The sequence below is a fragment of the Ascaphus truei genome, chromosome 7 (genome assembly GCF_040206685.1).
Source record: "Ascaphus truei isolate aAscTru1 chromosome 7, aAscTru1.hap1, whole genome shotgun sequence".
Classification (NCBI taxonomy): domain Eukaryota; kingdom Metazoa; phylum Chordata; class Amphibia; order Anura; family Ascaphidae; genus Ascaphus; species Ascaphus truei.
Genome location: NC_134489.1, coordinates 41,691,921 through 41,763,607, shown reverse-complemented (window position 1 = coordinate 41,763,607; position 71,687 = coordinate 41,691,921). Strand labels below are relative to the sequence as shown.

Genomic DNA, 71,687 nt, shown 5'->3' with positions numbered 1-71,687 from the left:
CCAAGTAAGAGCCAAAGAGGGAGAACGGGCTGTGCACCCGTACAATACCATGATATGCCAGGGCCCTGTGCCCTTACACAATAATATCTCACTGCTTTATTGACATGTACCTCCTATGCCACAAGAGGGTGTCCCAGATTCCAAACTGAGGAGACTTATGTGACGCTTCCACTTTGTTCTCTCCCCTCCCTCTCATTTCCCCTCCAGCCTTCTTAGTTTCTCTTTCTTAGCTCAAATTTGACTTCACCCAACCGGATCTTAATCTATTCACCTCACTTTCTCTCTTTATTATTCTTTGTTCTCACTTTACCTTTGTGTGCTACTCTCTCACTCTCTAAACACTCTCTCTTATCCTTTCTCTGCCTCTCTGTCCAAAGTTTAGCAAACCTCAGACCTGTCTCACAACTCTCTCTCTTCTCTCACCTTTTACTCTTCCATTTGACGAGCCGACCTTTCTTCTTCCTATTATTGTCACTCTCTGCTTTTCTTTTGACCTCTCTCTACTTTCTGTCCCTCCCTGCCCTGTCTTTACTCCTCCTCCTCTTTCTTCCCTCCCGCAGGCCGCCCCTGGTTACAGGACAAGCAGAAGGTGGAGACCCTCCATAGGAAGCTCGAGCTGTCCTTTAGACACCTGTTGCGGAGGACACACCGTGAAGCCATCCTGTCCAAGGTCAGACCTGCGGTCTGCTCTATCCACTTTAACATTATCATAACATGGAGGCGGCACCCTCACATCACACTACTAAGAGGCATGTACGTGCATTAAGGCTTAACTGGATTATCACCAGATACCACCCCCAGTACAGATCTGTATGTTACAGCACAGTAAATAATACAACATCTCTGTATTGGGGTGAGCCTTCAAATAAGTATGTCTGTACTGTATATACAGACACACAATGTACATACATCCAATGGGATGCATGTATACTATTTGTTTGCTATTTGTTCTAAGAAAAGTCCAAATCCCATACTGACAGCTGTGATAAGCCGATGATTTAATTCTGGGGTAAATACATATGAAATAGTAGGAACATCTGGGGAAGAATGTAACATCCAGTGATCTCCCCCATTCCATGTGTTTCCAGCTCCCGCAGAAGGGGCGGCTGCTTGCCATATGCCAGCTGCACATGGAGAAGCTGAGCATCTTCCATCAGATGTACCCGGGCATCGCGTGGGAGAGATTCCCCCCTCTCTACAAGGAGCTCTTTCTCTCAGAGCCAGAGAACTCATGAAGAGTAGAACAGAGGCTGGAATATGCATCTCCTCAGCCTTCCCCCCCGGCTTCTTCCCTCACTCACTGCCACCGCGGGGTCCTCCTAATCTGCTCGTCAGGGGAGGACATGTGAGAGAACAATACTCCTTCAGGGTCACACCAAGGACCCAAGCAGCGTCACATGCAGCGTGTGAGCTAGAGAAGAGCGGTGGTTGCAAAGTAGTCAGCGCATTAACCTTCCTCAGAGGACCAGAAGTGTCTTCAAAGTGGAATCGTGCCTTTTTATAATAAACTAGCTGATATACCCGGCGTTGCCCGGGATGTAAAGAAAAATTATGTTGTTGTTGAAAAAAGTTTGTATAATATTTTAACTTGATAAAGCACTGGCAGTAAACGTGGAGCTGGAAACATTTTATATATATATATATATATATATATATATATATATATATATATATATATGCAGAGTGAGTCCCTGACCCAAAGAGCTTGCAATCTTTTTTAGTATCTTACGGGGATAATTACCCGACATAGAATTCCTACTTCATAGGCCAGTTTATTGGGCTCATTGGGGTGTATATTTGAATAAGCTGCAGGTGTTGTGTATATTGTTTCTATATTATTTTACTACCTTACAATAAGCTACATACAACATACATGTTCTGTGTTTTGTTTTCTTTTCTATTGACAATAAACTCCCTTTTAAATACAACTCATATGCATGTGGTTCTTTCACATACTGTAGGAGTCTTTTGGTTCCTTGAAAAGGTGAATTACTTTATGAAAACACAGAAGATAAAGACCCTCCCCCAGTCCTGAAGATAAAGACCCTCTACCAGTCCTGAAGATAAAGACCCTCCCCAAATCCTGAAGATAAAGACCCTCCCCCAGGCCCCAAGATAAGGACCCTCCTCCAGTCCTGAAGAAAAGAACGCTCCCCCAGTCCTGAAGATAAAAACCCTCCCCTAATTCCAAAGATAAGGACCCTCCCCAGTCCCGAAGATAAGGACCCTCCCCTAATCCTGATGATAAGGTCCTTCCCCTAGTCCTGGAGAGAAGGCCCCTCCCCTAGTCCTGGGGATAAGGTCCTTCCCCTAGTCCTGGAGAGAAGGCCCCTCCCTTAGTCCTGGAGAGAAGGCCCCTCCCCTAGTCCTGGGGATAAGGTCCTTCCCCTAGTCCTGGAGAGAAGGCCCCTCCCCTAGTCCTGGAGAGAAGGCCCCTCCCCTAGTCCTGGGGATACGGTCCTTCCCCTAGTCCTGGAGAGAATGCCCCTCCCCTAGTCCTGGGGATAAGGTCCTTCCCCTAGTCCTGGAGATAAGGTCCTTCCCCTAGTCTTGGAGAGAATGCCCCTCCCCTAGTCCTGGGGATAAGGTCCTTCCCTTAGTCCGGGAGATAAGGTCCTTCCCCTAGTCCTGGGGATAAGGTCCTTCCCCTAATCCTGGGGATAAGGTCCTTCACCTAGTCCTGGAGATAAGATCCCTCCCCTAGCCCTGGGGAGAAGGTACCTCCCCTAGTCCTGGGGATAAGGTCCTTCCCCTAGTCCTGGGGATAAGGTCCTTCCCCTAGTCCTGGAGAGATTGCCCCTCCCCTAGTTCTGGGGATAAGGTCCTTCCCCTAGTCCTGGAGAGAAGGTCCTTCCCCTAACAGGACCAGTTGCCCATTTATTAAAACCCAACATTTTGGAACATGTGGAAGGGTATTGCATGTACCATCATGCATGTGACATCTTAAAGGAACCCTCCAAGCGACAATATGTTTTTGTTGTTTTGTTTAAGTTATATGTTTGAAGCAGGGGGTCTCCGTAGCTGAACTGCATTGATTTCAGCTCCAGGGACCCCCAGCACCACGAGATACTCACCTCCGAATGAGGTGCTGGTATCTATATGCAGTTGAAAGCTCCCATGGGCCAATAGGAAGACACAAAGGTTGCCCTCACGGCTTCCTATTGGCTCGCAGGACGTGGGACTTTTAACAGCCATATTGTGAACCCCAGCCGCGGCTCCTACCGGCAGCACCTACGGAGGTAATTATCTCAGGAAGCAAGGGGTCCCCGGAGCTGAAATCTACGTGGATCAGCTCCGGAGACCCCCTGCTGCAACCCTATTTAAAAAAATACTTACTTCCGCTTGGGGAGCTCGTCTAATAGAATTCAAACATTTAAATAAAGTAGCACCCCCACACCCCAATTCTCTCATGCATTTGAAACGGTCAGTGGCTGTCCTACATGCATTAATGTAAACGCATTTACCGCTCATTGTACAACTTTTATATCTTGGAGAACAACACTCTTTTAATACTACATTCTGTTACTAGAATGTTTCCGTTCTCCTTCTATATCACCCGGTATTTATCAGAGCTGCCCACAGTGAAATGCACAGCGGGTTAAACAAGGAAATACAATATCAATATACAGGGTTTTGTGCTAGAAAGAGATGGAGACAACGCAAGAGGAAGACCCTGACACAGGGAGCTAACAATTTGAGTAATGCAATAGGAGACTGACGCAAAAGCATGTCATGTACGTGCGCATTGTGCATTTTAATCAAAGAGAGGCAGCTGATGTAGGATAAATCCATAAGCCAGGGGGGCTCAACTCCAGTCCTCAAGACCCCCCAACAGGTCAGGTTTTCAGGATATCCCAGCTGCAGCACAGGTGGCTCAATCAGTCCCTGCTTTAGCAGAGGTGGCTCAGTCTTCAACCCCTCAGTCTTTGACTGAGCCTCTGATTGAGCCACTTGTGCTGAAGAAGAGATTGATTCAGCCCCCTGTGCTGACCCAGGGTTATCCTGAGTACCTGACCTGTTGGGGGGTCTCGAGGACTGGAGTTGAGCCCCCTGCCATTAGGGACATTGAAAGAAGGAGAATGTGGTAGATTTGTAGCACAGAGACAGGAAAGGATGGATAACAGAGGTGGGAGTTCTATTAGAAAGCTCCCGTGGGGTGGGGGGGGCGGGTTGGAGGGGGGTGTCTTTCATTGAGACGGGGAGAGAGGGAGGGTGCCTGGTTAATAGAGGTGAGTTGGGAGTTCTAGAGATACACCAGACTTAGCAAGTAGATTAGAAGCACACCATGAAGATTACTTATATTTGGGGGCAACACCACAGAAGAGTGGTCTTAGCAAAGTAACGTCCTGACTCACCCCCAACATCCAGCGCTTTATACAGAGGTGTCACTGGGTGCGCGGTCTTACAGGTCCTGATTATACAAACAAATAGGAAAGTATTTCACGTGATACACTGAATATCTCTGAATTTAGGGCTCTGTAAATATTTCTCTGTAAGGCACGTTAGGAAAATTTACAGAGGAGAAGAGCTCAGAGGTTGCACTTCACTGAATCTCAGCGTTATTCCTATGCATTCCTTCCCCTTCTCAGTAAGGACAGAGTACATGAAATATTAATAGCTTATAGGTATAACGTGTCTGTCTCAGTAGGAAGCCTGCTCTCCAGATGTCTCTCACACAGACTCTCTGCCTCCAACTGCCCTTCTGTAACTACATACAGGAGAGCCCAGAGGAACAGCAGGAAAGCTGGCGGAAACTCATGGTGCAGGTAGGAGAACGAAGGCAAATACTGTGTGTGTGTGTGTGTGTGTGTGTGTGTGTGTGTGTGTGTATGTATATATATATATATATATACCCCTGAAGAAGGTCCCCCTGGGGACCGAAACGTCTGCCATATGTGTGCATTTTGGACCCAATAAACCACTTGTACGTGATTATCTCTTGTATTGTGCCGGTATATTGGATTTCTATGGATCATCACAGAAATATATATATCATCTTTATACAGATCTGAACTCTCACGAACTATACACAAATACCTAAAGATTTATGTAGCTCAGCAATCATCCTTATGTCCTCATACCTCTCTGTGCTACTGTTATCAACACAGTCAATTTATAAACGTGTATATTATGTTTATACATAAAGCCCCCACTGTACGTCCGTATCCAAGTAGTTATAGCTCATAGGTAACGTACAGGGAAATGCACCGCCCTTAAAAAAAAATACACTTTTTCTTCTTTTTTTTAAACAACGGCTCAATTTCTGTTGGTATAGAAAAGAAACAGATGCAACATCTTTCTAAATTATGTCTCAAGTGCTTTGCCACCTGGAAAAGGATACTTCTCTCTGCACAGTACCACTACTTATTAATGGGCCACTGCATGCACACCTTTATCTCCGCTCTCTATAGACAGACCCCTTTGCTCAATCAGTGGCTTAGTCAAAGACTGCACCACCTGTGCTGAAGCAGGGATATCCTTAAAACCTGACCTGTTGGGAGATCTTGAGGACTGGAGTTGAGCCCCTCTGACCTGTAGCTATATCTGTCTCAAGAAAGCTTCCTCAAACACAACCAACGGATACAACTGTACACTAATAACTTGTCCTTTTGCTCTGCATTCTATATGATGCGTTTATCACTTTGTTATTCTGTAAAATGCCCATTATACCAGTTGGACACCCTTCCTGCCCTAACTTCGCAGAGTAAAACTGGAGTCACAGGTTGTAAGGCAGTTACATGGCTGTCCGTGGTACTGAATCCCAGTGGGAAGAGTGAATGGGGTGTATGAAGCAGAGAGGTGGGCGCATGGCTTGTGGGAGTATATAAGTACATTTCCCAAATGATGCGGTTACCAAGGCTGCAACGACAATGGAATTTGAGACTGAGGTGTCAGGCAAGTGATGGTTGCAATGTTGAGCAGGAGCAGACAAAGTGACTCAATTAACCCTTTTACAGCCAGAGTGGCAAGATGTGCCTTTATCATGAAGCATGTTGACATGAGTAGAGAATAAAATACAAATAATAACCGCAAACAAAATAAGAATAATAAGGTTAAAAATGAAAAGGATATGTTATAAAATGTAATAATTTAACTGAATGCAGGAACTGCAGGTTTACAAGATGGGATCCATTGTCGTAGACAAAACACCAAAACTCCTACTGTAATACCTAAATCCCCTACTGTAACACCTAAATCCCCTACTGTAACACCTAAATCCCCTACTGTAACACCTAAATCCCCTACTGTAACACCTAGATCCCCTACTGAAACACCTAAATCCCCTACTGTAACACCTAAATCCCCTACTGTAACACCTAAATCCCCTACTGAAACACATAAATCCCCTTCTGTAACACCTAAATCCCGTACTGTAACACCTAAATCCCCTACTGTAACACCTAAATCCCCTACTGTAACATCTAAATCCCCTACTGTAACATCTAAATCCCGTACTGTAACATCTAAATCCCCTACTGAAACACCTGAATTCCCTTCTGAAACACCTAAATCCTCTACTGAAATATCTTAATTCCCTTCTGAAACACCTAAATCCCCTACTGTAACAACTAAATCCCCTACTGTAACACCTAAATCCCCTACTGTAACACCTAAATCCCCTACTGTAACAACAAAATCCCCTACTGTAACACCTAAATCCCCTACTGTAACATCTAAATTCCCTACTGAAACACCTAAATCCCCTACTGTAACAACTAAATCCCCTACTGAAACACCTAAATCCCCTACTGAAACACCTAAATCCCCTACTGAAACACCTAAATCCCCTACTGTAACACCTAAATCCCCTACTGTAACACCTAAATCCCCTACTGTAACACCTAAAGCCCTACTATAACACCTAAAGCCCTACTATAACACCGAAATCCCTTACTGTAATACATAAATCCCCTACTGTAACACCTAAATCCCTTACTGTAATACCTAAAGCCCCTACTGTAACACTGAAATCCCCTACTGAACCACTGAAATCCCCTACTGTAACACTGAAATCCCCTACTGTAACACCTAAAGCCCCTACTGAAACACCTAAATCCCCTACTGAAACACCTAAATCCCCTACTAAAACACCTAAATCCCCTACTGTAACCTAAATCTCTTACTGAAACACCTAAAGCCCTACTGAAACACCTAAAGCCCTACTATAACACCTAAAGCCCTACTATAACACCTAAATCCCTTACTGTAATACCTAAAGCCCTTAATATAACAGCTAAATCCCCTACTGAAACACCTAAATCCCCTACTGTAACACTGAAATCCCCTACTGAAACACTGAAATCCCCTACTGAAACACCTAAATCCCCTACTGAAACACCTAAATCACCTAAATCCCCTACTGTAATACCTAAATCCCTTACTGAAACACCTACACCCCCTACTGTAACACTGAAATCCCCTACTGTAACACTGAAATCCCCTACTGTAACATTGAAATCCCCTACTGAAACACTGAAATCCCCTACTGAAACACATAAATCCCCTACTGTAACACCTAAATCCCCTACTGCAACACCTAAAGCCCTTACTGTAACATCTAAATCCCCTACTGAAACACCTAAATCCCCTACTGTAACAACTAAATCCCTCACTGAAACACCTAAATCCCCTACTGTAACACCTAAATCCCCTACTATAACACCTAAATCCCATACTGTAACACCTAAATCCCCTACTGTAACACCTAAATACCCTACTGTAACCTAAATCCCCTACTATAACACCTAAATCTCCTACTGTAACCTAAATCCCCCACTATAACACCTAAATCCCCTAATGTAACTCCTAAAGCCCATACTGTAACACCCTGTAAGAGGACATATGCATAGGTACACAATGGAGACTGGTTTAAGGTGAAATTAAAATAAGGCTTTATTGCGCCTGCTGCTTTAAACACAGCAAACATGTGAAAATCCACAAACAAAATCTGCTCCACGTTGGAGTATATTTACACTTGTAGTCCAGCGATTCACCAGCCCAAATCATAGAGACATTTGTATATATATAGATAGACATAGATAATCAGTCTTATAAGAAAAGTCTTATCTGTCTCGTAGTTGTAGGGGGAAGGCTTCTCTCTTTCCTGGGTTGCTGCCTTTTCTTCAGGCTATATCAGCATTCAGGTGTAGAAGTCTTGTGAGCTCCAGACATCTGTGATCCCTCTGTCAGTCTCATGAACCTCTGCTCTGTCTGTTTCCTTGGTCAGCCCAGTTGTGGACTAAGGAATCTCTCCTTCCTGTCTCAGGAGGAGCTTTTTCTCTCACAAACCTCCAATCAGCCAGGTGCTGGTCAATTAACCAGCACAATGCTGGATTAGACGCAAGTTTTCTGAACAGGGATAAGTTCCCTGTTACATACCTCCCCTGTTTGTGGGAAGCTCGGGCTTGCCATGGCCAAAGCCCATCCTTCCACTCTCATTTGAGATATCTCCGTGACTTGAATGAGAGTGGATGGAGGAGAACCCTAAATCCCGCTGGGATTGGAGCCCTTCCTCCAGTTTAGTAGTGTCTCCTCCAGAAGGTGCTTGAGATCAGCAGTCCTCAGTCGCTCAAGGAGAACTTTTTCCAAGTACAGTCTTTCTACTGACCACGTGGTCACGAGCTTTCCCCTATGTCGGGCGCTTCTCTTTTTGTAGGCATACTGTATGGCGACAGTTGCAGAGCGTTTATGCAAATCGCTTTCTCTCGCTATCTTTCCCATGTACTCCACTTTAGCACCAAATGTCCACTTTATGGTATCACAAGAGCACCCAAGAACAGCCACCTGAGCCCTCAGTTCTTGAAGCTGTCTTCCTGCACTTTTCCCATTCAATGTAGTTGCCAGTTCCGCTTCTTTGGGAATGAGTTGTGATTCCAGCTCCATTTGCAGAGAACATCCTATCTTTTCAGCTTCCTCAGCTAAGGATTCTTCTGGCTTTGATTCTGCACACCTACCTCTGTTTGTTGCCTGTTGGGCGGCTGCAGGTTTGGCTAGTGCTTTCTTAGGTGGCTCAAACTTCGTAATCTTGTTTTGAAGATGAGTGGTGTCCCCAGCTCTCACTGTACCCTTGTCCTCATGGGCCTTAGTTACTGGGGGATACCGATGCTTGGGCAGAGCCAATACCTTTTCCCGTATTGGAGGCATCTGTAAGTTACTGGTCTGCAGAGTCTCACTCTGTTTCTTGAGTGTTTCCTGCCATTCTCCTTTCAGGGTCTTTATTTCTTCCCTGTGCTTTCTCTGAGCTTGCTTCCACCTATCATCAGGGCCGCCAACAGTGGGGGACAAAGGGGACGGGTGTCCCGGGCCCCGTGAGTCAGGGGGGCCCGGCTGCCTGGCCCCTGCGCGCCCCCTGGCCATTATATTTAAAAAATAAAAAAAGTTTTTTTTTTAAATGGCGTTGATTGCGCATGCGCAGAGCCGAGGTCCCGCAGGGTGTCCCATCTGCTGCCTGTGGGCCCTGCCTGTTGCTTGCTGCCTGTGGCCTTGGCCTGGCCTGGCCCGCTCTGCTCCCCCCCCCCCCCTCGCCTCCTCGATCCCCACGAGGGACGGAGGGTGGGGAAGCACCAACCCTGCACCCCCCGCGTGAGCCTCCTGCCCCATGCAGCAGCCGCGGGGGATGCTGCAGCCGCCTACTAGCCTCGCGCCCCGCCCCCAGAGCTTCCCACGTGCCAACCCAGCAGCAGCAGCCACGGAGGATGCTGCAGCCGCCCGGCATCTCGCCCCCCCTCCCAGCTGCCCACTTCCCATGCGCTCCCCGAGCCCACCTCCTGTGCGCTCCCCGAGCTCACCTCCCGTGCGCCCCCCAAGCCCACCTCCCACAATTCCCCCCTCCCCCGTGCCCACCTCCCGCCCCGGGCAGCTGCCAAGGGGACATCGGGGGCAGGGTGGGAAGCGGCATGGAAGCAGGATGCAGCACCCACCCGGTCAGAATAAGTCACCCACTCAACTGTCACTGTCACCCATCACCCAGTCACTGTCACCCACCACCCAGTCACTGTCACCCACCACCCAGTCACTGTCACCCACCACCCACTGTCACCCACCCACCCAGTCACTGTCACCCACCACCCAGTCACTGTCACCCACCACCCAGTCACTGTCAACCACCACCCAGTCAATGTCAACCACCACCCAGACACTGTCACCCACCCCCTGTCACTGTCACCCACCCCCAGTCACTGTCACCCACCACCCAGTCACTGTCACCCACCACCCAGTCACTGTCACCCACCACCCAGTCACTGTCACCCACCACCCAGTCACTGTCACCCACCACCCAGTCACTGTCACCCACCAGTCACTGTCACCCACCACCCAGTCACTGTCAACCACCACGCAGTCACTGTCACCCACCACCCAGTCACTGTCACCCACCACCCAGTCACTGTCACCCACCACCCAGTCACTGTCACCCACCACCCAGTCACTGTCACCCACCACCCAGTCACTGTCAACCACCACGCAGTCACTGTCACCCACCACCCAGTCACTGTCACCCACCACCCAGTCACTGTCACCCACCACCCAGTCACTGTCACCCACCACCCAGTCACTGTCAACCACCACCCAGTCACTGTCACCCACCACCCAGTCACTGTCACCCACCACCCACTGTCACCCACCACCCACCCAGTTACTGTCACCCACCACCCAGTCACTGTCAACCACCACCCAGACACTGTCACCCACCCCCTGTCACTGTCACCCACCCCCTGTCACTGTCACCCACCCCCAGTCACTGTCACCCACCCCCAGTCACTGTCACCCACCAACCAGTCACTGTCACCCACCAACCAGTCACTGTCACCCACCAACCAGTCACTGTCACCCACCAACCAGTCACTGTCTCACCCAGTCACTAACCCACTCACTCACTCTCCTACCCACTCACTCACTCTCCCACCCCCGCACTCACTCTCCCACCCCCGCACGCACTCTCCCACCCCCGAACGCACTCTCCCACCCACGCTCTCCTTCTCAGTCACCCACCCACCCAGTCACCCACCCAGTCGCTCACTCTCTCACCCACCAAGTCGCTCTCTCTCTCACCCACCAAGTCACTCACTCTCTCACCCACCCAGTCGCTCTCTCTCTCACCCACCCAGTCGCTCACTCTCTCACCCACCCAGTCGCTCACTCTCTCACCCACCCAGTCGCTCACTATCTCACCCACCCAGTCGCTCACTCTCTCACCAACTCACTCGCTCACTCTCACTCACTCACCCAGTCACTCTCTCACCCACCCAGTCACTCACCAAGTCACTCACTCACCCAGTCACTCACCCACCCAGACAGGCAGTCATCTGTCTTTTGTTGAAAATATTAAAATAAACAGGTTGCATTGTAATGTTTTTTTCTGTATCACAATAAGAAAACAGTTAAGTAAAAGTTGCGCTAAAAAATATTTTTTCGTGGTAGGTGCGCTATGGGTTCGGGGGGGGGGTCGCTATGGGTTCGGGGGGGTGCGCTATGGGTTGGGGGGGTGGGGCCCTGCTCCTTTCATTTGTCCCGGGCCTCATGATTTCTGTTGGCGGCCCTGACTATCATTCATTATTTTGTGGAGCACTGTGAACTTCTTCGCTTGGGCCGCAGATACTCGTCTCAGTTTCTGGACCGTTATGCGCTCCCTCTTGTACCGAGTCACCTGGGCTCTAAACTTAGCCTCTAGCGATGCTTTGGTGATGGTCAGGGAAGCCTTCAGTTTCTCATGCTGCTTTGCGAGGACGCACTGGGTAATCAGACGTTCCTGCAGCACTTGTATTTCCTTAGCAGCCTGCAGATTGTCTTCCTGCAGAGTTCGCTGCTTCTCCTCGGCATTCTGGAGGTGCGTACGCAGACCTTGCAGTTGGTTCTGCAGTCGGTGCTCTGCTTCAAACCTTTCATCTTCCAACCGTTTCTTTACTTTTTCAAGCTTGTGCAGCTTTTCATTCTTTCCATTGACGTGGTCTGTCAACTCAGAATTGTCTTTTTTTAATCTTAAATTTTCTCCTTTTTCAGTCTCTGTACTATTCAGGGCCTCCTTGCAGTTCACCTTCCATTTTCGCACATCTGCTTTGAGGCGGGCTGTCTCCTGGCGTCAGATTTCCATCTCCAGTTTGAGGGTCTGAAGCTTCTTCTGAGAGACTTTGAGATCTAAGTTAAGATGGAGGATAGTTTTCTTTGCAATGTCCAGCTCCTCAGCGAGACTGTGAAGTTCCTTTCTGGAGACTTCCAGTTCTGTGCGGCCACTGTTGATATCATGCTGTGAGGCATCCAGTGCTCTGCGGAGTGTATGAACCTCCTTCTGAGATACGTCCACCTCTGTCCGGACACTGTCGACCTCCTGTTGTGAGTCATTCAGCTCTACGCGAAGAGTGTGAACCTCTTGCTGAAAGACTGTAATCTCCTTCAGTGCCTCCTCATACTTCCGCTTCAGTTTAGCCATCATTTTATCGGATTGGCCCTGCTTTTCCACCATGGTGGCATTATTAGTGTTTGTAGCATTTAGCTCGGACTTGAGATCGTCCAATTCTGTTCCAGATTCAGAGTATATTGCGAGAACAGTCTTCTGTAGCTCAGCATTATCTTCCCTCTCAAGTTTCAATTGTTCCCGAAGCAGATCACAGTCACGCCTGGCAATTTTCAGGGCATCTTCAGGGCTGGTCAAGGGATCGTCATTTATTGGTTCCGGCTCCGCTTCCCTGGTATGACTGGTTGAGGGTTTTTCACTATTAGCACCGGACAGACACTTCTTTAGGGTACACGACTTCTGCCTTGGGCCCTCTGGATATTCGGTCATCCGAGGGACGAATTCTCCATTTTCTCTAGGCTGCAGGGCATTTCGGACCCCCTATTCCTCCGCAGGATCTGCAGATGTGTCTGTTCCTTCCACGGTAAGTGAAGACCCTTTTTTCTTCTTCTTTTTCCGCCTTTTTGTTTTTGACGACTCCGTCCCATCGGGTATACTGGGGTCTCCGTCTTTATTTGAAACATCAGCAGCTTCACTGTATCTGCCATGTTTTCCTTGCAGTTGTGTTAGGTGGCGTAAATATTCAGCGATCTGCTGTTCCCGCTCTTCCTCCTGCCGATCACATTCGTCATCATAGAGAGCGGTAGTTCAGTTCGTACCAAGTTCAGGCACCCCCACCATTCTTGGGGTGTTTTGTGGGTGTGATTCGGTTTGGGTTTCCGTAAGAGATGTCTTTCTCCTTATCGGACTGGAAGGGCCACTCCTCTGTGGGGTAGGGTTCATTACAGGAACGCCGCATCTTGTTCTCCATTTTGGGGCCATCAGGTGTATTTTTCTTCCTGACCTCTCGAGGCGCTATTGCAGCTGTTGCCACTGTATTTGCTAGAACCCCAAATTTTGGTAGTCCTACAGGTGGGTAGACTTTGCTTGTAGAGTTCATAGCTCTCGCAGGCGTCTCTGTAGACTTTTTCTTCTTCTTTACTTTGGTATGTTGTACAACATCAGCAGTACTGGGCACGCATTCTTTCTCATTAGTGATACTGGATGTGCACTTGCTAAGTAAAACTTCTGTACCTTCCTTGGGTCCACAGCATATTGCTTGCTGCTGCTGTTCCTTGGCTCGTTGGAAAACATAGTCCTCTGGCTGCTGCTCTTTTTCTGGGGCCACGTAGGGGCCATCCTCATCATCTGAATAAGGCCTGAAGGGACACTGCTCCGTGTGGCTGGGCTCTTTACACCAGGAACATATTTTCTTCCCCATTCTTGCAGAGTCTGTATTTGACTTCAGCTGGGCGGCCATTTTAAATTCCCAGGGTTTTTTTTTTTTCCCCTTTGGTGTACTCTTCACCTTGACCGATTTGGCACTATTTATTTCACACAATGCTTGCTAGTGTAGCTGTCCATTTCCTTGCTTCAGCAAAGGCATTTGCTTTTCACCATTTACTTGCTATGTGCAATCCCTCCACTTCAGCAAAAGAATCTGTTTTTTTGCTTGAGTTCAGTAATTTTCAGTCTCATCTTTGGGTATTATGGCATTCACTCTTCACACTTTGGGTGCATGTTGTACTCCCAAGATACATAGACAGACTTTACTTGCAGAAAAAAAATATTCTCTTTTTTTTCCACTTTCTTTCACTCCCGGCAGGGCGACTTAACACTCAGCAATTGGCTTTGGATTACTATTTACACAGTTCAGCAATCCCTTTTTACCTGGCGGGGCAATTTTACACTCAGCACTTGCTTGCTGAAAATTCCCCTGCTTCAGCAAAAAAATGTTTTGTTTTTTTTGAAGAAAATAATAAACAAAGCCTAGCTCCTTTCATTGGAGCACTAACTCACTTCTTGAACCCTGACTACGGCTGGAAAGCAAAGCCCCTATTTCAACAACCATATTACACTTTATTGTGATAGGCAAGTAAGGTTTACCTGCTTCAGCACAGTCTCTCTCTCTCTCCTCTTGGAATCAGGGAAAAGAGTCCAGCTGTGGTTTTGTGGCTTTCTTCAGTGCAGTGTAGATTTCCTGCCTGGATGTGTATCCCTTTAATTCTGATCTCTGCTGCAGGTGAATCTTTGTTTTTGTTGCTCAGGCTGTTTGTAAGACTGTATGCAGGCAAAAAGCACAAAAAAAAAAATTCACAGGCAATCTCCGGGGCCCCTTTTAACTTCAAGGGCCACCTCTCATCCGACTACTGACACCATATGTAAGAGGACATGTGCATAGGTACGCAATGGAGACTGTTTTAAGGTGAAATTAAAATAAGGCTTTATTGCACCTGCTGCTTTAAACACAGCAAACATGTGAAAATCCACAAACAAAATCTGCTCCATGTTGGAGTATATTTACACTTGTAGTCCAGCGATTCACCAGCCCAAATCATAGACATTTGTATATATATAGATAGACATAGATAATCAGTCTTATAAGAAAAGTCTTATCTGTCTCGTAGTTGTAGGGGGAAGGCTTCTCTCTTTCCTGGGTTGCTGCCTTTTCTTCAGGCTATATCAGCATTCAGGTGTAGAAGTCTTGTGAGCTCCAGACATCTGTGATCCCTCTGTCAGTCTCATCTGTGGGACTCAGGAACCTCTGCTCTGTCTGTTTCCTTGGTCAGCCCAGTTGTGGACTAAGGAATCTCTCCTTCCTGTCTCAGGAGGAGCTTTTTCTCTCACAAACCTCAAATCAGCCAGGTGCTGGTCAATTAACCAGCACAATGCTGGATTAGAGGCAAGTTTTCTGAACAGGGAGAAGTCCCCTGTTACACACCTAAATCCCCTACTGTAACCTAAATCCCCTACTGTAACCTAAATACCCTATTGTAACACCTAAATCCCATACTGTAACACCTAAATCCCCTACTGTAACCTAAATCCCCTACTGCAACCTAAATCCCCTACTGTACCACCTAAATCCCCTACTGTAACACCTAAATCCCCTACTGTAACACATAAATCCCCTACTGTAACACCTAAATCCCCTACTATAACACACAATCCCCATACTGTAACCTAAATCCCCTAATGTAACTCCTAAAGCCCATACTGTAACACCTAAAGCCCTACTGTAACACCTAAGTCCCCTACTGAAACACCTAAATCCCCTAATGTAACCTAAATCCCCTACTGTAACATCTAAATCCCATACTGTAATTTAAATCCCCTACTGTAACCTAAATCCCCTACTGTAACCTAAATCCCCCACTGTAACAGCTAAATCCCCTACTGTAACACATAAACCCCCTACTGTAACCTAAATCCCCTACTGTAACCTCTAAATCCCATACTGTAATTTAAATCCCTTCTGTAGCCTAAAGCCCCTACTGTAACCTAAATCCCCCACTGTATCACCTAAATCCCCTACTGTAACACCTAAATCCCCTACTGTAACACCTAAATCCCCTACTATAACACCTAAATCCCCTACTATAACACCTAAATCCCCTAATGTAACTCCTAAAGCCCATACTGTAACACCTAAAGCCCTACTATAACACCTATATCCCCTACTGAAACACCTATATCCCCTACTGAAACACCTAAAGCCAATACTGTAACACTTTCTAGCAGGATCTTACTTGCCTCCAGGCAAGTGTTTCCCCCAAATAATCTGCTTGCATTTTATTACACCGGTATATGGCTGTTGATTTTATTTCTCATGGGAAGTGTTGATGTATCTCTTGAATAAATTGTAATCTGATTGATTCTAAGACAGTGCCGGATCCCTGCAAGAGCACCTTGAGCTCTCAACAAACAAGAAAGCACCTGGGGGACTTGCACTACTGACCACTTTCATGCTGATGTGTCGGAGAGCCCGCTGAGCTGGTCCCTCTGGCAGTGAAGAGGTTAAGTTTATAAAGTGTGGCAAAACCAATTCCCCGCAGTGTTTGCACTTTTCGGGGGTCAATACGAGCCCCATCTCTGATCTCTCCCCCAGCTCCCCCTCCCACTTGTGGAGTTTCTCCTCTCTCAGTAAACCAAGATCCTACAATTCCTTCCTACACAACAAGCTGTTATGTCGCCAGCAACACTCAGGTCTCAAGTGTCTCCTTCCTTCCCTGCATATTCCTGAAATGTTACACCAGACCTCTGCCTGACTCCCTCAGAGCCGCCTTTCCAGGGAGCTGTGCTTTCTAGGCTGGTTAACCTTTTACTTGCTGGAACGATCAGCGCTGCTCCGGAGAGGGGACGTGCCAAACGGTTGCTAAACGAATGTTGCAAATATCCCAACACGTTTGCTAAACGCTAAAAGCCAACGGGCATTGCATGTCCGACTCATTTCGCTTCTGAAATACGACCTAACTTTAAAAAAAACAAAAAAAAACATTTTTTTTTATATCGAGTTGGCTGATTTTTTTTGGCCACTTTAAAAAAAGCGAAATAGCAAACGATAAACAATTTGACAAATTCAACTACATTTGTGCGAGTTTTTCCCCAAAAATCCTTTTGCAAAATGTGAATGAAAAAGCGGCGAAGTGAATGTCGTCAGGTACACAAATTACTACTCCGGACCGTGCAAGCGGGGTGTGTAATGGAGGCACTGTGTGTGTATTATTTCAGAAGAGTGCATGCGTGTCTTACACTGTGCAGTCATTTTTAAGGCTGTGTGTGTATTCTACTGTGCAGTTGTGTGTTTTTGTTGTAAAGTGTCCTTTTTTGGCAAGGCCGCCTGTGCAATTGTTTGGCGATGCTGTGTGTGTGCGTTGTTTATTTATACAAATGTTTTAATAAGAAAGTAATACAGTGAGAGTTACCTCTCGATTTCACGTATGTCCTGGGCACATAGGTATGATGACAGATACATGGTTACAAATACACAGTTACATTAAGTGAACAGGGTAATACAGTATATATATATACAAGACATTGCATGCACTGTTTACTATATTTCATCTTTTAGGCGTATGAAACAGTTACAGACCAGCTTACAATGCGAGACCGTGTGTGTGTTGTTGCTATCACACTGCAGGTGTCGGAGTTCCGCATGCTTGTGTTGTTATACGCTGTTGTGTGTGTGTCATTTATACACAGTGCAGTGCGTTTGGATGTATGTGAGTTTGTGTTGTGGTACAATGCACTTGTTTTGGATGCACCAGTATGCATGTGTGTTAGTGTAAGAATTGCGTTATGTGAGTGTCACTGTTATGCAGTGAAGTTGTTTCAGGGTGTTGTGCGTGTATGTTGGTTATATGGTTATTTATGAAGACCCTTGAAAGAAGGCCCGCTCTCTAAACTGACCCCCACTATCTCCTCTCAGGACACACACGCAGTTGTGGAAATGCACATGGAGAGCTCTCACAATCAGTCCGACACACATGGCCGCGCGTAGGCAAATCGGCTGAACCTTGATTACAACTCACAGAAGCGAACAGGTAACCTCATCGCCTCATTTCATATTTTCCTGGGTAACCAGCCCCTCTCAGCAAGAGGTCGTCTGCAGCCAAGAACAGACAAAATTAGCAGATGAAATATTCAGCAGAAGGAGCACTAAGATTTCACTCAGCCATCAACCGAACTCGGATAGCACGGGATCAAGGGGACTTTCTCTGCTGCTTCTATGCCAGGGAGAAGCGGTATCAGGTGTGTGAGTGCCGTGTGCTTATAGGATCTGAAGACTGAATGTACAGTGTGTGGTTAAACAGTATAGTATGTGGTTAGCTTCGCTGTGTGCAAAGTGTGAAAAGGGTGTGGTTAGAAGGGTCGCAATTCTTCAACATTGTTTCACCTTCTTTTGTATCAAGGCAAAAGTGGTACAATTCTGGGGCAAAAGAAACCATATGTATCAAAGAAGACAATGATATTCATTTCAATGGGATTTGTTCCGTGATACATATGGTGCAGCTGCTGCAGGCAGTATACATATGGTGCAGCTGCTGCAGGCAGTATACATATGGTGCAGCTTCAGGCAGTATACATATGGTGCAGGCAGTATACATACGGTGTGGGTAGTATACATACGGTATGGGCAGTATATATAAGGTGTGGACAGTATACATTTGTGCAGGCAGTATACATTTGGTGCAGCTGCAGGCAGTATACATACGGTGCAGCTGCAGGCAGTATACATATGGTGCAGGCAGTATACATACTCTATGGGGCGGGCAATCTACATATGGTGCGGGCAGTCTACATATAGTGCGGGCAGTCTACATATGATGCGGGCAGTATACATATGGTGCAGCTGTGGGCAGTATACACATGGTGCAGCTGCGGGCAGTATACATATGGTGCAGCTGCGGGCAATATACATATGGTGTAGCTGCGGGCAGTATACCTATGGTGCAGCTGCGGGCAGTATACATATGGTGTAGCTGCGGGCAGTATACATATGGTGCAGCTGTGGGCAGTATACATATGGTGCGGCAGTATACATATGGTGCGGGCAGTATACATATGGTGCAGCTGTGGGCAGTATACATATGGTGCAGCTGCGGGCATTATACATATGGTGCAGCTGCGGGCAGTATACATATGGTGTAGCTGCGGGCAGTATACATATGGTGCAGCTGTGGGCAGTATACATATGGTGCGGCAGTATACATATGGTGCGGGCAGTATACATATGGTGCAGCTATGGGCAGTATACATATGGTGCAGCTGCGGGCATTATACATTTGGTGCAGCTGCGGGCAGTATACATATGGTGTAGCTGCGGGCAGTATACATATGGTGTAGCTGCGGGCAGTATACATATGGTGCAGCTGTGGGCAGTATACATATAGTGCGGGCAGTACCCATATGGGACCTGGAGAGGGAGTACTGTACATTCTGTGCAGGTTGTAGTCAACATTTGGAGACTCGTTTAGTCCCATCGTCGGATAAACTGTTTGTGATGTTAATACCGCCAGAAATGGCTTCAAACCCAGAAGAACTCAGAAAATCCTCCCGGCTGGAAACTAATCACTAATGTGTCAGCGTATTCTAGATGTAAATTCGGTTTTTCTTAGTTGGCATTTTTAACTTTGACCAGACTTTTAAATGAGATTAGATTAAATGGAAAACGCTGTAAATGACGGTAGATCAAATGTTGCCCAATGTTCAGAGTATGTAGGGGAATGAATAAAGTTATTCGTTGATCTGCTCGAAGTTTCTGGGTTTCAAAGTCATACAACCTGGTTTAAAGGCAGAACTGTTAGACTAGACCAGGGTGTCCCAGAAGAACTTTGAAATGTTTTAGTGAGTCCTGTTTTTGGAGTTTAATGATGACTCTTTGTGCCTGGGGTAACCATTCAAGGAAGAAGAGACTTTTTTTTTTACCAAAATATTTCGAGAGCCACAACACATGCATCAATATGAATATACCCCCCCACACACATACAAGATACATACTTACACTGTACACACACGCACACACTAATAAGTATACAGTATACTGTATGTATTAGCATTAACACATGACTTAAACTGACTTACCTCGATCAGAATTAGGGAAATAAATAAAATACTCTCCCCCTCCTCTCTCAGTCTCCCCCCTCCTATCTCACTCTCCCCCCCATCCCCTATATTCTCCCCTCCTATCTCACTCTTTTCCCCTCGTCCCCTATATTCTCCCCTTCCTCTCTCACTCTCTCCCCTTATGCCGCTATATTCTCCTGTCACCCTCCTCTTTCACTCTCTCCCCCTAATCCCCTATATTCTCTCCTCCCTCTATTCTCCCCTCACCCTCCTCTCTCCCCCCCTCTCGCCTCACCTCCCCCCCTCACTTGCCTCCCCTCCCCCCCTCTCTTGGCTCCCCTCCCTCCCCCCCCTCTCTTGCCACCCCTCCCTCCCCCCCCTCTCTTGCCACCCCTCCCTCCCCCCTCTATTGCCTCCCCTCCCTACTCCCTCTCTCTTGCCTCCCCTCCCCCCCCTCTCTTGCCTCCCCTCCCTCCCCCCTCTCTTGCCTCCCCTCCCCCCCTTTCTTGCCTCCCCTCCCTCCCCCCCTCTCTTGCCTCTCCTCCCTCCCCCTCTCTTACCTCTCCTCCCTCCCCCCCTCTCTTGCCTCTCCTCCCTCCCTCCCCTCTCTTGCCTCCCCTCACCTGCCTCTCTCACTTATTCCCCCCACCTCACCCTCACACACTCAATTCAGTAATGTTACCTTGGGGTGTGGTGAGAGGGCCGCCCTGGTCCCGCGTAGCTGGAGGGTCCATGAAGGCGAATGCAGAAGATAGGGGCGGGGGAGGTGGATTGGCAGCAGAGTGAGGGCCCAGACAGAGCCACGTGTATTTACTCACAGAGCCCCATTCCGCTCGCGAGACGCGGATTGCAGACTCCAGCGCTAGCGAAACGCGCTGCACATGGATGTTATTAACCCCTTTGCTGCCAGAGTTGCCTGCATTGGTGAGCGATTACGAGCGATTTAACGAGCGGTCACAGGACCAAAAATGCTCATTATACAGAGACGTGTTGAAGTTTGCGTCTGGTATTATTTTTGTGCCAGTTTAACGCGCCAGGTCGGTATCGCGCAAGGGTTTAGCACAGGGGGTGGGCAACCCCAGTCCTCAAGGGCCACCAACAGGCAGGTTTTCAGGATATCCCTGCTTCAGCACAGGTGGCTCAATCAGTGGCTCACTCGTTGACTGGGTAACCCCAGTCTTCAAGGACCACCAACAGGTCAGATGTTCAGGATATCCCTGCGTCAGCCCAGGTGGCTCAATCAGTGGCTAAGTCTTTGACTGAGCCACTTGGGCTGACGCAGGGATATCCTGAACACGTGACATGGTGGTGGCCCTTGAGGACTGGATTAGCCCACCCCTGCGTTATCACCTGGTGTAAGAAACAACACAATGAAAACATGACATTGGCAAGAGAAAATTCTTGAACAACTTTAAGCAGCAAGTTGAATGTTGCTGATGCAAGTCTCCCTTTGTGTTTTGCAGGAAGATGGCACAGAGGAGGCGTATTCTATGGCTGCACTTCTACTGGGAGCCTCCTGTCCTAGTCATGTGTATTGGAGTCTTCCTCAGAGCTCTGGGCTCCTGCTGCCCTTCCCCCTGCGAGTGCCCCCTGCATGACAATGCCACCCTGTGCCGCCACCGCCTCCTGAGCTTGGTGCCAGGGGGTATCCCCCTCTCCTCCCACCTCCTGGATCTGAGTTATAACCATATCCGATCCGTGCAGCCTGACGCCTTCGCCCATCTCCAGGAGCTCCAAGAGCTGGATCTGAGCCACAATCAGCTGTCCCGAGTGGAGCCGGAGGTCTTCGGGGGCCTGCCCAGCTTACGCATTCTCCTGCTCCACCACAACCAGCTCAAGCTGCTGCCCCCGGGGATGTTCGCTGGGATGTCGGACCTTTCTTGGCTGGATATCCGCGGGAACCAGCTTGTCATCCTACTGGACCAGACCTTCCAGGGGCTGAGGGAGCTGCGGCACCTTGAGGCCGGAGACAACCCCCTGCTGTTTGTGTCTCCAGGGGCTTTCCTGGGGATGCCCCAGCTGCAGAGACTGGGGCTGGAGGAGACCAGACTAAGCAGCGTACCCTCCAGGGCTCTGTCTGCCCTCTCCCGGCTTTCCGAGCTGCGTCTGGGAGGGGTGAGCAGTCCTATTCTGCAGGATCTCTCCTTCCCAGGGCTGCCGTGGCTACGAGCGATAGACATGGATCGCTGGCACTCGCTTGGCTTTCTCGGGCCACTCAGTCTGTCTGGGTTAAACCTGAGCTCCGTGTCGCTGACCCACTGCAACATGACCTCGGTCCCAGGGGAGGCACTAAGGTCCCAGGTTGACCTTCGGAGGCTGGACCTCTCCCACAACCCCCTCTCTGAGCTCCTGGCCAAAGACCTGAGCACCCTCAGGAGGTTGGAGGAGCTACGATTGTCCGGGGGGAGGCTCCGTGTGGTCCCCTCTGACGCATTCCATGGACTGGAGCGCCTGCGGCTGCTGGATCTGTCACAGAACCCGCTGAGCTGGCTGGCAGAGGATGCCCTGCCCCCCCGTCCAGGGATCCTGGAGACCCTGCTCCTGTCTGGGACCTTGCTGTCCTGTGACTGTCGCCTCTGCTGGCTCCTCCGTCGCAGGCTCCGTTTTGGGGGAAAGCCTCCAGTTTGTGCGGCTCCTTCCTCGCTACGTGGGACAGTGATCCCAGACTACCCGGACCTGCTCTGCCCTGAACTCTTCACCTGCCAGCCACCGAGGATAGTGGGACAGGGGCCACAGATGCTGAGGGTCCAGGACGGTGAGGAGCTGACCATCCACTGCCAGAGTCAGGGGGGTGCCTGCACCCTCCAACAACACTGGGTGCTGCCACAGAGCCCCAGGCCAGTCAGCCCAGGTCCTACAGAGCTGGGAACAGGTGGGACGATCAGGACCACTGGGTCCCCCTCATTACATATCAAGCTCCTCAGGACAGATAACTGTGACAACGTTGCCAGGCTCCCCCCAGGATTGGGTGATCCCGGACTCCAACTTGGTGACGGCGGCTGCAGTGCCAGATTTAGGAAGGGTGACAGTTCTCCCGGAGGGCTCCCTCCAGTTCCGCCAGTCCTGGCCCGGGACGCCGGAGCTTACCTCTGCCTGGCAAGCAACGTGGCAGGGAACGACTCCGCTTGGGTGCACCTGGAGGTCACCCCCTTTAATGACAGAGCGGTCCCCCCCTTCCCTCTCTGTGCCGCACGGGTATCTGCTGGCGGTGATCACAGCCGGTGGCCTCCTGCCCTTTGTCAGCTCAGTGATCCTCTGCTTCCTCTTCATCTTCCTGTGGAGCCGCGGGTGCGGGAACATCAAACACACGGCAAATATCAACTACGTCCCGCGGGCAACGCATTGGGGAGTGGAGACAGAGGATAACAAATTCACTATGAAACTCATCTGAGGAACAAGAGTGGCGGACAGGGGAGGATAACAGGTTTGTCTACAGGCCCCAAACAAAAACACAATAGACAAACTACTCTACTGGACTTTTAAAATTGGCCTGGGGACTATATTTACCAAGCAGTTTTCTACCATAAAAGCACATTTCGGTGCTGAAAAAAAAAACCCATCTTAAAGACCATTCAAGTCAATGGTCTCTAGTCTACGGTGTTTTCCACTGCTGGGAAGAGCCCTAGGGCAGAGCACTACTTAGTAAATATGGCCCATAGTCTGGGAGCTGCACGGCTGATGGAAATATATCAGATTGTAGTACGGAGCAGTCTTCAGAGCCAGACACGGGAAGACGGTACTCAGCACATTCAGCGCTGGACGGACCTGGGAGGACGGAACCCATCACGCTGGAGATCTATTACAGCGGCCGTGCTACTGCACAAGGTGCAAGCAGATATCTCCTGCCTGATAAAGGAAAGCCAGGGAACTCCGCGGAAAGCAGGAGGAGGTGCGGGGAATATATGTGGTGACGGGGCAGGAGGGGGTTGGGGGTTTAGGTGAAGCTGCACACTTTGCCTTATTGCTGTATCCTTGGGTGTCTGGAACAAATGTAATAAAAAGAAAATTCCAAGTTGGATTAATGTGAGGCAAGTTTTTTAAGCAGACAAGGATAGCGCAAGCTCAGACGCCTCCAAATGACCACTCCTTATAACTCTAACATAACTCCTCCTATTACGCCTAATATCCACTCCCTATAACTCCATCCCAAAGATTCCTATTACTCAGAAACAACACTCCTTATAACTCCTCGAACTCCATCCGAACTCCTCCTATTACTCCAAATAACCACTCTAATATTATACCTCCATATAACATTCTACTGGTCCCTATAACTCCTATTTCTGCCAATATTTGCTCCCTAACTCCTCCTATTGTGCCATATAACAGTTCCCATTAACGCCTTACCCCCTCGTAACAATGCAACAATGTGGCTGGCAACAACAAATGAGATTATCACATAAGATTTACTGGCCTCTGACCCTATTAGCTTTCACCACGGAGTTGGAAAGCACTTGGCAAAATGTAACATTTATTAACATGTACTATATATTTCTGAAAATGTTCTATGTGTCCGGGTCTGTATGTGTCTCCCTGTGCCCCTCCCCGTGTCCCTAGCGGCAATCTCATTGGACCTTGGGCCAGGCCAATGAGATTGCTCCCTTGGGCCGCCCGCCCGCCCCCGCACACCTCTCATTGGCCTGAGGCGGAGTGAAGGGTACACACACACACACACACACACACCACTATACACACACACACACACACACACACACACCACTATACACACACACACATCACTATACACACACACACACACACATCACTATACACACACACATCACTATACACACACACACACACACACATCACTATACACACACACATCACTATACACACACATCACTATACACACACACACATCACTATACACACACACACACACACACACACATCACTATACACACACACACACACACACATCACTATACACACACACACACACACACATCACTATACACACACACACACACACACATCACTAAACACCCCCCCCCCCCCCCCCCCCCCAAACACACACACGGTGTTACATACATTAGCGGGGCTCACAGTGTTAGCAGCACATCTCCCGCTCTCTTCCCCACCGGTCCCGGAGGCTCCGCCTCTTCCTCCGCCTCTCCCTGTTTCCCGCGCTTTCACCCCCCCCCCCCCTCCACGTGGGAGCTGCCGGACGGGTGAGGGAGCTGCCGGACGGGTGAGTGAGCGGCCTTCACCTCCCCTCACCCCCCTTCACCTTCCCTCACTCACTTCCCCTCCACCCCCCTGGCGCCGCTACAGTCAGCGGGGGAGCGGAGTGAGGGAGCGCGCGCCAGGGACACAGCGGGGGAGCGGCCACAACACGCTGCCTCCCGCCTCAGATCCACGTGGGAGCTGCCGGACGGGTGAGGGAACGGCCGGACGGGTGAGTGAGCGCCCTTCACCTCCCCTCACCCACCCCTCACTCCACTTCCCTCCCTTCCACATCCCCTCCACCTCCCATCCCCCACCCCCCCCCTCCACCCTCCACCCCCCCCCTCCACCCCCCTTCACTTCACCCCCCCCTTCACCACCCCTCCAACCCCCCCTTAACCTCCCCTCCACCCCCCCCTAAACCTCCCCTCCACCCCCCCCCTTCACCTCCCTTCCACCCCCCCTTCACCTCCCCTCCACCCCTTCACCTCCCCCCCCCTTCACCTCCCCTCCACCCCCCCCCCCCTTCACCTCCCCTCCACCCCCCCCCCCCTTTCACCTCCCCTCCCCCCCTTCACCTCCCCTCCACCCCCCCCCCTTCACCTCCCCTCCACCCCCCCCCCCTTCACCTCCCCTCCCCCCCCTCCACCCCCCCCCCCCTTTCACCTCCCCTCCACCCCCCCCTTCACCTCCCCTCCACCCCCCCCCCACCCCCCCCCTTCACCTCCCCTCCACCCCCCCCCTTCACCTCCCCTCCACCCCCCCCCTTCACCTCCCCTCCACCCCCCCCCCCTTCACCTCCCCTCCACCCCCCCCCCTTCACCTCCCTCCACCCCCCCCCCTTCACCTCCCCTCCACCCCCCCCTTCACCTCCCCTCCACCCCCCCCTTCACCTCCCTCCACCCCCCCCCCCCCTTCACCTCCCCTCCACCCCCCCCCCTTCACCTCCCCTCCACCCCCCCCCCCCTTCACCTCCCCTCCACCCCTCCCCTTCACCTCCCCTCCACCCCCCCCTTCACCTCCCCTTCACCTCCCCTCCAGCCCTCCCTTCACCTCCCCTCCACCCCTCCCCTTCACCTCCCCTTCACCTCCCCTCCCCCCTTCACCTCCCCTCCTCCACCCCCCTTCACCTCACCTTCACCTCCCCTCCACCCCCACTTCACCTCCCCTCCACCCCTACCTTCACCTCCCCTCCACCCCTACCTTCACCACCCCCACCTTCACCCCCCTTCACCTTCCCTTCACTCCCCCCTTACAACCTCCCACCTTCCCACCTCCCCACCACCTCCCCCCCCTTCCCACCTCCCCACCACCTCCCCCCCCTTACCACCCCCCTTCATCTACCCTCACCCCCCCTTCACCTCCGTCCTCCCCCCCAGCCCCCCACCTCCACCCTTCCCACCTACCCCCTCCGCCCCCCCCTTCACCTCCCCTCCGCCCCCCCTTCACCTCCCCTCCGCTCCCCCCTTCACTTCCCCTCCGCCCCCCCTCCGCCCCCCCTTCACCTCCCCTCCGCCCCCCCTTCACCTCCCCTCCGCCCCCCCTTCACCTCCCCTCAGTCCCCCCTTCACCTCCCCTCAGTCCCCCCTTCACCTCCCCTCAGTCCCCCCTTCACCTCCCCTCACCACCCCCCCCCCTCACCACCCATCCTCCTCACCTCCCCTCCGCCCCCCTTCACCCCTCCGACCTCACCTCCCCTCCTTCAATGCCTTTCGTCCGCCCTCCTGCCTCTGCCTTTCGCCCACCCGCACTTCTGCCTTTCACCCACCCACCGCTCACACCCCTGCGCCACACTTCCGCCGCACGCACTCAACAGACACCCGCCACACTCGACACACACCCGCCGCCTCTCACCCACCCCACACACTCGACACACACCTGCCGCATCCTGCCCCTACGCAACAATATCACTGACCAGCTGTCACCCGCACTCGCCACACACCCGCCGCCTCACACCCTAGCAGGACCCCGACCCACAGCCAGCACTCACTACCCACGCGCCACCCGTACTGAACACCCACCCGCCGCCTCACACACGCTCACACCCTAGCAGGACACACGCCTCACATTTTCACATCACTTATGTCACCAAAATATACATTGTACTGTGGTGTGTTTACAATAAACCGTTTTTATACAACATCGTATTACATTTTCTTCCATCTTTCTTTTCAACATTATTATCCAACCTTTCCAACAAATAGTCACCTATTGTTCCACCATTTATAAATAATACTACCTATTACGCATTTACATCCCGGGCAACGCCGGGTCTCTCAGCTAGTGTATAATAACAGAGAAATAATAAGACTTTGCAATTACTGTCAGCACCATAACACTGAGATTGCTAATGCAAAGTGTGTAGTAACAATTCTGTAGTTCATTATTATTTCAGTTTTCAATTACATTCATAGGAGGTTTAATAAGTAATGTATTGGTGCAATATGAGATGAACTCAAATACTCACACCGATAAAGATCCAGAGGAATGCCAATCAAATAACAGGGCAATATTTTACAGTTGTAGAGCACAAGAGACACAAACGACGTCCTTTTTGAGTTCAGTCGCTGGTAATCGGATCTAATCGTTGGCGATGATGAGTTTATCTTTGCTAAAGTGTAACCAAGTTTTAAACCAGGGGCGGCCAACTCCAGTCCTTAAGGGCCACCAACAGGTCAGGATATCCCTGCTTCAGCACAGGTCAGTCAATGACTGAGCTAATGATTGAGCCAACTGTGCTGAAGCAGGGATATCCTGAAAACCTGACCTGTTGGTGGCCCTTGAAGACAGGAGTTGGCAGCCCCTGTGCTAGATCAGGGGTGCGCACCCCGGCCTGCTCTCCTCGGCAACCTTGCGCTCGGCGTCAAATGAAGCGTGGGGTCATGTGATGGCACGTTGCCATGGTAACGTGACCCTGCGGCATAATTTGACGCCGGGTTACCATGGTGACGCGCCGCAAGAGAAGGTAAGTGTGTTATAGAGGCCTCGCGTGGTCCCCCGACATTTATTTTAAATGCCTTGGGGGAGAGCGCGGGGCCTCTAAAACTGCAGCGTGCCCCCCCCCCCCCCCCCAGAAAATGTAGCACCCGCCAGTCTGCACAACGCTGTGCTAGATCATTCTACAATAGTCCAGAGTACCCTGTCTATACAATTCTCTAGCTCCCTCTGCTGGGATTAATCTCTCTGCACAGAGGGCGGAGGTGACTGGATACGATTTTTGTAGCAAAACAAAAACCTTTAAAGATTAACCTTTAAAACACCAACCCTCCCACACCCCCAAAAAAATCATATCTGTTTTCGCTTACCTGGACAGGGGTGGCCCTTGGAGGTGATCGGAGGACCTCCGACTTCCATGGACCTGCCTGTTCCCGAGATCTTTCAGGTTTTTTGTGCCAGTGTTTGGCCCAAAATAACTACAATTATGGCCACCGGGTCACGGACAGAAAGTCGCGACATCCGATGATGCGACTTTTTATTGTGCGCTGGAGCAAGCCTGACCAGGCATCCATTCTGTGTCCTACGGCAAAGATGGGATCTTGGGAACTGGGAAGTCCCTGAAGGTCGGGGGTCACAGAGCAGCCCCTCCCGGGCACCTCAAGATTCATGTAAAAAAAGCGAACATTGCTGCTGTTCTAAAATGCAATGAACAAGACCCCTTTAGGGAACAGACAACAGTAACGCGTTTACTTTGCAACGCCTCGCAGGCTCCCCCGGCAGAGAAGGGGTTAGTATCCCGAGACGCCGAGCACGGGTCCACTTCATCATTACAGAATAATAGGGAGCGAACGAGAGGGCCAGCGTGATACCGGCTCCCAGAGATAAACGCCCAGATAATAAAAAGGAGTGATATACTCTTCTCATCCTATCAGACTAGTATACCCTGCAGGGCTGCGGGGTGAGAGAACAGAGCGGCACATCTAAAATATCACCGGCTTTACACACACTAATACAAGAGCATAAACTGTCCCTTTGTAAAGGACAAGAATTCGAACTCTGCAATGAGCCGTCTTAAAGCTGCAGTCCAAGCAATATCCTATGTGTGTGTATTTTTTTTTAAATAAATCAGTTCAGTACTATGAGAAAATACTTGTAGTATCTTTTTTTAAAACAACTCTAAATTACATTGTTATGTATTATAATGTAACAGCCATTATTTGTTTCTATAGCAACCATTTACAAAGTCACATCCCCTTCCTCTTCTGAAACAGGCTCTGGCACACCCCTTTTTGAGCCCTGCCCTCTCTCTAGCAGTGCACCAATTGTATCTAGTGACTGCCTGGTCACATGATCTTCCGCACAGAACTTTGCATCTTTGGTCTTCTTCTGCGGCACTGACAGCCATTTAGTGAACACCCGAGCCGAATCTTCAGCACTGTGTGTGCTATGCGTGAGCTGTAGGGCAGTTATAACTAGGAGTGTCCTAGTGAATATAGTGAGAGAAAATAATCTTAAATAAAAAGTGCAACAAAGGATACTTACTTCCCACACTTCTTGCTGCAGCAAAGATCAACGCCACCTCTCTCCTGGGAAATAAATCTTTCAATAGGCTATTACATGCACATGCGTGTGCTGGAACCTGGTGACTAAATAGAAGTGGGATGGGTGAGCTTAAGCTAAGGAGAAGGGCCACAGACCCCTCAAACTATTTTTGTTTCTCCCTGATCAAAGTTCCCTCACCGAACACACACATGAAAGGAAGATAAGGGAACATCTCTCGATCCTCTTGCAAAATTGTCAACACAGAGTATTACACAGATACTACCTGTTCATATCCTCAACATTTGTAAACGCAAACATTTAGAAACAACTTATTAATGTGGGTTCTTTAATAAAATGTCATTTTTCCGGCGGCGCATGCGCGACGGCAAGGAGTATGGGCGTGTATTTTAAGTGCTCCGTGCCCCGCTCAACAATTATAACAAATAAAACCCGCAAAAACGTGAACTAAAAAGCATAAAACATCTGATTAGGGAAACTAAACCCACAAGTACGGCAATGTGACTTTACGAGGCTGTACAAAGACTTGAAAAACCTGTTCCAAGCAGAAATAAGGGAACTAACAAAGGAAGGGACAGGACTGGGAGAGAGAACAGGAGTTCTGGAGTTGAAAGTAGATCAATCCATCAAAGCAATCAAACGACGGGCCAGAAGGACGGCGGACATGCAGGAGCAAATCAATGAACTACGAGAAAGGCAAGGGGACGCCGAAAACCGGGACAGGCGCAACAATATCCGGATCAGGGGAGTACCAGAAGCGGTCCTGGACTGCGAGGACTACATATCCCGGTGGATAGAGAGCATACTCCCAGACACACCGAAGGAGTACCTATCCATGGACCGATGCCACAGGGCCTTAAGGGCTAAGCCTCTACAGTCCGAACAACCACGGGATATTGTTGTGCGAATGCACCACTTCCGAACAAAAGAAGCAAACCTGCAAAAAACAAGGCCACTACCTACGGTGGAATTTGAAGGGGCCCGACTGCTAATTTTCCAAGATCTGGCACCGGCCACGCTAGCTATGAGGCGAAACCTGCTGCCAGTTACCAAGATCCTGAAAGAAAAGGGAGTCTGGTACAGGTGGACTTTTCCCTTTGGTCTATTGGTGACCCGTGGTGGTAGAGCGGTCGCAATGAGGGAACCAGAAGAGGGACCCTCCTTCCTGCACAAACTAGGGCTGGGGGAAGCCCCTAATGGTGCGAGCCCCGTGGAGACACCCCCAGACCCCATATGGGTACAAAACTCTAAGTCACCCAAAGCACAAAGAGACAAGAGCTGAATAAAGTCAGAGAACAAAAACATTAAAGTTATAAGTTAAGACATTATCAAGTTTCCTCAGTTTAAAAGTTGAGATGAATTTTCATTAGTTCCTGGAATTCCGAGATGTTACTAAGGAAGTGAGAGAGACTCTGCAGCGAGCCGACAGTCAAAACCTGTCAGAAAAGGGAATAAAGTCAACCCTACCCGAAAATGTTGTCTACCCTTACCTTATCCTGAAATCATGGCCAGGTAAAGAAGATGGCGGCAGCAATGGACTAACCCTGGATCCAAGATGACACGCAGAAGCCGGAAGTTACAGGGAGGCGGGAAGCTGGAGCGAGGGTGCGGACCTCCATGACGATGCGAAGTGCGATCCAAAATGGCGGCGGACCGGAAGGACGTCATCGTACGGAGACGGTACAACAGGCGCCATCTTGGAGGTGGCAAAGTTAGCGAGAGGCCGCACAGAGGATGACGTCATAGAGACGCGACAGGCGGTAGGCCACAGAGGCGGCCTAACAGCGCTGGAAGAGGCGCAGAATTGGGGGGGGGGAAGAGGTGCAGAATTGGGGGGGGAGAGGAAGATGAGATGAGTAGGAAGATGAGACGGGCACACAAGACAAACAGCGAAGGCAATACAATATTAGAGGGGGGATGGTAGGTAGAAAAGTATGTTGAGGGAGCATCAGCAAGTAGCATTTTGGGAGGTGGACAGAACAGAAGGTTGAGTTAGAAGGTAGGGTGAGAATAAAGGGTGGTAACATAAGAATAAAAGGGTCGGGAAGTGAAGTAAGGAGACAGGAGAAGACGGCATGGGAAGGTAGAGATAACATGAGGTAGAAGAAAGCATAAGCATTAAAGGACATGGGATGAGAAAGTGATAGTTAGGATTGAAGGGTAAGTAGGTGAGAGATAAGTAGAAGGAAGGAGACTAGGTTGAACTACAGCGGAAGACATACAGACGGGAGAGGAGCAGAGAGGGTCTTGGAGAACCGCTGTAAGAAATGAGAAATGAGACAGAGTAAGGAAGTGTAAGATCAGTCCTTGAGGTAGATACGTAGGAGAATAGGAGGGGTACACAAGGGAATTAAAAGCAACGGGGGTAATAGTTGCACCAGAGGAGGGGACGGGTAACAGGGGGGGGGGGGGGGGGAACAACCAAAAAAAAACAATTGGCACAATAAGAGTAGTCACGGGAAAAGGAATTCAGGTCAACAGAGAAGAAGTTAGATGGTTTTAAGTTTAAGGTTTTCAGGAGAGCAGGGCAGGAACTACGGGGAGGGACAGGCTCCAAAGTTTGTATGGGCCAGAGGCTGGGAGTGGAGAGAAGGGCTCTTCAGTTCATCAGCAAAGTCCTTTGGGCGGTGCTACAGGGAGAGGAATCCGTACACTCCAAGGCGAGAAACAAAGACCAACACGGATGGAGAGAGCCCAAAGGCGATGAACTCGGCGCCAGAGGAGAAGTTGAAAGGCGTCAAGAGCTGTTAATTTCTGTTATGCAGTGTTCTGTGGTTGAGTGTTATGTGTTTGTATCTGTATACCCCCAGGTTTTCCTTGTGTGTGGGTGTGTGTGTGTGTGTGTCCCTATGTACCCACAGGTGGACAAAGAAGATAGTCGGGGATGGAGAAGGGTATTGGTTCCAGGAACAGAGAACCCTACAGGAAAATCAACAGATTTCTTCAGAGTCAAAGAGGCAAGATTAAAAATGAAGGGAGAGTGTCAAGATACAAAAAAAGAACCTACAGCAGCGGCAGCTCTTATTCGAGCAAATGCCGCTGGCTGAATGAGGCTGGGAAGCGGGTAGCCGCGGCGCGTGGCGGCGCACTGTGACGTCACGGTCACAAGCGCGCCCGGCTTCCCCGTCTTCCCCGGCTTCCCCAGGCTTCCCCGACACCCCTGGAGTTCAAATCTAGGTAAGCGGGGGTGCGGGGAAGCAGAGGGGCAGAGTAGAAGCCGGGTTCGGGGTGTCTTTGGGGGGGTAATTGCGCGCGATGTGGAGGGGGGGTGCGTGGGGGAAACGCGGCGGCGCGCGTTTCTGACTGGCGGCAGCTGGGGTAGATCCCGGCATGCCGCCGGCATTTACTCGAATAAAAGATGTCGCTACTGTATGTGCACTCGCTAATCACTAAAGAGGGCTTGGAGGCATTCAATCCTAGGGAAACCCCTATATAGCCACTCACTAATATACTAAAAACTACTTTATTTAACAACTATGCAATGAAACATAATAGACATGGATAAAAAACACAAGGATTACCGCATGAGTAGAGCAATAAATATGTCTAAACCTCACCACATATGTACTAATCTATTGGTAGTGGATAGACACGGGGGATTGACACGGTATGAGTAGGAAAACCGGTCATATGTGTACCAATATATACATTTTTAAAACCAGAGACAGAACATAAAACACAGACAAAGCTCAGTTTTTAGCATATCCAGTGAGACTCATACACGGTACAGTGCCTAAATATATATGTATAAATATCTAATAAGTAAAATGGTCTTTTAGTTTGACATTTTTGGCCAAAATTGTTGTAAGCCCCTGAGCCAACGCCAAGGCAGACCACATATCAGGGGTCCCTAACGCTAATATAAATTCTTAATAACCTGTGTAATAACAGGAAGAATGATTTATAGTAAATCTGTCAATATTAGTTGCAAAGTTCTGAGTCTGACTGAAGCTTTTATTAACCTGTACATTACCAGGAAAAGCACTCTGTATTAGAGATGTCACAGCCAAACTGCAAGCAGGCAAGTTCCCCTGAGTGGAAGATGCTATGGAGTGAGCCCATAACCATTTAAATGTGGGAGGGGGTGAGCTTAAATTAGGAAGGAGGTTGCCACCCTCCAATCAGCCATGACTAGCTGGACAACAATTGTAAAACATACTGGACACCTAACAAGCTCCTATTGAACCCCCAAAATGACCACAACATATATATAAGCATATGAGTGTCACAGAGGAGTGCTACTGAGCATGGCAATATATATTTTTAAAACCAGAGACAGAACATAAAACACAGACAAAGCTCAGTTTTTAGCACATCCAGTGAGACTCATACACGGTACAGTGCCTAAATATATATGTATAAATATCTAATAAGTAAAATGGTCTTTTAGTTTGACATTTTTGGCCAAAATTGTTGTAAGCCCCTGAGCCAACGCCAAGGCAGACCACATATCAGGGGTCCCTAACGCTAATATAAATTCTTAATAACCTGTGTAATAACAGGAAGAATGATTTATAGTAAATCTGTCAATATTAGTTGCAAAGTTCTGAGTCTGACTGAAGCTTTTATTAACCTGTACATTACCAGGAAAAGCACTCTGTATTAGAGATGTCACAGCCAAACTGCAAGCAGGCAAGTTCCCCTGAGTGGAAGATGCTATGGAGTGAGCCCATAACCATTTAAATGTGGGAGGGGGTGAGCTTAAATTAGGAAGGAGGTTGCCACCCTCCAATCAGCCATGACTAGCTGGACAACAATTGTAAAACATACTGGACACCTAACAAGCTCCTATTGAACCCCCAAAATGACCACAACATATATATAAACATATGAGTGTCACAGAGGAGTGCTACTGAGCATGGCAATATATATTTTTAAAACCAGAGACAGAACATAAAACACAGACAAAGCTCAGTTTTTAGCACATCCAGTGAGACTCATACACGGTACAGTGCCTAAATATATATGTATAAATATCTAATAAGTAAAATGGTCTTTTAGTTTGACATTTTTGGCCAAAATTGTTGTAAGCCCCTGAGCCAACGCCAAGGCAGACCACATATCAGGGGTCCCTAACGCTAATATAAATTCTTAATAACCTGTGTAATAACAGGAAGAATGATTTATAGTAAATCTGTCAATATTAGTTGCAAAGTTCTGAGTCTGACTGAAGCTTTTATTAACCTGTACATTACCAGGAAAAGCACTCTGTATTAGAGATGTCACAGCCAAACTGCAAGCAGGCAAGTTCCCCTGAGTGGAAGATGCTATGGAGTGAGCCCATAACCATTTAAATGTGGGAGGGGGTGAGCTTAAATTAGGAAGGAGGTTGCCACCCTCCAATCAGCCATGACTAGCTGGACAACAATTGTAAAACATACTGGACACCTAACAAGCTCCTATTGAACCCCCAAAATGACCACAACATATATATAAGCATATGAGTGTCACAGAGGAGTGCTACTGAGCTTGTTAGGTGTCCAGTATGTTTTACCAATATATACACCAAGCACCTAGCATCTCTATAGAGAACTCTAAGTATAAAGCAATTTTGACCCACGCAACCGGTGTATAAATAAACACAGTCCCTGTATCAGATGTGTGGCTAACACCATAGTTATGTGCAGGTACATATGATAGGCATAAACGTGGTGTACACGGAACTGTGTCCCAGGCCGTCCTCAAGATGTATAAGTCAAAAACATCAGCCTCCTATGAATAGGGATATATGTATCATTGATGCCGTAGGGCAAATAAACAGAGGGATACAACCTGATAATAACACGGGTACGTGCTCAAGTAGTGCTGTGCGGTATACACTTCCTCCTGCTCGGCTCAACTCATGCGCTCCCTGATGACGTCATCACGGTGACGTCATTAAAAACCGACGCACGTTTCACGCCTACCAGGCGCTTTCTCAAGGTAAGGGGAGTGGTATCCAGCCACTCCAGAGGAATCTTATGTGTCTTGGCTACGGGTGTGTCCTCCTATTCAGCCAATCACATAAACGTATGCACAGAATAGACAGTATAACTCGCTCGTGGATTACACTGTATCAGAGCCTGTCAAGTCTGTGGCATTATGATGCTAATTATGTTAACCCCTTCCTTATATATACATAGGAATCGGGATCCATCTTTACCTATATGGTAATTGAATGACAGAAGTTTATACCACCTAAATGATGTGATTGTGTGTGGATCTATATACATGGCAGCCATATCACCCCATCAATATGTAACACATGTCAGGAGTTTGTAGGTATATATCTCTCTCTCTGGCTTACTACAAACACCATATTAATCTAAATTGAAGGTCTCATGTGAACGGTGATTACACATCAAGGACCCATATTGGAATTAGCCCTGTGTATATAACATCACAATATAGATGTATATATGGGGTTGTAGGAGTGTATGAATGTTAAAGTACCCGCCTATAAAAGTCACAACGGGATCAAAGGAGTGTATGACTCCACTATATACCTGGATCCCCACATAATAAGACCTGTAGATGTCTAGGGTTTCAAAATACGATATAATCCTCACCTCTAGTATAAATACTGCATGACCTGTCAAAACGAGACCTATGTAGTGGCCATCTATGCACTACGGTGTCAATTATCCATACAGCCATCAATGGTACATATAGATGGGGTGATGATAGGGACTCAGATCTCATACAGTTGGTATATATTGTCCCTATAGATAGGAATAATGTAACTCCTGCGTCGCATTCCCCATTTATAAAAATGAGGTATAGATAAACCCCTCATTTCATCCATTAGGTTGAAGTGTCTGCAGGTTAAATATCCACTGACACTCCCTTTGCATGAGGTGCCTGTCCCAGTTCCCTTTCCTTGGACCCCACGGTATATATTCAATTCCACAAACCGTGATGTAACTCGCATCACCATTGTGGAATGCATGAATGTGGCGTGCCACTGGGGTGTCTAGTTCATTTCTTATAGATCCCAAATGTTCTAATAGCCTGACCTTCAGGGCTCTATGGGTTTTCCCCACGTAGCACATACCACATCTACATGTTATCAAATATACAGCTCCAACTGTGTTGCAATTGATGAAGCTTTTGATGGTGTACATTTTGTGGGTTCTCGGATGGGGAATTTCTTTAGTAACTTTCATAAAGGGACAGGCACGACACCTACCACAAGGATAGGACCCCATCGGTTTGCGGTCACCTAGCCATGTCCTTGTTGATTTGGTAAGATAATGGCTGTGAACCAGTCTGTCTCGTAGGTTTCTGGCCCGTCTGCAGGTCATAGTAGGTGTCTCTCCCAAAATCATCTCTAAGTCGGGATCACTTCTAAGGATATGCCAATATTTTTTTTAAATATTCCGTACATCTTCCCATTGATTATTAAATGTGCCAATATACCTGATGGTCTTTTCCTCAATTTGATTCACCTGCTGTCTATCACTCAAAAGGAGTGTACGTGATGTACCTTTAGCTCTAGTGTAAGCTTTGCGTACCAAATTCTTGGAGCATCCACGTTGTAAAAACCTTGAATTCATATCAGCTGCTTGAATGTTAAATTCCTGTAGGGTTGAGCAATTCCTTCGTAATCGCAGAAATTGCCCAGTAGGGATGTTTTTAATGATGTGACGAGGATGGTGACTGTCTGCGCACAGCAAACTATTTGTAGATGTATCCTTCCTATATATTGTTGTCATCAATCTTCCATCAGTTTGTTTAGAGATGGTGAGGTATAGGAAATGAAGTGTAGTCTTGCTTGCTTCAAATGTCAATTTCAGATTCAACTAGTTCGTATTCAATATATTGACAAAATGAGCAAGCAATTCCCAAGAACCTTTCCACAACAGGACAATATCGTCGATATATCTACCCCACAATTCGATATATCTGGTGTATTCCTCCAGGGCATCGCTGAAGACCACTGTTTCCTCCCATCAGCCCAGATATAAGTTGGCATAGGTGGGAGCACAAGTGGTCCCCATTGCGGTGCCCTGGATCTGATGATAAAACACATGATCGAATAGGAAATAGTTCCTGGTGAGTATAAATTCCAGGAGCTGAACAACAAAGTCATTATGTGCATAACAGGTAGTGTCTCGTTGGGTCAAGAAATGTATAACTGCTCTCAAACCGACTGGATGTGGAATGCTCGTGTACAGACCCTCCACATCCAGTCCCACCAAAAAGGTGTCCGAGCTAACCACTACATCTTCCAATCTAAGAACATCCTTAGTGTTTCTCAGGAAGGAAGGTAAGGAATTGACGAAAGGGCGTAATATGGTATCCACATATTTGCTAGCATTTGCTGTTAAGCTGCCAATCCCTGAGACAATAGGTCTTCCGGGTAGTGGCAGCTTGTTCTTATGCAATTTAGGCAAATGATAGAATGTAGCCGTTTGAGGATATTTCATCATAATGAAATCCAATTCTTTCTGAGTGATCACTTTATTCGTCAGTCCTTCTGTGAGAATGTGTAGTAGTTCGGTTTTAAAGAGAGTAGTTGGATCTTCCTTTAGGACTCTATAGCTCTTTTTATCCAATAAAAGACGTCTACATTCCTTGGCGTAGTCATCTTTGTTAAGGATGACAACATTACCCCCCTTATCAGAGGGTTTGATCTCGATAAGGCGGTCCTGCTCAAGGTCATGTAGTGCTCTCCGTTGCACATACAGTAAGACAAATTCTGTTTCGAGGGCTTACGTGCAAGCTTCATAATTTCTGTTGAAACCATTTTGACAAAAACATCAACGTTTTTACACGATTCTGAAGGGGGAATGAAGGTTGATTGACTTTTAAGGTACGTGAAAGGACCTTCCCCAGGGGCCCTATTACCCTCTTCCCACAATTCACTCAAGATATCTATGTTATCAAGTTCACTCTCTGGAGCATCCTCAAGGGATGTCCCTTGGGTTTGATTCCGTCTTTTTCTTTTAAAGAATTTATGGAGAAGCAGTTTGCGGGAAAACAGATGAAGGTCCTTAATGCAGTCAAATAAAGCAAGATCATTCGTAGGGGAAAAGGATAAACCTTTACCTAATACATGCAAATGGTGTGCGTCTAATATTTTATTTGACAGATTAATTACTTGTTTCTTTTCTTCCTCCCCCTGTAGGATGTTCGCTGTCTCCCTTGTGACTGGTATCCCCAAACTTCTCTGTCTCTTAAGGACACTTTACTTTCCCCGCCTGGTCTTCCGCGACCTAGATGTGTGCATCTTCCTCTCCTACCTAAAAAAGGAGGAAACTCTGGATTCCCAGTGGGTCCAGATCTACTATGGCCTGGTTGGGGTTTTTCGTCTAGTTGGGTGTCGGGGTCAGTATCACTAGCTGACTGTTCCCACTCAGTGGAAGATTCAAGATTAAAGATTAAAAATGAGTAAGGATATTGTGCTAATTTCACATAATGTTAAAGGGTTCAACAGCCCAGCGAAAAGAAGGTTAGCCTTTAAAGATTACAAACGTAAGGGCGCAGAAATATTGTTTCTGCAAGAAACACACTTCGCAAGGAACAACTCCCCGAAATTCCTAGACAAAGATTTTAGGATGAGTTTCCTGGCATCAGCGCAGGTGAAAAAAAAGAGGTGTAGCCATATTAGTACACAACAGATTACCATTCTTAGCAGACGGCACATATATTGATAAAGAGGGTAGGTACATCATAGTACCGGGATCCATACGAGACCATCCTATCACGCTGGCAGCAATATACGCCCCAAGTAAACAGGCCACAGATTTCCTCAACCGATTTTTTATAAAATTGTACAAAGTAGCAAAAGGGAACGTTATATTAGCAGGGGACCTCAATAGGACACTCAACCCAGACTTGGACAGATGTACAAAGAATAACACGGCCCACTAACAATAGCTAAGGGAATGAAGGAATGCCAACTCCTAGATATATGGCGGGAACAACATCAGGGTGTGAAGGAATACATGTTCTACTCACATCCCCACGACAGATACAGCAGGATAGATTACTTCCTGGTTTCAAAGAGAAAGGTCCCGGGGGTCTCTCGTGCAGAGATACATGATATTTCATGGTCTGACCACGCATCTATAGAGCTGCGATGCACATTAATACCTCTAGGCAGGCCTAGAGCGAACTGGAAGCTAAATGAGATCTTATTGAAAATACCGGATTTGGAAAGGGAGGTGGGAGAGAAAATTAAGGTGTATTTCGAGGAGAATAAGGGGAGTGTGACGACAAACAAACACCACACTGTGGGAAGCTCATAAAGCGACTCTCAGGGGAATATTAATGAATTTGGCCGCTAAAAGAAAAAGAGAAAGGAAAATTAAAGAGTTGGAAAGTCAACTAGCGGAGCTTTCCGCCATCCATAAAGAGAGGAAATAGGACCAAACATTGAAATAACTATTAGACACTAAAACAAAGCTAAATCTCCTCCTATCCTCCCAAGCTGAGAAGGAAATGGCGTGGTCTAGATGTAAATTTTACGAAAAAGCTAACAAGCCAGATACTTTACTTGGCAATAAGCTCAAAAATAAGCTTCCAAATTACCATATTCACGCTATACGTACACAGGGGGGTGACCTTAGGTCCAATCCGGGGAAGATTGTGGAGGAGTTCAGAGCGTACTACGAAAAACTCTATAATGGAGATAAGGTCACCCACAGCCCTAAAACAAAAGAGGCATTAAAAAAATTCCTAAAAGAGGCAAATTTGCCCACATTGAGCAGAGGGGAGAGGGAAGCACTGCAGGCAAACTTTACAAACAAAGAACTTTCAGAGGTAATCAAGTCATTAAAACCAGCTAAATTTATACTACAAAAAATATCTCAAATTTCTGGCACCCCATATGTTAAATATGTTTAATGAAATCTTAGCGGGGGCCTCCTTCCCAACACAAATGATACAAGCTTCAATATCCCTGATCCATAAGCCTGGAAAGGACCCAGCAGACTGCAAGAGCTACCGGCTCATCTCCCAGATTAATTCAGACATCAAAATTTATTCCAAACTTATAGCAAACAGGGTGGGTAGTGTTCTTCCCAGGCTAATTCATACGGATCAGGTAGGGTTTATCTGAGGCAGACAGGCAGAGGAACACAAGGAGATGTGGCTAAAAAGAAAAACATACTCTCCATGGCGTGGAGTCTGGACGCTGAGAAAGCCTTCGATAGGATAGATTGGCCCTATCTAAAAGAAACGCTAGGAGAATTTGGTTTTGAAGAACGCCTGTTAGGAGCCATTCTTGCGCTATACGAGGGCCCGACGGCAAGGGTGAGACACCAGGGCTTCCCCTCAGAACAATTTAATATTCGCAGCGGAACAAGACAGGGTTGCCCGTTGTTCCCACTGCTGTTCTCCCTCTGCATAGAGCCCTTCGCGGCACACATTAGGCACAGTCCAGACATAGCAGGAATATCGGTAGAAGACCAGGTACATAAGGTTGCTATGTATGCGGATGATGTGATTTTAACATTGTCAAAACCCCTCACATCTCTGCCCAATGTTTTTGGGATTTTGGGTAAATTCAACCAAATTTCGGGATTCAAAATCAATCAGACCAAATCTGAAGCCCTCAACATAAATCTACCCAAAGAGGTAGAAAAATTAATAGACATAAACTTAAATTTCAAATGGCAAGCCTCCTCTATCAAAATATTTAGGGGTATACATCACATGGAATTACAAAACACTATACAAAGTTAATTACCCCAGATTGATTAAGACTCTGGGGGAGGATCTCAAGACATGGATGAAAGGGGGCATTTATTGGATTGGGAGGATACATAACGTGAAAATGAACCTCCTCCCAAGGATGTTATATCTATTCCAGAGTCTGCCCATACCTATAGTACATGCGGACATCCTCTCCCTACAGTCACAAATTATGAAATTTATTTGGAATAAGAAAAGCCCAAGGATTGCAAAGGGTATCTTCAAGAGGCCCACTACGAAAGGGGGACTAGCGGTACCTTGTTTGTTATCTTATTACAAGGCGGCCCAATTGTGCCAAATTATTCAATGGCACACAGATCCGAAATTAAGGAGATGGGTGGAATTAGAGAAAAGTTGTTGTGCACCAACAGAGCTACAGAATTGAATCTGGCTTCCCAAGAGGGGAAGAAGGAACATGGTAATACCGCTCCAGACCACAGTTAATGCCTTACGGGTATGGGAGGCCACTAAAACTAGCTGCAATCTCCCTTCCCGAGAATCGCCAATGACACCGATAATCGGTAACCCGGACTTCGCTCCAGGGATGAATAGAAATAACTTACTAATCTGGATACAGTCGGGTATTACACGGCTGCTAGATCTGGAGGGAAGGGAAATTTATTAAAACATTTGAACAAATTAAATCCACAAAGGATATACCAAACAAGGAATTCTTCAGATACCTCCAGATTCGTGATTTTTATAACAAATCCCCAATCAGGCCAGCAAGAACAAATTTTGAGCAGCTGTGTTCCAGAGGAACTGACACAAGGGGACTGACTTCTAGAATGTACAGGGAGGTGATCTGTCCTGAGACCACAGAGAATAAAAAACTCAGTTACATCAGATAGTGGGAAGCAGACTTAGGGGAGACACTAGAGGACGAGGATTGGGACAGGATCCTGCAGGCTGCTGCCAGAAGCTCAGTTTACACCACATTAAAGGAGAACGCATATAAAGTCCTTATGCGGTGGTATTAAACTCAATCAAGATTAGCTAAATTTGTCAAGGGATACTCCTCGCTATGCCCAAAGCAGTGTGGGGAAGTAGCAGATCTGAAACATATGTTGTGGTCTTGTTCAAAAGTGGTCCCGCATTGGGATCAAATTAGAGAATGATTACAAAGGATACTCAATTTGGAGATCCCCCTGGACCCGTGGGTGTTCCTCCTGGGCAGGCGGATCCAGGGTTTGTCGAATGCGACGCATAAACTAATCGCGCATTTGACAACAGCCACGAGATGCGAGATCGCAGCATTGTGGAAGCAAAATGAATTACCAGTTATCCCCAAAATTAGGAACAGAATTTGGCACGTCTGCCGGACGGAACAACTGACGAGATTAGTCAATGACACCGGCTCAAACTTTCTAAAAGTCTGGACGCCGTGGCTGGCGCAGACAGATATCCCAGGGGTGGATACCGTCGCAATATTACAATGATAGTAGCGATTGCGTTCTCCTTTGATTGCACGGGATCGGACACCACATAGTAACGGACAGGTAGGTTCAACAACAACGATGACAACCCAACAGAGTAATAACGAAAAATAGGGGTGGAATTGAGAGATGGACTCTAGGTGTAGTTAGAGGCAAACCACGAACGTCGGATCGAAGCCAAGGTCCTCGCAAAGGATGCGAAGACCCACCCACACCCCCACCCACGCCCCCCCCCCCTTCCCCTCCCTTATCGTGCCCTCCATTGGGTCCTTTGTTTGGTACGTCTTGTAGGTCTTGTTCGGTGTTGTATGTAGTACACAGTAGTTGTCTTGTGTAGGAAATATGTCAGTGATAAAAAATGTTGGTGTGCAGTACTGTACAACGGTTGGTGGCACAATGTATGCTTGTTACAAACCAATAAAAAATTTAAGTTGAAAAAAATTTAATTTTCCATCACAGTAAATGTTTTAACTTTGTTCCACAAGCAGAAATAAATACCTTTCTCTTCAGACCTGTTTACTTCTAATCCAATGTGCAACTAATTGTTTTTCTCTCTCCGTTTCCACCTAGGAGGTGTTAGGGAGTAATTACACACCCAGATTATAATCACATGTTGCACATGCTGCGCCTCACACTTTTATCTTGTATTTGCATCGTAACAATGTGTCAGGCCTGAAGTGACGTCAAATTCTCTGGGTACTGATTTGCGTTAAAAGTAGGAAACACATTTTTACGTTTCACACTTACAGAAAATGTGGCAAATGCGGCAAAACAAACTTCTATTCACACTTTGATACATCTCCAGATACGGATTGACACTTTTACTTGTGTATAAAAGTTATCACAAAAGAGATTAGGTATACATCGTAAACAAAAACTAAGCATTTGCTCAGACATTTGAAGTTTAAACAATTAATGGAAAATACACTGATTTAAAAAAATTATTTTTTTAAGGTGTCTTGGAAATGCAGGATAACCCACTAGCCATGCAACCACCATTAATACACGTTATTCTAGGAGTGACAACACCCTATATTCCTCAGCACCCTGCTCCATAGCTTTACATGCATGATAAGGGATTTATTGGCAGCTGGAGGAAGCTATACAGGTTTGCTAAATAAACAGGCAGATAAGCAGTTAACCCAGCACAACCCGAAGATAAAAATGCTAATATAGCGTTTCCAGCCCATGTTACACATGCCCAGACATATTCTCTCATCCTTATACTGAGGCGATGGAAGGTGGACGAGTTAGGGACAAGGAAACACAGTTTAGGAAGATTCAAATGTGTGTTTAAAATGTGAGCCCGCGCCCGGGAGGGAAGAGGGAGTGAACCCCAAAAAGGGCAATGTTTAGGGCCTTATTCTATATCCCCCAAAGCTATGTGCACAGAATAAACCCCTTAGTCTGGCTCAGCAGTCTATACACTGAAAAAATACATTCGGCGCCCGTTAAACATCTGAAACCAGGATCTCTTTGGGTTTCATTTAATAAAGGTGTAAAATAATGCCGCTTTCAAAGCAGAATAACAGGAAAACCTTTTTAATAGAAATACCATTTGTTTAAGAGAAGAAAACAAACAAACTGGAATGATTATTAATTATAACGTTACTTCATACAGCACTTCTAACCCAATGGGACGCATCACAGTGACAATCCTGCACGCGGTACCCGGCGCTGTACATACAATGTTACACTCGCAGCCCCCGCTCGCAGAGCTTACAATCTATGTTTGGTGCCCGAGGCACAGGGAGATAAAGTGACTCGCCCGAGGGGCTGACGCTGGGATATGAAACCGTCAGTGTCGCTCAGAGTGTAAGCCGTAGGTCCATCATACTTCTAGGCTGCGCTTATAGTGACGGTGACGTCACGCGGCGGTCGCAGGAAAAATCAAATTGAAGTGACTTCCAGCGATCGCGACCAAGCCGTCGCTCCGTCGCGTCGCGCTTACTGTAAGCGCATGCGACGGTGGCAATGCATTCGTTTTGACGCAACGTCGCGTTGCTGTCGCCGGCACAATAAGCGCGGCCTTACTCTACCTGTGCAAGGTTTGAACAACCTGGAAAACCCCGGGATCTCGTCCCCGTTGCTAATGCGCTCTCACGTCTTGCTGCCGTTAGATTGTAAGCTCTTGGGGGGAGTGACGTCATTATCTGTGTGCTTATATTTATTCCTCTGTTTGCCCATAGGGTAAAACCTCTTATTAATACTTGGCTGGTCGGGGTCAATCTTTGCTGCAGCAATGCTCAGCTGGTCTATCTGGCAATGAATGGGTTAAGGGCAGTGGGCGGGTCGACTGGTGACTGACATCTGCAAGAACCAGTCACATGGCGCCTCATGTGCCAGCCTGTCAAAGGAGTAGCCACGCCCACCAGCTCGCCGCCTCTCCCATTGGTGGGGCTGTGCCGCTCTCCACCAATCCCTATCCCGCAGCGCTGTAGCCACCGACGGTGACGTCACGCTGCCGAGCTGGAGAAAGTGTGGAGAGGTGAGTGAGTGGTCCTGCCGGAAGCGTTCCCATGGCAACGGCGGCTGGGGCCTAACCCCTGTCACTGCTGCTCTCATTCTCAGTTTTACTGCCCCCACACCCTGCATATCCTACCCCAAGTTATACTGCACCCACATATTCTGCCCCATGCACCTCTTGCTATAGCATTCTGGCCCCACACCCTCATAGAATTATGTGTGTGTGTGTTTATATAATATATATATATATATATATATATATATATATATATATATATATATAAATACTTTATCTTTTATATATATATATATATATATATATATATATATATATATATATATATATATATATATATATTAATATAATCATAATAATACCAGCCCACTGTATCTATATATGTGGGAAACCCTACATTATTTGCTTTAAAAAAAATAAAAAATCATTTTCACAATTTTCTCCCGGAAAAAAACCCCTTCCACCCTCAAGTTAAAAGAACATGCTGAGATCTCACACATTTTCTACTAAACATCCCTGAAGCGAGTTATCAAATATTAGGCAATATGATTAGAATGTTATTTAAACATGAAATAGAAATAGCCGTGTTAGTCCAGTTGCGATAGTGCAGAGTAAATGAGTACTTCAGTATTAGGGGATACCTTTTATATTTGGGCTACCTAATGTTATCATAAGGCTGCGCTTATACTGCCGGCGACGCGACCAGTGACGTCAGAAAGGGGGTGGGCAGAGGGACGTAGAAGCTCTCTGATTGGCCACAAGGGGAGACCATCGCTGAAAAAATCAAATAACAGTGACTACCAGATTTTTGGTAGCGCTGTCGCTTGGTCGCGCCTTTTTGTGCACTATAAGCACCAACGACAATGCATTTGTTTTGATGCGAATTCGCCGTCGCGTCGTCGGCACTATAAGCGCAGCCTAAGACGCGTTTGTGAGAGATCCCTCTCTTCCTCAGGACGAATAATACTGATTTACAGAATATTCCAGGTGTTTAACACAGATGTACAACCCAAGATAACAATCTGAAGGCAGATGAGGTAGAGATGGGTGGGGTGGGGTGGCAGAGGGGACAGTAAATAAACAGGCAGGGCGATACATGGATGGAAGGGACAGTGAGACATGTGGAGACCATGTAGGACCACCCATCCATCAGCAGTGTGAGGGGGTGCAGGGTGGGAGATTAAAGTGTAACATTAACACAGGCAGGGAGACACATTACATACAATTCTGATAGTGTGTATGAACCCCCATATCAGTATTAAGTCCTCTTTTTTTTTAGTGCCAAAGAGTATTATCATTTTGAGTTCAAATTTTTTCCGTTCTTGAGTACTTTAAACTTTCTTTTGAGGATTTGGATTTTTACATCATTTATTGAATGATCTGGCTGTGAGAAGCGGAGTCCCACTGGAGTGCAGTATCTCCCTTCTTCATGGTGTGATGTTGTGTGTCTGTGCAGTGTCTCCCTTCTTCATGGTGTGATGTTGTGTGTCTGTGCAGTATCTTCCTTCTTCATGGTGTGATGTGTGTCTGTGCAGTATCTTCCTTCTTCATGGTGTGTTATTGTGTCTGTGCAGTATCTTCCTTCTTCATGGTGTGATATTGTGTTTCTGTGCAGTATCTCCCTTCTGCATGGTGTGTTATTGTGTCTGTGCAGTATCTTCCTTCTTCATGGTGTGATATTGTGTTTCTGTGCAGAACCTCCCTTCTTCATGGTGTGTTATTGTGTCTAAGCAGTATCTGCCTTCTTCATGGTGTGTTATTGTGTGTCTGAGCAGTATCTGCCTTCTTCGTGGTGTGTTATTGTGTGCCTATGTAGGTTTATTCTGGTTTGAAGTTTTGGACGGGTTTCACCAATGTAGCATCCGTGGTCACATTTTCTGCATTGAATCATATATACCAGGGGAGCGCAAACTTTCCCCGCTAAACCTCCCTGCCTGCGCTCCACTCCTGCTCGCACCCCCTCCTTACCTTGTCTTTGGCGTCAAATGACGCCACAGGGTCACGTGAAGTCCCCGAAGACATGGTAAGGGACGTTCCAGAGGCCTCACTTAATTTAAATGCTCTGGGGGAGAGTGCGGGGCCTCTGCAACCGCCGCGCCCCCCCCCCCCCAAAAAAAATCTTGAGCGCCCCCCATTTTCCGCACCCCTGATATATACCACATTCCTGCATGTGCAGCAGAATATTCCTTTAACATTGAACGTTGAATGTCTATGTGTGTGACTGGCTGTTGGACAGTGGCATAAATCTTTGCAAAGTTTGCAGTCTGTGATGTTGCATGGTCTGGTGCTATTCTCAGCGCGCTCGAGTTAAGTATGACGTCTTCTCAAGGACGCTGAGAATGACACACTCTCCGAAAATATCAATTGGTAGTCCAAATAAAAAAGGTGTCACCTAATACTGCAGTACTCATTACTCATAATCAGAGAGAGATGTATGCAGTGCTTCGCAAAATAAACATGAGACTACGGGGTATCGTATATTCGTTTATTTGGAAAGTGCCAACATCTTCTGCAGCGCAGTCAGTGGGTGGGGGGGGGGGGGATACAGAGTTATGTATATTACATAAACCAAGTTACATACAAATAAGGACAAATATTGACAAACAGATACGAAAGGTAATGAGGGCCCTGCTCGTGAGAACTTACAATCTAGGGGGAATCGGGGACAATGCTGAAACAAAAAGTGGCTGCTCGTTGTGGGACAGAGTATACATCAGGATGGAGTATGGTCCAAGCCGACAGCTGATCCCATTAAGGTTTGGGGGTGGGGATGTTAGGAGGTATTAAAAAAAAGAATGGAGATTGGTCCAGCTGCTCCCAATGGGGTTGGAGTGAGGGCAGGGAGTTGGATGTTAGTGGTATGTCAGAGAGGCTTCCTTGAAAAGGTGAGCTTTTAAACATCTGAAAGCTGGGGGAGAGTGTGAGGGTACGTGGTAAGGAATTCCAGAGAGAGGGGGCAGCACGGGAGAAGTCCTGTAGGCGTGAGTGAGAGGAGGTAATCAGGGAGGATGAAAGGTGGATGTCATGAGCAGAATGTACGGGCTGAGGGCTGAGATGTATTTAGGGGGGGGGGGAGATTTGTAAGTCAGAGCTAGGGTTTTAAATTTGATTCTAGAGGATATGGGAAGCCAGTGGTTGGATAGGCATAGTGGAGCAGCAGAAGTGGAGCAGTGAGTGAGGTAGATTAGTCCAGTAGCAGCATTTTGGACGGATTGGAGTTGGGACAGGCGGACAAGGGGAATGCCAAGTCAGAGAAGGTTGCCGTGTCAAGGCGGCACAAGATGAGTGAGTGATTTCAGTTGGATTGTGAGTGAGAAAAGTGCGTATACCTGCGATATTTCTGAGGTGGAGATGACAGAACTTTGTGAGGGCTTGAATGTGAGGAACGAAGGAGAGATGAGAGGCAAAGGGGACCCCTAGACAGCGGGCTTGAGGTTTTCATGAGATTATGGTGTTATTGACAGTGAGTGGGTGTAGGGGTGACAGTGAGGAACAGTTTGGGTGTAGGGGTGACAGTGAGGGAGAGTTTGGGTGTAGGGGTGACAGTGAGGGAGAGTTTGGGTGTAGGGGTGACAGTGAGGGAGAGTTTGGGTGAAGGGGTGTCAGTGAGGGAGAGTTTGGGTGTAGGGGTGACAGTGAGGGAGAGTTTGGGTGTAGGGGTGACAGTGAGGGAGAGTTTGGGTGTAGGGGTGACAGTGAGGGAGAGTTTGGGTGAAGGGGTGTCAGTGAGGGAGAGTTTGGGTGTAGGGGTGACAGTGAGGGAGAGTTTGGGTGTAGGGGTGACAGTGAGGGAGAGTTTAGGTGTATGGGGTTGCAGTGGAAGGGGGGAAAAGTATTAGTTATGTTTTGGACATGTTTAGCTTCAGGTAACGGTGGGACATGCAAGAGGAGATTGCAGAGAGACAGTTGTTGACACGGGACAAGAGAGAGGGGAGAGGTATCAGGAGGAGAGGTACATTTTGGTGTCGTGGGCATAGAGATGATACTGAAAGCCAAAAGACTGTATTAGTTCCCCAATAGAAGAGGGGTTGAGTGAGAAGAGCAGAGGGCCAAGGACAGAGCCGTGTGGGACCCCCGCAGAGAGAGGGAGTGAAGAGGAGGAGACACCAGAGAAGGAAACACTGAAGGAGCGGTTGAACAGGTAGGACATGAACCAGGAGAAAGCTGCGTCACGGAGGTCAATGGAGTGGAGAGTGTTCAGGAGAAGAGGGTGATCGACCATGTCAAAGGCAGCAGATTGATACAGGAGAAGTGACCCTTAGACTTAGCTCTGAGTAGGTCATTGGACACTTTTGTTAGTGCTTTCTCAGTGGAGTGTAGAGGACAGAAACTAGATTGTAAAGAGTCAAGCAGGGAGTTGGAGGAGAGAAAGTGAGTCAAGTGGTTGTATACAAGTCGCTCAAGTAGCTTGGAGGCAAAGGGGAGAAGAAAGATAGGGCGGTAGCTAGAGAGGGCGGTTGGGTCAAGTGAGGGTTTCTTTAGAATGGGTGTGACGATGAGTGCATTTTTAAAAGAAGATGGGGATGTGCCGTAGGTGAGAGAGAGGATACAAAGGTGAGTTAGGGTGGGGCTTAGTGTGCTAGAGAGGGAACGAAGGAGATGTGAGGGAATAGGATCAAGGGGGCAGGTTGTAGGGCGAGATCATGAGGAGCATGGAGACCTCATCCACGGCCATAGGGGAAAGTGAGTTGAAAGTGGATGCAGGTTGTGCGAGGGGAGGTAGGTGTGCGAGGGGAGGTAGGTGTGCGAGGGCAGATAGGTGTGCAAGGGGAGGTAGGTGTGCGAGGGCAGATAGGTGTGCAAGGGGAGGTGGGTGTGCGTGATGTCCCCTCATCCCTCCTCCTGCCCCCCTTCAATCATTCCTCCTACTGCCGCCTTCCCCTCATCCCTCCTCCTGCCCCCCTCCCCTCATCCCTCCTCCTGCCCTCTCCCCTCATCCCTCCTCCTGCCCTCTCCCCTCATCCCTCCTCCTGCCCTCTCCCCTCATCCCTCCTCCTGCTCCCCTCCCCTCATCCCTCCTCCTGCCCCCTTCCCCTCATTCCTCCTCCTACCCCCTTCCCCTCATCCCTCCTCCTGCCCTCTCTCCTCATCCCTCCTCCTGCCCCCCTCCCCTCATCCCTCCTCCTGCCCTCTCTCCTCATCCCTCCTCCTGCCCCCCTCCCCTCATCCCTCCTCCTGCCCTCTCTCCTCATCCCTCCTGCCCCCCTTCCCTCATCCCTCCTCCTGCCCCCTTCCCTCATCCCTCCTCCTGCCCCCCTTCCCTCATCCCTCCTCCTGCCCCCCTTCCCTCCTCCTGCCCCCCTCCCCTCATCCCTCCTGCCCACTCCCCCCATTTCTCCTCCTGCCTCCTCCCCTCATTCCTCCTCACCCCTCCTCCTGCCCTCTCCCCTCACCCCTTCGCCTGCCCTCTCCCCTCATCCCTCCTCCTGTCCCCCTTCCCCCCTCCTGCCCCCTCCCCCATCCCTCCTCCCCTCTCTTGCCCTCCCTCCTCCCCTCATCCCTCCTCCTACCCCCTTTCCCCTAATCCCTCCTCCTGCCCCCCTCGCCTCCTCCTGCCCCCCCTTCATCCCTCCTCCTGCCCTCATCCCTCCTCCTGTCGCCCTTCCCCTCATCCCTCCTCCTGCCCCCTCCCCCCATCTCTCCTCCTCCCTCCTCCCCTCATCCCTCCTCCTGCCCCCTTTCCCCTAATCCCTCCTCCTGTCCCCTTTCCCCAATCCCTCCTCCTGACCCCCCTTCATCCCTCCTCCTGCCCTCATCCTTCCTCTTGCCCCCCTCCCCTCATCCCTCCTCCTGCCCCCCTCCCCTCATCCCTCCTCCTGCCTCTTCCACTAATCCCTCCTCCTGTCCCCTGTCCCCTAATCCCTCCTCCTGCCCCCCTCGCCTCCTCCTGCCCCCTCCCTTCATCCCTCCTCCTGCCCTCATCCCTCCTCCTGTCCCCCTTCCCCTCATCCCTCCTCCTGTCCCCTTTCCCCTAATCCCTCCTCCTGCCCCCCTCGCCTCCTCCTGCCCCCTCCCTTCATCCCTCCTCCTGCCCTCATCCTTCCTCCTGCCCCCCTCCCCTCATCCCTCCTCATGCCCTCTCCCCTCATCCCTCCTCCTGCCCTCTCCCCTCATCCCTTCGCCTGCCCTCTCCCCTCATCCTTCCTCTTGCCCCCCTCCTCCTGCCCCCCTCCCCTCCTCCCGCCCCCCTCCCCTCCTCCTGCCCCTCTCCCCTCCTCCTGCCCTTTACCTCGCCCAGCTGGCGTCTTCCTGCCAGACTGGTTGCTGTCACCTGTCCCCTCCCTCAGTGTCAACGGACAAGGTCCAGCTCCTCCCTAGCACTGCGTATTAAAGGGGCAATGCCCAGTGCTGTGCTGGTCGGATTAGCTTGGGGTGGCTGTTACCCGCGCTGAGTTTGCTCACGGGTACATGACGACAGCACAGCGTTTGCTGCGCATTGCTTTCAGTAACCTGGGCGATGAATGCTCCGCAGAGCTCTGTAGCCGTGAGGCATGTCTGTGTGACCGCGAGTGTAAGCACTTCGGGGCAGGGATACCTTTTTCCTATGGTTTTATGTCTGAAGCACTTATTCCCTGTATGTACTGGGATTGAGTCAATATTTATGCTGTGAAATAAAATGGCATTGTAAGCTTGTAAATAAAAGAGTACAGCAGTCGTACCCTGCGCCTTGCACCATTACACGCCGACGACTGTATATATATCTCCCCAGCGATAACAGTTAACGGAGCGGTTTCTCTCCCTTCGTAAAAGATTCAGATAGATTCTTCATTAAGATGCGATAGTGCCGTTCGACGCAAGTTGCCGTTTCCGGGCGATTGAGTCCCGATCGGCACTATCGCAGTGTAATGAATAACCCCCCCGATGTGTCCCAGGCCCCTAGGACCACGCAGTAGGGGCGGCCATATCCTCCGCCCACCCGTGGAATTTGTCTTTTCTGACACGGCACAGATTTTCGGCAAGGCACCATGGCAGGAAGGTGACCGGCGTGTGAGCAGGTCACACTCTGAGCTTTCCCAATACAAACCAGCAGAACCCCCAAATCCGTGCGCATAGCCTCACCTCCTCAGCCGTGTACACTGTGCTACCAGCTAGGAATTATTCTCCCCTGTTCCTCTATCCCTGTCACCCCCCTGTTTCTCTGTGGGTCTCCTCTTCCTCCCCCTTTCCTCCCTCTCCCGTTCCTCGATCCTTTCCTGCCCCATGTTCTAACCCCTTCTCTTTTTCTTTAACCCGTGGGGTTCTAAAACGGCAGTCTTCAACAGGTCAGGTTTGCAGGATATCCCAGCTTCAGCACAGGGGGCTCAATCGGAGGCTCATCCGAAGACTGAGACACTGATTGAGCCGCCTGTGCTGAAGCACAAATTGATTGAGAAACCTGTGCTGAAGCAGGGATATCCTGAAAACCTGACCAGTTGGTGGCCCTTGAAGGCTGGAGTTGAGAACCCTGTTCTCTATAACCTTATCTTCCCTCGCTTCCCTGCCCCTCTCTTTTTTTCTGCGATCATGAATATTTATTTTTATTTATTAAACATTTTACCAGGAAGTAATACATTCCCTCTTCTAACCCAAATATTAGCCCCCCTTACCCTTCTTGTTATTCCTTGTTTTTTTTAACTGCTCCCTAACTGTATACTTTTCTCATGTCTTTCATTTCTCTCGCTCCCCTCTGTCTCTCCTCTCTCACTACCATTTCTCTCTATCTCCTCTCTCTCACCTCTGTCTCTTCCTTCCTCTCTCCCTCTCTCTCCCATTTCTCTATCCCCTCTCTTCTCTCTCCCACCTCTGTCTATTCTCTCTCTCCACTATGTCTCTTCTCTCTGTCTCTCCCCTCTGTCTCTTATCTCTCTCTTCCATTTCTCTCTATCCCCTCTCTCTTCTCTCTCTCACCTCTGTCTATTCTCCCTCTCCCCTCTGTCTATTCTCCCTCTCCCCTCTGTCTATTCTCTCTTCCATTTCTCGCTATCCCTTCTCTCTCTCCACTGTGTCTCTTTTCTCTCTCTCTCACCTCTGTCTCTTCCTCCCTTCTCTCCGCTCTGTCTCTACTCCCCCCCTCTCTTCTCCGCTCTCTCCCCTCTGTCAGTTCTCTCTCTTCAATATGTTTCTTTTCTCTCTCTCACCTCTGTCTATTCTCTCTCTCCAATATGTCTCTTCTCTCTCTTCCATTTCTCTATATCCCCTCTCTTCTCTCTCTCTCTCATCTGTCTATTCTCTCTCTCACCTCTGTTTATTCTCTCTCTCCACTGTCTCTTCTATCTCTCACCTCTGTCTCTTCCTCCCTTCTCTCCCCTCTGTCTCTACTACTGTACCCCACTCTCTCTTCTCCGCTCTCTCCCCTCTGTTTCTTTTCTCTCTTCACTGTTTCTTCTCTCTCTCTTCACTATGTCTCTTCTCTCTCCCTTCTCTTTCTCCCATCTCTCTCCTCCCTCTCTCACCTGTCTCTTCTCTCTTTCTAATCTGTCTATTTTCTCTCTCCCCCCTCTCTCAAATCTGTCTATTCTCTCTCTCCACTATGTCTCTTCTCTCTTTCCCCTCTGTCTCTTTTCTCTCTCTTCTCTCTGCCCTCTCTCTTCTCTTTCTCCCATGTCTCTCCTCTCTCTTCCCTCTCTCCCCTACAGCATGTCTCATCTCTCACTCTTTAATTTGTCTCTGAAAAGAGAGAGGTAAAATCTCTGAGAGAGAGCCCCCTCTGTCTCTTCTCCTCTGTCTCTTCTCTCTTTCCCTCTGTCTCTTCTCTCTTTCCCTCTGTCTCTTCTCTCTTTCCCTCAGTATCTTCTCTTTCCGTCTGTCCCATCTCTCTTTCCCTCTGTCTCTTCTCTCTTTCCCTCTGTCTCTTCTTTCTTTCCCTCTGTCTCTTCTCTCTTTCCCCTCTGTTTCTTCTCTCTCTTCTCTCCCCTCTGTCTCTCTATCCCCTGTCGGTTACTGCTTCCTCTCAGTACAGACACACCTGTACAATCTTGGTCACCTATCTTTAAAAGACATTACAAGCTGAGAGACATCCTGCGTGACAGGTGCACAGGCAGCAGTAAGTGGGGGAGGGACACACCTATGAAACCTGGCAAACAAGAGGCATGTTCCCCTTTTAAGAGCAGAGGGTGGGTACCTGGCTCCTTCCATCCAGGATGTACAGATCCTGGTGCTCAGGGACCTAATTTCCTGCTGCTCTCTGGCACTGTGCTCTCGCTGGCTCTGGGTAAGGAATCTGCTTCTGTTTTCATATGTTATTCCCCAGGTCCCTTTCTGGATAAATGCTGCTAGTGACAAGCTGACAGCCCACCCTGATTTCAGAAAGACCACTGAAAATGCAGCTGTGCCCCTTTTACCCAGATTGCCGGGAACAGAGCGATTGTTGGAGGAAAGAGAGAGTTATGATGAGGAGGAGAGTAGGGGGTAGGAGACTGGGAGAGGATATGCACTGTATCTGAGGAATTTAATTATCCTCTTCTGTGCCCGCACCCTAAAGTATAACACGCACTGAAGAAGGTCGATATATTTGGGGGCGCAAAGAATTTGACGTTGCATAAAGTTCTTTTCAGATTGCTAATTTAGTATTTTTGTTTGTTCTTCCTCCCTCTGGTCTGTAACTGTGTCTCTCCCCTGCTGAAATCCCTCTCCTGGCTTCCTATCAAATCCCGCATCTCACACTCAATTCTCCTCCTCACTTTTAAAGTTTTACACTCCTCTGCCCCTCCTTACATCTCAGTCCTAATTTCTCACTATGCACCATCCCGACTCTTGCATTCTGCTCAAGGATGTCTTCTCTCTACCCCCTTTGTATCTAAAGCCCTCTCCCACTGACTGCCCCACACCTCTGGAATGCCCTTCCTCTCAATACCCAATTAGAACCAAATTAGATTGTAAGCTCTACGGAGCAGGAACTCCTTTTCCCAAATGTTACTTTTATGTCTAAAGCGCTTCTTCCCATTATGTGTTATTTGTATTATATGTTATTTATATGATTGTCACGTGTATTAAAGCTGTGAAGCGCTATGTACATTAATGGCGCTATATAAAAAAAGACATACATACATACGCACGCCTACAAGATGAAATATCTTAAACTGTGCATGCAAAGTCTTTATACATAATGTACTGTATAACCCTGCTCACTTAATGTAGCCATGTATTGTTATATAACTCTATGCCCAGGACATACGTGAAAACGAGCGGTAACTCTCGCTGTATTACTTCCTGGTAACACATTTTATACATAAATGTGCAAATCCCTTTTCCTGTGCTCCATTATTTTTATTGCTTGTATTTCTGGAGTACTACAGTGGGTTAGAGAGAGTAACATTATTATTCATGTGCTGACCATGTATTCAGCGCTTTGCAATGTGAGCACAGAGACTCACAGGGAGTTAATTATAGAATTAGGGAATAAAGCATTTAACATGAGTATAAACACAACGAAAAAGGCAACCCCTGTTCCAAAGAGCTTACAATCTAATGGATTGTTCCTATACTGAGCAGGCAAAGGTGGTCATATACATTTAAATATCACTGCATAGGAAGAGCATGTGGCTTTAAAAGAGAGCGCCTGCTTTAAATACTTGACTGTCATTATAACATTGGGGTGTAAAATCCCTGCTCTCCCACAAATATCTGTGGATAAGTCTCACTGTATGGAGCGAAAGGGAAAGGATTTGCTTGATAAGGAAACATGTTGTTCTAGTAAAGAACTTTCATGGATGTTATATGATAGGTTTGGTTTGTCCCTCGACCTTTAGAATTTTCTGCAGTCTAAATAATATATATATATATTAACTTTATTTCATATAGGGCTTTTCTCCCAATGGGACACAAAGCGCGTCACAATCACAGTATAGCGCGCGGTACGCAGCACGTAGGAATGTTACAGGCACTGTCCCTGCCCGGATACGTTTACAATCTATGATTTTGGTGCCTATATATAATATTTATGTCATTGTGAAGATAGAGAGTAGCAGCCATAGGCTCTTTGAGTGCAATCAAAAGTATGCAGGCAAAAAGTGCAATTTGGGGTCAAAAACATTGCTCTGTACTGTATGTATCACAGAGAAATTCTATTCTTTGCCAATGTAATGTTTTCTTTGGTACATATGGTTTTACCTTGATACTTGTGTGGCTCCGTGTTTAGAAGCAGGAGGGTCGGGAGGGAGATATTAACCCCTGTGATGTGTCTCTGCTTTTCCCCCCACTAACAGCTTGGATTTGACCTCAGCCCCCTCCCCCCTCCCCTGTCCTGGGAACATGGACTCTTCCAGACCAGATTTGCTGCTGGGGTCCCTGTTTGAGCAGCAGGAGGAACTGTTCCCCTCCGAGGGGTTTCTGGGGTCTGACCCTAGCACATTCCCTCTCTCTGAGCATCACGGATTCCCTGCGGAGAAGCTGTATGAGGACTGGCCAGTGGGTGAGGGGACAGTAAGTAGGTCATCTCTGGGGTCTACAGGAGATACAGTATCTCAGTATGAGCAGAGGGGTCCTCCGCCCCACCCTCACACATTACACCAAACCACTATACTAAGCACGTTCTGTATTAGAAGTAGCCGTACTAGGCGTGGAGAACAGGAGGAGAATGGGCACAGAGTTTGTACATTGGGTATTTACTTTTAATGTAAAAGTGAGATTAAGAAACCCACGCACATTCAGTTACACCGACTGCCTGTGTCAGGGGCTCCACTGCTGTCCTCAAACCCGCCCAACAGGTTTTCAGGATATCCCTGCTTCAGCACAGGTGGCTCAGTCAGTCCCTGCTTCAGCACAGGTGGTGCAGTCTTCAACTGAGCCTCTGATTGAGCCACCTGTGCTGAAGCAGGGATATCCTGAAAACCTGACCTGTTGGTGGCCCTTGAGGACTGGAGTTGGCCACCCCAGGTTTTAATGCATCAATCATGTAGTTATAATCTGTTATTAAGCCTATTATTGTCACGAGTTTAGTTTGGTCATAGTGGGACTGCACCTTTACAAGAGGTGTGTGGTATACGTATGCCTGTACGGTATACTTGTGCGGTATACGTGTGCCTGTGCGGTATACGTGTGCCTGTGCGGTATACCTGTGCCTGTGCGGTATACCTGTACTGGAGTTGCCCTTTCTGTACCTGGACACACCAGGGAACTGTAGTGTGCGTTTCACACGTCTTCCATTTGTTGTTTCAGGGGCTGAGTGAGCGAGAAGACCCCGATGAATTCCTGCAGATGATGATTGACCCTAATGAGGTTTACAGCACGGAGGGAGCGGCCAGTGAATCTCCCGTGAGTGACAGCGGCTTCTCTGACGACCATCGCCCGGACACCCCGTCACACGGCGAGCCCAGCCCACCCCTGCCCGATCAGAACCCTGTTTATGAGCTGGTGTATGACATCAGCTCTCTGGGAGGAAGGAAGGCACAGAGCGAGATGAGCAGTGTCATATCCATACAGCTAGGTACTGTGTGTGTGTGAACGAACATACATATACATACATACATAGTGATTCCTCCGTCACGTTGTGGGGTCTTTTGTCCCATATTCCAGGCAGGAAACTCTGTATTTCGTTGTACAAGGTTTTATTTTCAGGGTTTAAACAATAGGCCCACCATCCCTTTAAGAAAACAAAGCATAAAAATAACACCTACTCCTCTTAGGAGACTGTCTACTCATCAGCTCCATCTCTGATTGGCTTGCCAACTAAACTGGTTCCCAGACCAAAACCCACAGTCCAGTTTACAGATATACCATATGATAATATCAACAGTCCTTATCTGTTTTTCTTGGAAACTCGGCCCTGAGAGAGTCCAGGAAATCCCTCTCTGGATCCAATCTCCGGGACAGCCCTGCTTCCACAGCAGTCTCACGTCCTTCACTTTTCCGCGACTTGTTCTTCCTGGGCATGCAACCCAGTCAGTCCCAGCAGGCCCTGCGACCAGCAGGCCTGGGGAACTGTGCCAACCATCTTCCTCCTGGCTGGGGAAAAAGTATCTCCCCCTCTCTGGGGAAAACAATCTCAATCTGTGCAGGCCACTTCCTGTCTTTTTATATATAAACACACATCACTGTATTTGTGTGTGTGTTTATATATGTATCTGTGTCACACAGCAGAGGACTGGCGCTCCCCCATGCTGATACCAGAGAGCTGTATAGTGAACGAGTTGCCCCCTCTCCACGCGCCCGCCCTGTGTAAAGCTGCAGGGCTGCCAGTCAGGGTCACCTCATCAGACCTGCTCTCCGTGGAGTCTCTGGTAAGAAATGGTGTCTTTTCTGCCCGGGTCTTCTCTGTGTTTCCTGACTCTGCCCGTAGTACCCTGAGCTGCCCCGTGTCTCACCCGTGTCTTCTCTGTGTTTCCTGACTCTGCCCGTAGTACCCTGAGCTGCCCCGTGTCTCACTGTGTTTCCTGACTCTGCCTGTAGTACCCTGAGCTGCCCGTGTCTCACTGTGTTTCCTGACTTTGTAACCCGTAGTACCCCGAGCTGCGCCCGTGTCTCACTCCATGTCTCAGCCTGTGTCTCACCCCGTGTCTCTCACCCCGTGTGTCTCACCCCGTGTCTCTCACCCCGTGTCTCTCACCCCGTGTCTCTCACCCCGTGTCTCTCACCCCGTGTCTCTCACCCCGTGTCTCTCACTCCGTGTCTCACTCCGTGTCTCACTGTGTCTCACTGTGTCTCACTCCGTGTCTCACTGTGTCTCACTCTGTGTCTCACTCTGTGTCTCACTCTGTGTCTCTCTCTGTGTCTCACTCCGTCTCACTCTGTGTTTCCTGACTCTGTGCCCATAGTACCCCGAGCTGCCCCCGTGTCTCACTCCGTATCTCACCCTTTATCTCACTCTGTGTTTCCTGACTCTGTGCCGTACCCAGAGCTGCCCCCGTGTCTCACCCAGTGTCTCCTGACTCTCTGCCCGTAGTACCCAGAGCTGCCCCCGTTTCTCACCCGTGTCACCTCTGTGTTTCTTGACTCTGCCCGTAGTACACCGAGCTGCCCCTGTGTCTCACCCCGTGTCTCCTGACTCTGTTTGTCCCCTTTAGTACCCCGAGCTGCGCCTGACTGATGAGGAGAAGAGGTTGCTGTCTCAGGAAGGGGTGGCACTGCCTAATAACCTGCCACTCACCAAGGTACAGTGCCAGGCTGGCACCCAGGCTGCAGTATGTGTCTCTTTTGTGGGTGTGTTCCTCTTAGGCGCTGTCCATGCTGCTGAAGACCGCGCGGCGCGATCACATTGCCTTAAGGCATTGATAGCGCCCATAGACCGCGCGACAGCAGGCATCGGCATGCAGTGTGCGTGCGGAAGGCGGGGGCATGCGGTGTGCGTGCGTGTAGGAGGGGGCGCGCATTGCGCAGGGAAACTGATGAAACTAATTTCTCGGCGCTGCGGACAGGTCACGTGAGCGGTTCTCCCAATGAGGGCGAACCAGCTCCGTGACATCACAGACACGCCCCTAGACACGCCCCCTCCCCCCGACGGTGCGTCTAGCATGTCCAAAAAACGCACTGGCTTCGCGCGGGTGACGTCACTGACGCGCACGCCCCCGCGCGGGCGAAGGCTGTATGGACGTAGCCTATGTAACAGGTCTCTTTTCCTCTCTCATTCTCATTCTCTGACCTCTCTTTCCCTCTCTCTCTCCTTCCTGTTTCCGTCGTTGTGGTTCTCTCGCTTCCTTTCTCACTCTCTTTCCCTCTCTCTCTCCTTCCTCTGTTTCCGTCTCTCTGTGGTTCTCTCGCTTCCTTTCACACTCTCTCTTTCCCCCTCTCTTTCCTTCTCTCTACTTCCCTCTCTCTCCTTCCCTCTCTCTCTCCTTCCCTCTCTCTCTCTCCTTCCCTCTCTCTCTCCTTCCCTCTCTCTCTCCTTCCCCCTCTCTCCTTCCCTCTCTTTCCCTCTCTCTTTCCCTCTCCCCTTCTCTCTCTCTCTCCCTCTCCCCTTCTCTCTCTCTCTCTTTCCCTCTCTCTTTCCCTCTCTCTCCCTCTGTTTCCGTCTCTCTGGTTCTCTCGCTTCCTTTCTCACACTTAGGCGGAGGAGCGAATACTAAAGAAGGTTCGGAGGAAGATACGGAACAAGCAGTCGGCACAGGACAGCCGGAGACGCAAGAAAGAATATATAGATGGACTGGAGGGCAGGTCTGAACCATTGTATGGTGTAATATACAAGGCCTCTCTGCCATCCTGTACGAGGCCTCTCTGCCTTCACGTAGGAGGCCTCTCTGCCATCCTGTACGAGGCTTCTCTGCCATCCTGTACGAGGCCTCTTGTACTGTACGGAGTAATGTACGAGGCCTCTTTTGCACTGTATGGTGTAATGTATGTGGCCTCTCTTGCATTGTATGGTGTAAGACGAGGCCTCTCGCACTGTATGGAGTAATGTACGTGGCCTCTCTTGCACTGTATGTGGACTCTCTTGAACTGTACGGTGTAATGTACGAGGCCTCTCTTGCACTGTACGGTGTAATGTACGTGGCCTCTCTTGCACTGTACGAGGCCTCTCTTGCACTGTACGGAGTAATGTACGAGGCCTCTCTTGCACTGTACGGAGTAATGTACGAGGCCTCTCTTGCACTGTACGGAGTAATGTACGAGGCCTCTTTTGCACTGTACGGAGTAATGTACGAGGCCTCTCTTGCACTGTACGGAGTAATGTACGAGGCTTCTCTTGCACTGTACGGTGTAATGTACGAGGCCTCTCTTGCTCTGTATGGAGTGATGTACGAGGCCTCTCTTGCACTGTACGGAGTAATGTACGGTATGGAGTAATGTACGTGGCCTCTCTCGCACTGTATGGTGTAATGTACTTGGCCTCTCTTGCACTGTATGGAGTAATGTACGAGTCCTCTCGCACTGTATGGAGTGATGTACGAGGCCTCTCTTGCACTGTATGGAGTAATGTACGAGGCCTCTCTTGTATTTTACGGAGTGATGTACGAGGCCTCTCTTGCATTGTACGGAGTGATGTACGAGGCCTCTCTTGCACTGTATGGAGTGATGTACGAGGCCTCTCTTGCACTGTACGGAGTAATATACGAAGCCTCTGTTGCTCTGTATGGAGTAATGTACGTGGCCTCTCTTGCTCTGTATGGTGTAATGTACGTGGCCTCTCTTGCTCTGTATGGTGTAATGTATGTGGCCTCTCTTGCTCTGTATGGTGTAATGTACGTGGCCTCTCTTGCACTGTATGTGTAATGTACGTGGCCTCTCTTGCACTGTATGTGTAATGTACGAGGCCTCTCTGTTTTTTTCAGAGTTGCCTCCTGTTCTGCACAGAATCAGGAGCTGCACAAAAAGGTTGTGGATTTGGAAAAGCACAATATGTGAGTTCAGCTGTAGGATGGGCAGTTATGGGTGGAGGGCAGAGGGGGCAGTTGTGGGTGGAGGGCAGAGGGGGCAGCTGTGGGTGGAGGGCTGCGGGTGCGGGGTCAGGAAGGACAGAGGGTGCGGGGGGGCGTCGGCGAGGGCAGAGGGTGCGGGAGGGGGTTTGGGATGTGGGAGGGGGGGGGGTCAGGGAGGGGGTTTGGGATGTGGGGTCAGGGAGGGGGTTTGGGATGTGGGGCCAGGGAGGGCAGACTGTGTGGAGGGTCTGGGAGCAGGTTTGGGATGTGGGGGTCAGGGAGGGCAGACGGTGTGGGGGGTCAGGGAGGGGGTTTGGGATGCAGGGGTCAGGGAGGGCAGACTGTGTGGAGGGTCTGGGAGCAGGTTTGGGATGTGGGGGTCAGAGAGGGCAGACGGTGTGGGGGGTCAGGGAGGGGGTTTGGGATGCGGGGGGTCAGGGAGGGGGGGTTTGAGATGTGGGGGGTCAGGGAGGGGGTTTGGGATGCGGGGGGTCAGGGAGGGTAGACAGTGTGGAGGGTCAGGGAGGGGGTTTGGGATGTGTGGGGTCAGGGAGGGCAGATGGTGTGGGGTCAGGGAGGGGGTTTGGGATGTGGGGGGTCAGGGAGGGGGGGTTTGGGATGTGGGGGGTCAGGGAGGGGGTTTGGGATGCGGGGGGTCAGGGAGGGCAGACAGTGTGGGGGGTCAGGGAGGGGGTTTGGGAGGGCAGACGGTGTGGGGGGTCAGGGAGGGGTGTTGGGATGCGGGGGGTCAGGGAGGGCAGACGGTGGGAGGTGTCAGGGAGGGGGTTTGGATTGCAGGGGGTCAGGGAGGGGGTTTGTGTTGCGGGGGGATCCGAGAGGGGGTTTGGGATGCGGGGGGTCAGGGAGGGCAGACGGTGAGGGGGGAGGGGGTTTGGGATGCGGGGGTTCAGGAAGGGGGTTTGGGTTGCGGGGGGGGTCCGAGAGGGGTTTGGGAGTCAGGGAGGTGGTTTGGGATGCGGGGGGTCAGGGAGGGCAGACGGTGTGGGGGGTCATGGAGGGGGTTTGGGATGCGGGGGGTCAGGTTGTGGGGGGTCAGGGAGGGCAGACGGTGAGGGGGGTGAGGGAGGGGGTTTGGGATGCGGGGGTCAGGGAGGGAGTTTGGCATGCGGGGGTGAGGGAGGGGGTTTGGGATGCAGGGGGTGAGGGAGGGGGTTTGGGATGTGGGGGGTCCGGGAGGGGGTTTGGGATGCGGGGGGTCAGGGAGGGGGTTTGGGATGCGGGGGTTCAGGGAGGGCAGACGGTGTGGGGGGGCATGGAGGGGGTTTGGGATGCGGGGGGTCAGGTTGTGGGGGGTCAGGGAGTGCAGACGGTGAGGGGGGTGAGGGAGGGGGTTTGGGATGCGGGGGGTCAGGGAGGGGGTTTGGCATGAGGGGGTTTGGGATGCGGGGGGTGAGGGAGGGGGTTTGGGATGCGGGGGGTCAGGGAGGGGGTTTGGGATGCGGGGGGTGAGGGAGGGGGTTTGGGATGCAGGGGGTGAGGGAGGGGGTTTGGGATGCGGGGGGTCAGGGAGGGGGTTTGGGATGCGGGGGTGAGGGAGGGGGTTTGGGATGCGGGGGGTGAGGGAGGGGGTTTGGGATGCGGGGGTTCAGGGAGGGGGTTTGGGATGCGGGGGGTCAGGGAGGGGGTTTGGGATGCGGGGGGTGAGGGAGGGGGTTTGGGATGCGGGGGGTCAGGGAGGGGGTTTGGGATGCGGGGGGTCAGGGAGGGGGTTTGGGATGCGGGGGGTGAGGGAGGGGGTTTGGGATGCGGGGGGTGAGGGAGGGGGTTTGGGATGCGGGGGGTCAGGGAGGGGGTTTGGGATGCGGGGGGTGAGGGAGGGGGTTTGGGATGCGGGGGGTGAGGGAGGGGGTTTGGGATGCGGGGGGTGAGGGAGGGGGTTTGGGATGCGGGGGGTGAGGGAGGGGGTTTGGGATGCGGGGGTTCAGGGAGGGGGTTTGGGATGCGGGGGTCAGGGAGGGGGTTTGGGATGCGGGGGTCAGGGAGGGAGTTTGGGATGCGGGGGGTGAGGGAGGGGGTTTGGGATGCGGGGGGTGAGGGAGGGGGTTTGGGATGCGGGGGGTGAGGGAGGGGGTTTGGGATGCGGGGGGTGAGGGAGGGGGTTTGGCATGCGGGGGGTCAGGGAGGGGGTTTGGGATGCGGGGGTCAGGGAGGGAGTTTGGGATGCGGGGGGTGAGGGAGGGGGTTTGGGATGCGGGGGGTGAGGGAGGGGGTTTGGGATGCGGGGGGTGAGGGAGGGGGTTTGGGATGCGGGGGGTGAGGGAGGGGGTTTGGGATGCGGGGGGTCAGGGAGGGGGTTTGGCATGCGCACGGTGTAGAATTTCCCTGTAACCTCCTTCCCCTCCCTTACAGATCACTGATCACCCAGCTCCGCAAACTGCAGACCCTCATCAAGCAAACCTCTAACAAGGCAGCACAGACTGGCACCTGTGTCCTGGTATGTCCCACGTGACGGCACGTGTCCTGTGCATGACGACATCCCGTGTCAGAGCACATGCGTGAGCACGACACGTCCCGTGTGCGATGCCATCCCCTGTCTGATTACATGTGCTGTGCATTATCACATGTCTCCGTGCTTGTCACAGAGCTGACACTCTCTTGCAGATCCTTCTCTTCTCCCTGGCACTGCTCATCTTCCCCAGTTACAGCCCGTTCCGCTCCGGAGCATCTCTAAGCGATGGAGACAGTTACAGACCCACGGGAGGTAACGGAGCTCAACAAAACTGCAGAGGGTAGCTGTGGCTGGCCGCACCAGGGGTTAAGGGGTTACTGGCTCACAGGCATAAGAGAGAGGTTAAGGGGTTACTAGTCCTGCAGAGTGGTTAGGTGATAGATGCCCAATACCCTGGTAAAAGGTTGAGAGGATATTAGTCTCAGACTGGGGTAGAGATATAATTATGGGGGATGCTGTGGGGGCACAACTCACGCTAACACTATTTCACAGTCATATCCCGAAATATTCTGAACCAAGGGGGCTTCTCGGAGGTGAAGGAGCCCCCAGCATTCGACAACGCTCTCCCCAACCGTCAACACGAGGAGAAGACACAGAAACAGCTCTCTGTCCCTCCGTCCAGCCCGACCCAAGAGGAGACCCCTTCAGGGATGAGCCTGGGAATCTCTGGTGAGAAGGGGGTATCGGAGGAGAGGGTATCCCCCGAGACAGAAGCTGCCTTCCCAGCACACAAAGGGAGACCGCGCCCGTATGAAGAAGACCCAGCCAGCAAAGATCTGTCCAAGACAGCCCGCGCAGACGAGATGTGAGAGCCTTTCATTCCACTGCTGGAAGAACAGGCATCAGCCAGTGATATTAACAGACTCAGCGGTGAGAAGAACGTTAGGTGACCGCCAATGCGTCTAAACACAGGAACTCACCGTGACCTGGGACAGGCAGAGAAAGCAAGTTTCTGACACGCAGCAAAACGAGAGGAGGGCGCAAACAAAACCAAATGTAGGGTGAGAGGCGTCTGTTACACACACACACTAAGAGCGCACCGTGATAGAGTACGCAGCCAGAGATACAAACTGAGACACAGATACAGACGCAGGTGCATTCATACGCAGACACACACAGAGATAAACACACGCCATCTGTTATACACATAAACAGAACAATGAGGTATACAGGTATACTGTGACATACAGGTACTGCACAAGATACAGGTATACAGGTACTGCACGAGATACAGGTATACAGTGACATACAGGTATTGCACGAGATACAGGTATACAGTGACATACAGGTACTGCACGAGATACAGGTATACAGTGACATACAGGTACTGCACGAGATACAGGTATACCGTGACATACAGGTACTGCACAAGATACAGGTACTGCACGAGATACAGGTATACCGTGACATACAGGTACTGCACAAGATACAGGTATTGCACGAGATACAGGTATACAGGTACTGCACGAGATACAGGTATACAGTGACATACAGGTACTGCATGAGATACAGGTATACTGTGACATACAGGTACTGCACGAGATACAGGTATACAGTGACATACAGGTACTGCATGAGATACAGGTATACCGTGACATACAGGTACTGCACGAGATACAGGTATACAGGTACTGCACGAGATACAGGTATACAGTGACATACAGGTATTGCACGAGATACAGGTATACAGGTACTGCACGAGATACAGGTATACAGTGACATACAGGTACTGCACGAGATACAGGTATGCCGTGACATACAGGTACTGCACGAGATACAGATATACAGGTACTGCACGAGATACAGGTATACAGTGACATACAGGTACTGCACGAGATACAGGTATGCCGTGACATACAGGTACTGCACGAAATACAGGTATGCCGTGACATACAGGTACTGCACGAGATACAGGTATATTGTGACATACAGGTACTGCACGAGATACAGGTATACAGTGACATACAGGTACTGCACGAGATACAGGTATACAGTGACATACAGGTACTGCACGAGATACAGGTATACAGTGACATACAGGTACTGCACGAGATACAGGTATACCGTGACATACAGGTACTGCACGAGATACAGGTATACCGTGACATACAGGTACTGCACGAGATACAGGTATACCGTGACATACAGGTACTGCACGAGATACAGGTATACCGTGACATACAGGTACTGCACGAGATACAGGTATACCGTGACATACAGGTACTGCACGAGATACAGGTATATCGTGACATACAGGTACTGCACGAGATACAGGTATACCGTGACATACAAGGATTCCGTGACATACAGGTACTGCACGAGATACAGGTATATCGTGACATACAGGTACTGCACGAGATACAGGTATACAGTGACATAAAACATGTAACATACACCGATTGACACTCCGATATAAATACACAATGCTATACACAGACAGTAATAACAATAGATACTCACATGCAATGACATGCAGACACAGTTAAACAAGATAAACTGATGGATTCATAGTAAAACTCTTGATTGATTGTAATACTCTTGATTAATACACAGTTATAGTCTGATACACAGTAATACTCTGATTCATATACAGTAATACTCTGATTGATAAACAGTAATACACAAACAAAGACAGAGTGAAGCAAGAGACACACATACATAATGACATACATTTAAATAACATACACACAATCGGTAGCACACGGAGTGAACACCATGACATGAACACAAACACTCGACGCTCTAACATACAAACAAACCGGAAGTACACATGCAGATATATAGGGTGAAATAATGAATGCACTTTATACTTACATACAGAATATTAAATACAGACAGTGAATAAGATCTGCAAATTCATACACGTAGATACTGAAGGGATGTGCGCACACATACTGTGCGATACTGCTTATAGTATACACCCAGGTACACACACAGCCCCCTCTCTCTGTTACCTTTCTCTTAGCCTCGGCTTATAGTATACACCTAGGTACACACACAGCCCCCCTCTCTGTTACCTGTCTCTTAGCCTCGGCTTACAGTATACACCCAGGTACACACACAGCCCCCTCTCTCTGTTACCTGTCTCTTAGCCTCGGCTTATAGTATACACCCAGGTACACACACAGCCCCCCTCTCTGTTACCTGTCTCTTAGCCTCGGCTTACAGTATACACCCAGGTACACACACAGCCCCCTCTCTCTGTTACCTGTCTCTTAGCCTCGGCTTACAGTATACACCCAGGTACACACACAGCCCCCTCTCTCTGTTACCTGTCTCTTAGCCTCGGCTTACAGTATACACCCAGGTACACACACAGCCCCCTCTCTCTGTTACCTGTCTCTTAGCCTCGGCTTACAGTATACACCCAGGTACACACACAGCCCCCTCTCTCTGTTACCTGTCTCTTAGCCTCGGCTTACAGTATACACCCAGGTACACACACAGCCTCCTCTCTCTGTTACCTGTCTCTTAGCCTCTGCTTACAGTATACACCCAGGTACACACACAGCCCCCTCTCTCTGTTACCTGTCTCTTAGCCTCTGCTTACAGTATACACCCAGGTACACACATAGCCCCCCTCTCTCTGTTACCTGTCTCTTAGCCTCGGCTTACAGTATACACCCAGGTACACACACAGCCCCCCTCTCTCTGGCACCTGTCTCTTAGCCTCGGCTTACAGTATACACCCAGGTACACACACAGCCCCCCTCTCTCTGTTACCTGTCTCTTAGCCTCGGCTTACAGTATACACCCAGGTACACACACAGCCCCCCTCTCTCTGTTACCTGTCTCTTAGCCTCGGCTTACAGTATACACCCAGGTACACACACAGCCCCCTCTCTCTGTTACCTGTCTCTTAGCCTCGGCTTACAGTATACACCCAGGTACACACACAGCCCCCTCTCTCTGTTACCTGTCTCTTAGCCTCTGCTTACAGTATACACCCAGGTACACACACAGCCCCCTCTCTCTGTTACCTGTCTCTTAGCCTCGGCTTACAGTATACACCCAGGTACACACACAGCCCCCTCTCTCTGTTACCTGTCTCTTAGCCTCTGCTTACAGTATACACCCAGGTACACACACAGCCCCTCTCTCTGTTACCTGTCTCTTAGCCTCGGCTTACAGTATACACCCAGGTACACACACAGCCCCCTCTCTCTGTTACCTGTCTCTTAGCCTCGGCTTATAGTATACACCCATGTACACACACAGCCCCTCTCTCTGTTACCTGTCTCTTAGCCTCTGCTTATTGTATACACCCAGGTACACACACAGCCCCCTCTCTCTGTTACCTGTCTCTTAGCCTCGGCTTACAGTATACACCCAGGTACACACACAGCCCCCTCTCTCTGTTACCTGTCTCTTAGCCTCGGCTTATTGTATACACCCAGGTACACACACAGCCCCCTCTCTCTGTTACCTGTCTCTTAGCCTCTGCTTACAGTATACACCCAGGTACACACACAGCCCCCCTCTCTCTGTTACCTGTCTCTTAGCCTCGGCTTACAGTATACACCCAGGTACACACACAGCCCCCTCTCCCTGTTACCTGTCTCTTAGCCTCGGCTTACAGTATACCCCCAGGTACACACACAGCCCCCTCTCTCTGTTACCTGTCTCTTAGCCTCTGCTTACAGTATACACCCAGGTACACACACAGCCCCGTCTCTCCATTACCTGTCTCTTAGCCTCGGCTTACAGTATACACCCAGGTACACACACAGCCCCCTCTCCCTGTTACCTGTCTCTTAGCCTCGGCTTACAGTATACACCCAGGTACACACACAGCCCCCTCTCTGTTTCCTGTCTCTTAGCCTCGACTTACATTACTTTTTACCTGGTACAGTCCCTGATATTCAGAGAACTATTTTATAGTATTTATACTAATAATGATTATTTGGGAGTCAAATGATATCTTTGGGAAAGAAATAGATTTGTAAAATGTTTTAATAAAAATGTATTTAGTTTTTATTCTTCTCTATCTCTCTTTCTCTGAGGGTGAGCAAGGAGCAGCCGTGGGGTGTGCACCTGAAGGGTGTGAGTACAATTGTGTCACGGAGCAGAACGTTGTGTATTTAAGGGGATGGATGTGTGCGTGTGCGTGTGTGCATGTGCGCGTGTGACTGAGTCATAGCTGTCTGTGCTTATGAATATAAAAGGTACAACTGTATGTGGGTACCTGTATAAATGGGGGCAGTGCTATGCATGAGGGGGAGTTTAATGTCTGGGAATGGTGGAAGGGGCAGAGGTGTGTGTTAAGGGAACACACGTTTCATATGTATATGGGGGAGCCGTGTGATTGGGGTGCAGAGTGCTGAGTTCCTGTGAGTGGGAGAGATGTGTATATGGGGGAGCTGTGTAATTGGGGAGCACTTGGGTGCAGGGTGTTGAGTTCCTGTGAGTGGGAGAGATGTGTATATGGGGGAGCTGTGTGATTGGGGTGCAGGGTGCTGAGTTCCTGTGAGTGAGAGAGGTGTGTATATGGGGGAGCTGTGTGATTGGGGTGCACTGGGGTTCAGGGTGCTGAGTTCCTGTGAGTGGGAGAGATGTGTATATGGAGGAGCTGTGTGATTGGGGTGGAGGGTACTGAGTTCCTGTGAGTGGGAGATATATGTATATGGGGGAGCTGTGTGATTGGGGTGCACTGGGGTGCAGAGTTCCTGTGAGTGGGAGAGATGTGTATATGGGGGAGCTGTGTGATTGGGGTGCAGGGTGCTGAGTTCCTGTGAGTGAAAGAGGTGTGTTTATGGGGGAGCTGTGTGATTGGGGTGCACTGGGGTTCAGGGTGCTGAGTTCCTGTGAGAGAGCGGTGTGTATATTGGGGAGCTGTGTGATTGGGGTGCAGGGTGCTGAGTTCCTGTGAGTGAGAGGTGTGTATATGGGGGAGCTGTGTGATTGGGGTGCACTAGAGTGCTGAGTTCCTGTGAGTGAGAGAGGTGTGTATATGGGGGAGCTGCGTGATTGGGGTGCACTGGGGTGCTGGGTGCTGAGTTCCTGTGAGTGAGAGAGGTGTATATGGGGGAGCTGTGTGATTGGGGTGCAGGGTGCTGAGTTCCTGTGAGTGAGAGAGGTGTATATGGGGGAGCTGTATGATTGGGATGCAGGGTGCAGATTTCTTGTGAGTGAGAGAGGTGTGTGTATATGGGGGAGCTGAGAGCTGTGTATATATGATTCCACCAGTATGAATGTCACCGCTAGGAGACAGCACGCTTGCTTGTGAGCTGTGGGAATGACTGTCTGAGTGAATACCATTGGTGGTGTTTAGTGCTTTGGACATTGTGTGTACAGTGTCTCTGTGTTGTAGTTGCCGCAGTGTATGTGGTGTGTATGGTGTAGATACATCTCTGCATGAGCCAGGAGAAGGATAACAAGCTGAAAGCTGCATGTCTCACGTGTATTCAGCACCCACGGGGAGTGTCAGGAATCCGCTCCTTACACACCCTGCATTGTGTTAGTGCAGTAAGACTAGAGCAAACGTGTTCTTGCTTCTTGAATCTTTTCCCCCAAGTACGCCAAACCTTTCCCCCCTGTACGTCAAACCTTCCCCCCCATGTACGTCAAACCTTCCCCCCGGCCATGTACGTCAAACCTCTCCCCCTATAAGTCAAACCTTTCCCCCACCCCTACCGTCAAACCATCCCCCCTTCTTTAAGCAAGTGTGTTTTAAGGTGGGTCTTAAATGTGGATAGAGAGGGTGCTAGTCGGGTACCGAGGGGAAGGGCATTCCAGAGGTGTGGGGCAGTCAGTGAAAAAGGTTTAAGGTGGGAGAGGGCTTTAGATACAAAGGGGGTAGAGAGAAGACATCCTTGAGCAGAACGCAAGAGTCGGGATGGTGCATAGCGAGAAATTAGGGCTGAGATGTAAGGAGGGGCAGAAGAGTGTAAAGTTTTAATAGTGAGGAGGAGAATGGAGTGTGAGATGCGGGATTTGATATGAAGCCAGGAGAGGGATTTCAGCAGGGGAGACACGGAGACAGATTTAGGAAAGAGCAGAGCGATTCTGGCAGCAGCGTTTAGGATAGATTTTAGTGGAGACAGGTGAGAGGCAGGAAGGCCGGACAGCAGGAGGTTACAGTAATCAAGACGGGAGAAAATGAGGGCCTGAGTCAGACTTTTACCAGTCGAGCAACAGAGGAAAGGGCGTATCTTTGTAATACTGCAGAGGAAAAAGCAACAGGTTTTAGAAACGTTTTGAATGTGAGAGAAGAATGTGAGAGAAGAGTCGAGTGTGACCCCTAAGCAGTGTGCTTGGGCTACTGGGTGAATGATCGTACTTCCAACAGTAATGTGGAAGGAAGTATGAGGAGCTCTGTAAGGTCGGGGGTTGAAAAGTAAATTTATGTGTCGTCAGCATAGAGGTGATATCTAAACCCAAGAGATGTTATTAGGTCACCTAGAGAGAGTGTGTAGAGAGAAAAGAGAAAAGGTCCCAGGACAGAGCCCTGGGGTAACCCCACAGAGAAATCAATAGAGGAGGAGGTGTCAGCAGAAGAGACACTGAAAGTATGATGGGAGAGGTAAGAGGAGATCCAGGATAGAGCTTTGTTCCAAATACCAAGTATGGAGAATGTGAAGGAGAAGAGTCCACGGTGTCAAATGCTTTGAGGTCGAGTAATATGAGCAGAGTGTAATGACCTCTGTCTTTGGCAGCATTAGTTATTAGTTATTTTAGTGAGGGCTTTATCAGTGGAGTGAGCAGTGCGGAAGCCAGATTGTAGAGGGTCTAGGAGAGAATAGGTTTTAAGAAAATGGAGCAAGCGAGAGAATACAAGACATTCAAGGAGTTTAGAGGCAAAAGGCAGGAGGGAGACAGGTCAATAGTGAAAGACAGGTAGGGTCAAGCTTGC

General features: G+C 49.3%; 3 protein-coding genes across 16 annotated transcripts in view; all 3 read left to right on the top strand.

The window, feature by feature from the left end:
• Positions 1-1,909, top strand: part of LOC142499126 (nuclear receptor ROR-gamma-like) — a 79,072-nt gene extending 77,163 nt beyond the window's left edge. For both annotated transcript variants that reach the window (XM_075608065.1, XM_075608066.1), the window contains exons 8-10: positions 1-4; positions 561-670; positions 1,089-1,909. The exon at positions 1-4 is cut by the window's left edge and continues 107 nt beyond it. In XM_075608065.1, the coding sequence (XP_075464180.1) occupies positions 1-4; positions 561-670; positions 1,089-1,235 (261 nt within the window). In that variant the 3' untranslated portion in view covers positions 1,236-1,909. The remainder of the gene's footprint in view (positions 5-560; positions 671-1,088) is intronic.
• Positions 1,910-21,301: 19,392 nt separating this feature from the next.
• LOC142499969 (leucine-rich repeat and immunoglobulin-like domain containing-NOGO receptor-interacting protein 4) lies at positions 21,302-23,275 on the top strand. Its single transcript, XM_075610026.1, is given in 4 exon segments — positions 21,302-22,706; positions 22,759-22,887; positions 22,890-23,002; positions 23,004-23,275. Coding segments are annotated over 4 exon segments (1,869 nt in total). The 3' UTR covers positions 23,226-23,275.
• Positions 23,276-45,068: 21,793 nt separating this feature from the next.
• CREB3L4 (cAMP responsive element binding protein 3 like 4) lies at positions 45,069-68,812 on the top strand. 13 transcript variants are annotated; one of them, XM_075608016.1, is made up of 13 exons: positions 54,152-54,287; positions 56,281-56,497; positions 57,233-57,500; positions 58,151-58,293; positions 59,077-59,163; positions 60,057-60,163; positions 61,279-61,347; positions 63,736-63,820; positions 63,988-64,087; positions 64,328-65,249; positions 65,294-65,329; positions 65,366-65,749; positions 66,200-68,812. In XM_075608016.1, the coding sequence occupies exons 2-10, from the start codon at positions 56,327-56,329 to the stop codon at positions 64,642-64,644; spliced, it is 1,347 nt and encodes a 448-aa protein (XP_075464131.1). In that variant the 5' UTR covers positions 54,152-54,287; positions 56,281-56,326; the 3' UTR covers positions 64,645-65,249; positions 65,294-65,329; positions 65,366-65,749; positions 66,200-68,812. The 13 variants fall into 13 exon arrangements, with proteins under 13 accessions (XP_075464121.1, XP_075464122.1, XP_075464133.1 ...); XM_075608015.1 differs by having other exon boundaries at positions 64,328-65,177; positions 65,286-65,749; XM_075608017.1 differs by having other exon boundaries at positions 64,328-65,195; positions 65,294-65,749.
• The last annotated feature ends 2,875 nt before the right edge of the window (positions 68,813-71,687 follow it).

Excerpts from the sequence above, each read along its gene's own strand:
- CREB3L4 (XM_075608006.1), top strand. The coding sequence starts at position 56,327 with ATGGACTCTTCCAGACCAGATTTGCTGCTGGGGTCCCTGTTTGAGCAG. Across the intron at positions 59,164-60,056 it reads ATAACCTGCCACTCACCAAG|GCGGAGGAGCGAATACTAAA; the intron begins GTACAGTGCCAG and ends TCTCACACTTAG. Across the intron at positions 63,821-63,987 it reads AGACTGGCACCTGTGTCCTG|ATCCTTCTCTTCTCCCTGGC; the intron begins GTATGTCCCACG and ends ACTCTCTTGCAG.